Source organism: Neoarius graeffei, chromosome 14 (genome assembly GCF_027579695.1).
Source record: "Neoarius graeffei isolate fNeoGra1 chromosome 14, fNeoGra1.pri, whole genome shotgun sequence".
Taxonomy (NCBI): domain Eukaryota; kingdom Metazoa; phylum Chordata; class Actinopteri; order Siluriformes; family Ariidae; genus Neoarius; species Neoarius graeffei.
Window position 1 is genome coordinate 71338994 of NC_083582.1, and position 72089 is coordinate 71411082.

General features: G+C 39.1%; 1 protein-coding gene across 3 annotated transcripts; it reads right to left on the reverse strand.

The window, feature by feature from the left end:
* Positions 1-4372: 4372 nt before the first annotated feature.
* pax2b (paired box 2b) lies at positions 4373-50526 on the reverse strand. 3 transcript variants are annotated; one of them, XM_060939078.1, is made up of 11 exons: positions 50478-50526; positions 49869-49871; positions 48990-49155; positions 47983-48180; positions 38685-38764; positions 37717-37836; positions 20148-20323; positions 15467-15581; positions 8369-8470; positions 6917-7003; positions 4373-4446 (listed from the first exon to the last, which is right to left on the reverse strand). In XM_060939078.1, exons 1-11 carry the CDS (start codon positions 50518-50520, stop codon positions 4373-4375), a joined length of 1164 nt encoding a protein of 387 aa, XP_060795061.1. In that variant the 5' UTR covers positions 50521-50526. The 3 variants fall into 3 exon arrangements, with proteins under 3 accessions (XP_060795061.1, XP_060795060.1, XP_060795059.1); XM_060939077.1 differs by lacking the exon at positions 49869-49871 and having other exon boundaries at positions 50478-50520; XM_060939076.1 differs by lacking the exon at positions 49869-49871 and having other exon boundaries at positions 48990-49160; positions 50468-50520.
* Between the last annotated feature and the right edge of the window lie 21563 nt (positions 50527-72089).

Consider the following 72089-nt stretch of genomic DNA (forward strand, 5'->3'; position numbering starts at 1 on the left):
CCACACAGAAAGGCCCCCATCAGCTGCTGGGCTTGAACCCAGAACCTTCTTGCTGTGAGGCGACAGTGCTAACCACTACACCACCGTAAAATACACTTACAGTGGGGCAAAAAAGTATTTAGTCAGCCACCAATTGTGCAAGTTCTCCCACTTAAAAAGATGAGAGAGGCCTGTAATTTTCATCATAGGTATACCTCAAATATGAGAGACAGAATGGGGGGAAAGAATCCAGGAAATCACATTGTAGGATTTTTAATGAATTAATTGGTAAATTCCTCGGTAAAATAAGTATTTGGTCACCTACAAACAAGCAAGATTTCTGGCTCTCACAGACCTGTAACAACTTCTTTAAGAGGCTCCTCTGTCCTCCACTCGTTACCTGTATTAATGGCACCTGTTTGAACTCGTTATCAGTATAAAAGACACCTGTCCACAACCTCAAACAGTCACACTCCAAACTCCACTATGGCCAAGACCAAAGAGCTGTCAAAGGACACCAGAAACAAAATTGTAGACCTGCACCAGGCTGGGAAGACTGAATGTGCAATAGGTAAGCAGCTTGGTGTGAAGAAATCAAGTGTGGGAGCAATTATTAGAAAATGGAAGACATACAAGACCACTGATAATCTCCCTCGATCTGGGGCTCCACGCAAGATCTCACCCCGTGGGGTCAAAATGATCACAAGAATGGTAAGCAAAAATCCCAGAACCACACGGTGGACCTAGTGAATGACCTGCAGAGAGCTGGGACCAAAGTAACAAAGGCTACCATCAGTAACACACTACGCCGCCAGGGACTCAAATCCTGCAGTGCCAGACGTGCCCCCTGCTTAAGCCAGTACATGTCCAAGCCCATCTGAAGTTTGCTAGAGAGCATTTGGATGATCCAGAAGAGGATTGGGAGAATGTCATATGGTCAGATGAAACCAAAATAGAACTTTTTGGTAAAAACTCAACTTGTCGTGTTTGGAGGAGAAAGAATGCTGAGTTGCATCCAAAGAACACCATACCTACTGTGAAGCATGGGGGTGGAAACATCATGCTTTGGGGCTGATTTTCTGCAAAGGGACCAGGACAACTGATCCGTGTAAAGGAAAGAATGACTGGGGCCATGTATCGTGAGATTTTGAGTGAAAACCTCCTTCCATCAGCAAGAGCATTGAAGATGAAACGTGGCTGGGTCTTTCAGCATGACAATGATCCCAAACACACCACCCGGGCAACGAAGGAGTGGCTTCATAAGAAGCATTTCAAGGTCCTGGAGTGGCCTAGCCAGTCTCCAGATCTCAACCCCATAGAAAATCTTTGGAGGGAGTTGAAAGTCCGTGTTGCCCAGCGACAGCCCCAAAACATCACTGCTCTAGAGGAGATCTGCATGGAGGAATGGGCCAAAATACCAGCAACAGTGTGTGAAAACCTTGTGAAGACTTACAGAAAACGTTTGACCTCTGTCATTGCCAACAAAGGGTATATAACAAAGTATTGAGATGAACTTTTGTTATTGACCAAATACTTATTTTCCACCATAATTTGCAAATAAATTCTTTAAAAATCAGACAATGTGATTTTCTGGATTTTTTTTTCTCATTCTGTCTCTCATAGTTGAAGTGTACCTATGATGAAAATTACAGGCCTCTCTCATCTTTTTAAGTGGGAGAACTTGCACAATTGGTGACTGACTAAATATTTTTTGCCCCACTGTACATAAACTGCTTATATCTTTTAGAAACAAGCATGACATACTGCGGTCTTTGATTTGACATATAAAATTTATTTTTCATATGCACAAAAATTCAGACTTATATTTAAACAATGATTGAAGTAATACGGCTTTGTCATTCATCGTCCACATCGCTTCACAGTCAAGACATCCTTAAGCTCTCCATTATGTGTGACAGTCTTTAATGTGTTTAAGTGTCATGGATTCATTCGGGAACGCCGAACGCTTGTCATCAGATTCCAAGAGAAGTTCAAATATGAGACATCCTTAATAAAGTTCTTCAGTTGTTTCTTCTTAGTAAATATATGTTAATTGTTCTGAGTGACTTGAATACAGGTTATATTACTGTGTGCAGAAAATAATACATTAGTTGAAAGATTTTCATCTGATTGCTCTTGATTGGGATTAGTACGAAACGTTTAGCGTTTCAGACAGCTCGGTGTTTCACAGAAGGAGTTGGTGTGCAGCTGGTTTTTCTAGTGCTCATCATTTTTGGAGCACGGAAGGAATATTTCACTTTAAAAACATATATCCATGAAGCTGGTATGATCTTAATTTCAGTAAATAATTATAACGCTTTCAAGAAATATTCCTTTATACAGTGTATGCATAGCGATTTCCAGGCCAAAGATAATTCAGTGAAAATGAATTAATATTATCTATTCGCACCCAACAACAAACTGAGGCCATTATTATTATTATTATTATTATTATTATTATTATTATTAAGAACTCTGTTCAACAGGGCAGTTGTCCAATATTGATCTTTCTTCTTGATATTATATTATTAAAATTGACAGTTAAGACCAATATGCGTGATACTGCTTCAGAGCAATATGTAGTATTTTGAAATGACTATTTACAGACGGGGAATTATCACATAATAAGACATTTATAATAAAACAAGAAATGAATGACAAATAATATAAATAATGGAAAAATAAACAGACTAAAAATAATTTCAGTAGTTTTTTATGCATATGACAGCGTTTTTCCTCTGCATAGGTACATATTTTAAAATGGTTTTACCATAATACTGTTATCACAATACATCAGACTGCAAATAAAACATCAAACAAAAGTCTTTGGCAAGTGTCATGTAAGTTCTGATATATTAACGTTTATTATGTCGGACATTTGTGTTCCGTGAAATTCTCGTCCATTTGAGCGTGACTGATCCGACGTGGAAGGTATTGTTATTGTATCAAACAAGCTCCGAATGACAAGCAATTGCACTTAAAGTGTTGGATGAAATAACTTGCCTTTTTTTAAAAGAAAGTTGGATCATCCTAAAGCACAGGATTATTCTCATAGTTTCTTATCTGCAAATTTTCATGAAACATTGAGCCGATTTTGCGTGACTAAGAATTCAATAATTATCTGCTGCAGGGTCAGCTATCAAACTTAATTTGAAGACGTTTTGAAAACACGGAGAAGAAAAAAAGTTTTGTAAACATATTTAGAGCATTAGATGCCATGTTCGATCAGTAGTACGTGTGATATACAGTATTTCTTCCTAATGTGCCTTTCAATCAAAGTTACAATAAATATAAAATAAGCCGTTTGATATCAGTGGATTGGATTTTTTTTTTTAAGGAAAATCACTTTTCACATGTAGCACAAGCTGCCAGAATGATTTACAGTGTGGTTTACACTTGATCCCTTCACTACATCCGTTTTAAGTGTTATCACAAATTGGTTAGATATTGAGTACCAGTGTATATTTGAAGTAAGAATGTTGTGTAGTGCAAAAAAAAATTCAGAGAAAATGATAACACCTGATATTGCCATATCCAGAAAATTCACACAATCAACAAAAATATATCATGCATACTGCATTGTCTGCATTTAGGTTTAAGCCTGAAAGTTTATATATATATATATTAAAAAAAAGAAAATGCAAAAATTAAGTTAGGAATAAACGGTGTACGTATTTACTAATTCCCCAGTATGTGTGAATGGAAACCAGGGTATACAGTAGGCTTGTCCATTCTTGTGGATAAATGTCCTCATTTCTCCTCACATCACTGTTTTTCACTGAGGCGATGTGTTAATCCTCAGTTCATGACTCTGAACTGAAGAAGAAGAAGAAGAAGAAGAAGCTGACATGCTGAGTGTAGGTATTTTCCATTGTATGTGTGCATGTGTGAATATGTAAAGAGGCACCAAGCTGTGAGTCCAGATGAATAATACTGCATTGCACACAGAGAGAGAGAAAGAGAGAGAGAGAGAGAGAGAGAGAGAGAGAGAGCAATGTGACATGAGCAGGATAATTAACGTGCTGCCATGTGACGTCACTTCATCTACAATGATTTTTAAAAAATGAATTTTTGTTTTTAAAAAAAGCAAAAAATGTGTTGATTCGATTCGAATTGCCTCATTGTGCCAGTTTCCACATTTCTATCATTTCTCCCAAGGTTTCTCATTCGTCTCTGAGATGTGGACACCCACGATAAATGTTGGCTGGTTGGATTTGGAGTTGGATTTGGAGTTGGAGTTGGATGGCTGAATGTGGGTGAGCCATCTGATGTCCTGATTAGCTTGCTCATTATCATGTGACATGCTCAAAGCGGACCTTGTCCGATCTGCTCCGCCGCTCACACTGGTACAACAGGAAGTCCGAGGTGATGTTGGGTTTGGTTTGCATGGTGTCTAGTGGCGGTCGTAAGCAGCGGCAGCAGCTGGTGGCGCAGAGGCTCGGGATGCACTATAATAATAAGGGGAACCTGGAAGTTAACAAAAGAGGGACGTACCGTTTCAATAAGGCATTCACAAATCCCAGACCTGAAATATGCAGCCAGAATCGTAGGTATAAAAGTAAATAATTTTGGATTTGTATAAAAAATGGTTTCAGTGTGAAAGTGTTATGCAAAAATTTCAAATACAGCTGATGGAGTAATAACATACACCGAGTAATCTGTGGTGGGTTTCCCAAAAGCTTCTGAACACTTAGAGCGTCTTAACTACCAAGAGAGAGCATTCATTGTGTTGCTCGCTCTACCATTTAACGATTATCTTTGTGCTGCGATGCTTTTGGGAAACTCGGGCTCGCTCAGTATCTTTTCGATCTGTAATCTACGAAAGCTACTTTTTTTTACATCCATAGTTCTTCAGAACTTTCCTCAAATCATTTAATGTTATTGCCCCTAAGCTACGGAAAGCTTTTTTCCCCCTCTCGCTTCCTTAAAGGTTCAAATTATATTATTTTTGTTACATACTTTGTCCCTTTCATGTGTTAGAAAGGGACGATATAAATTGAAGACATTAATTAAAAAAATAAAATTTGTAAAACATGACTTAATTCATGTAAAAAGTTATAAAGGTTATGATTCGGGGCTGGAATCTTAGAATGGGGGGGGAAAGTTCCTTAATGGATTTTTGGATAGTTAAGAAGTTTTAGCTTCCTAAAAGGGTTTTATTTAAAACTCTTTCTTTAATCTTTCCCCCCCTTAGAGTGTCAGGGTTCTTTCAAATGAAATTGTACAAGCTCTAATTATATTATCATTGCTTGCTCAAATTTACAAGATTTCCAGGACCAGTCAAAAGTTTGGACACACCTTCTAATTCAATGTTTTTCTTTATTATTATTATTATTATTATTATTATTATTATTATTATTATTATGAATTAAAAGTCACTTCTTCATGTCTTAAAGTAATGATAGATGTCATTTCTCTTTACTTAGTTGTTCGGTTCTTGACATAATGCTGTATGGATTATGACAGTTGTGGTGTTGAAAAGGGCTATTTACTGTATTTTTATTATTTACTATTTGATCTCAAACGCATTAAGGAGGCAAAAAACTCGTCCACTAATCAACTTTTGACGAGTTACAGCTGTTAATTGAAAAGCGTTCCAGGTGACAACCTCATGAAGCTGGTTAAGATAATGACAGTAGTGTACAAAGTGTCATCAAGGTAAACGCTGGATACTTTGAAGAGTCTAATATATGAAACATATTTTGTTTTTTTTTTTATGTTTTTGTTTACCACATAATTCCATATTAATTCCAGATGTTATTTCATAGTTTTGATGTCTTCAGTATTGTTCTACAATGTAGAAAACTCTATGAATGAGTAGGCATGTCCAAACTTTTGATTGGAACTATATAATCATATTTTTTTGTATTTATTTAAAATGTATATTTAACAGTTATTCCATGAAATTGAGTCGTACATGAGCTGATAGCCGATGAGGTGCGTAGCACCGAGCCGGCTATAAGCCATGTACGATGAGATTGCATGGAGTAACTGTTTTATTCTATCCACATTCACTGGATTTTCAGAAATGGAGCATTTTTTTTTTTTTGCAAATTCGATAAATAAAAACTTTATACAAAACGTCCGACAAAATCATTTCTGCTTCGGTGGATTTCTTAAAAAAAACTACTGATGGCTGCACAAATTCACTTTAATGTTGTTGTTGTTGTTGTTGTTTTTTGTCGAAAGTGCCGTCTTGCTGTCGTGTCGAGGTCTAGAATAGCTTTAGACATTTGTTTAATTCTTCCTTGGACATTTCAGTTCTGTAATTTTCAAACTTCGAGTTTTTGAACCAGTCTAAAAAAATTCAACAAATTTTAATGCTTATAGGACAGAACACAGAACAGGAGCAATTTGTGAAAAATGTAATAATAATAATAATAATAATAATAATAATTCTGGAAAATTTTTTAAAAAGATATGTTCTTACAGTCAAATACTTCCATTCCATATTTTGTTGCTTTTTTTTTTTGTATTTTTGGGGTTTTCTTTTCAAGTACAGTTTTTATTTCGTCCTCGGATGGTTCAGCAACACGTTCCGCCATTTTGTTTTTCTCTACTTATGGTATATGAGCTGATATCCTAGTAGTAGAGTAGCCAATCAGAGTGCATGATTGCTCATATCCAGTGAATGTGAATAGAATCATAAAGTGTTATGTATTTTGGATTGTGTACTGATTTGAATTATAAGTTTAAAGTTCTGTCTCTATCAAAGTCAAATCTGAATGTAAGAATGATGCGCTCGCATGTAGCTTGATTTCATATGAATGAAGTCCAACAGGATCCCTAAACCTCAACTCAACTTTGCAACTTTCCATATAAATTGAGTTGTGCGGTAAAGAACTGACGCTGGTGGTGGGGTTTAAACGTTTGATTCTTATATTACGAGTAGATGTAAATGTCGAAACGGCTTTTCCCCAGCTGCAGTAATACTCACTCAGTAAGGCTGGATTGCTGAAGCGCCACGCCTCATTGTATGCTGTATACTGTGGGTGACTGTAGGGATTCCCTGAAAATTCACTCCCTGCAGCAAAACATATAAAGCCATTTAAAAAAAGTGCTTGTACTTTATCATAGAGAAATGCAGTACATTCAGAATCAGCAAGGGAGTCACAGAGAGGACCAATAGCCTTTTTATTCTGCTGCCTGAAAATTTGCCCTCATTTTGCTGGTCTCTGGTGAACAGTAATCTCATGTTAAAATCAATGTGGTGCTCCTCTCTCGTTCATGTTGGTGTTTCGCTCTGCTCTCTCTCTCTCTCTCTCTTCCCATCTCATTCTTTTTCTTTCTCTCACAGACTGTAGTTTCCCTGGTGACAACTTGCTCTTGTGCTCTTTTTTTTTAAACTTCCCCGAGTTTTTCCTTTTGTGCCGCGGAATCTCATTGTGTAGGAATTCAGACAGTTGCAGTGAGCTGTTGTGTTGGTATCACACCCTCTCATTTTTATGACACTATAAAGAGCAGGCTTTAAATGAACGAGGTGAAGAATTCCCTTCTTGAATTTACTGTAACAGTGTTTTGCGACCCATCATGAAAACTCTTTCTGGAAGGACCAGGAGAAAGGAAAGGCCTACCCTGCGTCCGAAATCACTCACTTGTCCACTACTCCATACTCACTATATAGGGAATTACTATATAGAGGACTATATAGTAAGCTCATTGGTAAAATGGGGGGGAAAAAAAAACGCTTTCGGACACTACTCTGTTGCGCCGTTATTTACATCATTCCTGTCGCACAATTAAAACGTGCCAGATCAGTCGGCTGGTGGGTTTTCAAAATAATAAATACATGTGTGTGTTTTTGTGATAAATCCATATTATACTGAGCGTATTTCCTACATTAATAAATACAAAGTATCTGCATCTTTCAGTTCTTTTAAATCAAGGCTCAATACTTTCTTTCTTCTTTGCCGCTGACTTTTATTCAATCAAATTTGCAGTTTTTAATTTGATTTCTTTCAGTGCGACCGCAACGCATGATGGGATATATTACTTGGTTAGTGACCATCGGTTGTACACTACAGTACTTTTCATAATGCATTATGGGATACTTTAAGTGCACTATATAGGGTGTAAATAATCCTCACTATACATTCAGACAGCACTACAAAATGGCGAACTTGTTATATACAGTAGTGAGTAGGGAGTAATTTCGGACACAGGGATAGATTTCAGATAACTTGCTGATATAATTTAAAAGTGGAGGAAGTGCCCATATAGGAATTGACTAAATTTACTTTCTACACATATTTCATGGTTCACAAAGTGAGAAATATAAAAAAAAAAATAATTCCAAATCTTTGAAAGTAATGAATTCGAAAGTTCTCTGCTCGACAGTAGGATGTTTGGTAATAAAGATGCGTGTAAAACATCCAAAATTATAACTCACCAGGAACCATTCCAGCCAGTGTGGATGTTGGGTAGCTGCCCTGTCCTGTAGGGGGGACATGAGGCGGATAGCCAGGTAAGGTTGTGTTGGCCATATCTCTACCTACACACAGAGAGTAAACAACACACATCATAAGTGTCAACTATTGACTTCTCTTTAAAGGTCTGAGTCGTAAAAGTATGTTATTTTCATTGTAGCTCATTGTAATGGAGAAAAATCTCTTGGAAAGGCAAACAGTGAAAATCCGATTTTATGTCTGTATGTTCTATAATAGCGATTTAAGTCCCAAGTCATTTTTGAGGGGTTTTTTTTAACAACCTTCGTATTTTAGCTCACATCCATCCATTATCCGTAACCACTTATCCTGTGCAGGGCAAGCTGGAGCCTATCCCAGCTGACTATGGGCGAGAGGCGGGGTACACCCTGGACAAGTTGCCAAATCATCACAGGGCTGTTACATAGAGACAAACAACCATTCACACTCACATTCACACCTACGGTCAATTTAGAGCCACCAATTAGCCTAACCTGCATGTCTTTGGACTGTGGGGGAAACCAGAGCACCTGGATGAAACCCACACAGACGGGGGAGAACATGCAAACTTCACACATGCCCCTTTTCTACCAAAGCAGTTCCAGGGCTGGTTCGGGGCCAGTGCTTAGTTTGTAACCGGGTTTTCTGTTTCCACTGACAAAGAACTGGCTCTGGGGCCAGAAAAACCGGTCCCAGGCTAGCACCAACTCTCTGCTGGGCCAGAGGAAAGAACCGCTTATGTCAGCGGGGGGCGGAGTTGTTAAGACCTACAACAATAACAAGACCGCGAAAGATCGCCATTTTTAAGCGACGAGAAGCAGCAGCTGTACAAACGTGAAGTCATCCATTATTATTATTGTTGTTGCTGCTTCTTCCGTGTTGTTTTTGCTTCGATATTCGCGCCAAGGTTTATGCAAACGTAGCGACGTGACTGACGTATACAGCGACGTAACGTAACTGACGTATACAGCGACGTAATGACATGTTTTCCCTTAGCACCGCGAGCTATGGAAAAGCAAACTGGTTCTCAGCTGGCTCGCAAGTTGAACGAGTTGTGAACCAGCACCAGCACTGGCCCTGAACCAGCCCTGGAACTGATTTGGTGGAAAAGGGGTAATAGAAAGGCCCCCGTCGGCCACTGGACTCGAACCCAGAACCAATTGCTGTATGGCATCAATTGAGATCATCTAGCCAATGGGAATTAAATAAATAAATAAAACTGATCTTAGTGGTTAGCACTGTTGCCTCACAACAAGAAGGTTCTGGGTTCGAGCCCAAGGGCCGACAGGTGCCTTTCTGTGTGGAGTTTGCATGCTCTCCCCGTGTCTGCGTGGGTTTCCTCCAGGTGCTCCGGTTTCCCCCACAGTCCAAAGACATGCAGGTTAGGCTAATCGGTGGCTCTAAATTGACCATAGGTGTGAATGTGAATGGTTGTTTGTCTCTATATGTCTCAGCCCTGTGATGATGTGGTGACTTGTTCAGGGTGTACCAAGCCTTGTGCCCATAGTCCGCGACCCTGTACAGGATAAGCGGTTATGGATAATGGATGGATGGATATTGATTTCCCTTGCTACAATTGTACAACAGTTTAAAAAAAAAAAGATGACACCAGGAATAGTTTCAAGTCTCTACTTGGGCAAAGGAATAAAATAGAAACAAACAAACTTTGACCCAATAGTGAAGATCTCATATGTAGCCTACAATCGGACAACATTATATGTCCCATATATGACTCTGAGATGAACACAACTGCAAACACTAGTCATAAAAGCCAATACGGACCCTTCCGGGCAGTCATTCCTTCTATAGAAACACAGAAAAACTCTGCATTCAGAGCAGTAATTGGGGCTGACGCTTATCTGTCCTAGGCAGCCACGTGTAGCCCCGAGCCAGCCGAAGCAGCCAGTCAGGGGCCCCTTAACGACATTGTTGGAGAGAGTGAAAAATTGGGAGAGGGTGGAAGAGGGAGAGGTGGCAGGGGACGAGGGGAAAGTCGGTCACCAGTGCAACTTTAATGAGCAAGCCAGCAACCATTACGGCAATCACAGACCATCGAGTCTGTTCCACAGAGAAAACCAGGAAGGAGCAGCTTTCGCCACTGCTTTTTTATCTGTAGTACTTCCTTTCTCAAATATTGTTAAAAGTTTTCCCAACTTCCAATAATCCTTTATAGACGGGCACACCCACGTTTATTTTTTTCTTCAGACAACGATCAGTGAGTCATTCTGTTTTTGGCTTCCCTCTAAGATGTGAAATGTCCAGCCATTTCTAAAGATCTAATCCCAACTGACTGACTGCATATCGCTTCCAGCTGTTGCATGAATTGATGAGTTTATGTTCAGGAAATCTTAAGGATCACTGAACAATCGGAGGTGAAAGACTCCCAAAAAATAATGGAAGTTTGAGCAGTTTGTATTTATTGGACTTTCCCGACAACCAGATGAGTGCTTTATGAGTAGGAATATTTTATCTACTTTTTTGTTTAATCTATTGGTTTATATGCTTGGAAATACACGCTTTGGCAATGCAGATTTAATACTGCTTAGTTGTACTAACACAGCACACTGAACTTCAATTTGACTCAACAGCTTTCCAACAAGCAACAATGCGAAAGTTGATATATGTTTTATGCCCAAATGGTCACTGATTAGGCACTATTTAAATATAATCATTTAAAAATGCTAGAAGAAGGATTAACAGTATTTCAAGATTTCTGTTTAATACTCTGGCAGCGGAGGCGTGGTCGAGGGCAAGGGAAAGGGAGTGGCAAAACGATCACACCTGTGTCAGAATAATGGTGAATGGTGTGTGCATGTATGTGTGTGTGTGTGTGTGTGTCTTGCAGTGACAGCCGAGCGCTTATATGTAGGAAGAAAGCAGAGAGGAAGACAGAGCTTCCCTGGACGTCATGTTTGTGTGTCTGTGAGAAAGTAAAGCATTGGAAAGCTGAAAAGCTTAATAAAAACTGCCCAGCAATTAATCCACCTGTCCCAGTGCTTCAGTGTTCCACCACTGAAGGGGCGGCAGGGTGGTGTAGTGGTTAGCACGATCTCCTCACAGCAAGAAGGTTCTGAGTTTGAGTCCAATGGCGGACAGGTGCCTTTCTGTATGGAGTTTGCATGTTCTCCCCGTGTCTGCATTGGTTTCGTACGGATGCTCCGGTTTCCCCCACAGTCCAAAGACATACAGGTTAGGTTAATATGGGACAGCCTTGGGCTGAAGTGCCCTTGAATGAGGAACCTAACCCCCAACTGCTCCCTGGGCACTGTTAGCATGGCTGCCCACTGCTCTGGGTACGTGTGTGTGCTCATTGCTCACATGTGTGTGTTCACTGCTTCAGATGGGTTAAATGCAGAGAGGAATTTCACAAGTGTATGTGTGATGAATAAAGTTGTTGTTCTTCTTCTTCACCCTCAAAGAATGTGTTCCAAATACATGACATAAAAATGTTAGAAAAGGGATTCTAAAACGACTGGGGAACAGTCATGGACACATTGACAGGTTGAGCCATGAAGGAGAGCTTACTAGAGACTCTCATACAAAATCCACACGTGTGTAAATCAGTGTTTGGATCAGTGTCTTAGTCAGAGTGAGAAAATTCAACTATGATCTATAATCCTGTTTCTCAAAGCTGCTGATCTTTCAGAAAGCTTTTCTTAATTGCCAACTCAACATTACCACATCAGGATAATTTTATTATCCTGTTGTCAAGATAAAAGAAAAAACAAGATGCTCATCTATACCTAGAAGCCAGTTCTCATCATTTACTGAGAATGACCTTTTTATATACTAAGTATCCTTAACACTTATTATTATAATCTGTCCATCCATCCATTATCCATAACCGCTTATCCTGTGCAGGGTCGCAGGCAAGCTGGAGCCTATCCCAGCTGACTACGGGTGAAAGGCGGGGTACACCCTGGACAAGTCGCCAGATCATCACAGGGCTGACACACAGAGACACACAACCATTCACACTCACATTCACACCTACGGTCAATTTAGAGTCATCAGTTAACCTAACCTGCATGTCTTTGGACTGTGGGGGAAACCGGAGCACCCGGAGGAAACCCACGCGGACACGGAGAGAACATGCAAACTCCGCACAGAAAGGCCCCCGTCAGCCACTGGGCTTGAACCCAGAACCTTCTTGCTGTGAGGCGACAGTGCTAACCACTACACCACCATGCCGCCTCTATTATTATTATTATTATTATTATTATTATTAATGATAATTCAAGTCAAACTTATTTGTATAGCGCTTTTAACAATAAACATTGTCGCAAAGCAGCTTTACAGAATTTGAACGACTTAAAACATGAGCTAATTTGATCCCTAATCTATCCCCAATGAGCAAGCCTGTGGCGACGGTGGCAAGGAAAAACTCCCTCAGACGACATGAGGAAGAAACCTCGAGAGGAACCAGACTCAAAAGGGAACCCATCCTCATTTGGGCAACAACGGACAACATGACTATAACATTAACAGTTTTAACATCAAGTCAGTTTCGTTGCTGTTATAAACTCTTCATTGATGGAAACTTGAGTGCAAAACTGTTCATAACAACTGCAGCCCTAAAGTTAGCAAGTCAACTGTAGTCCTCAGCCATAAAACCATTACTGTAAGTGTCCAGAGCGTCTTCCAAGTGTGACTTTCAACTGTCCACATGGGGCCGTCCTCCACAGGAGCGATGCGATGAGACTCCAACCAGACACAGGGCACCAGGATAGAATATTATTATTAATTCTTTATATTGCTTATGTATTGTGGGTAAGCTGGAGCCTATCCCAGCTGACTATGGGCAAGAGGCGGGGTACACCCTGGACAAGTCGCCAGGTCATCGCAGGGCTGACACATAGAGACAAACAACCATTCACAGTCACATTCACACCTACGGTCAATTTAGAGCCACCAATTAACCTAACCTGCATGTCTTTGGACTGTGGGGGAAACCGGAGCACCCGGAGGAAACCTACGCAGACACAGGGAGAACATGCAAACTCCACACAGAAAGGCCCCCTTTGGGCAATGGGCTTTAACTAAGAACCTTCTTGTTGTGAGGAGACAGTGCTCATCACTACACCACCATGCCGCCCTAGTATTATTATTATTAGTAGTATTATTAGTATTATTATTAGTAGTTGAAGCTGGAGAATTTTTCTATGAAAGGGAGACCTTTGTGTTTACAACAAGACTAAGAAGAAGAAGAAGAAGAAGAAGAGGGTGAGGAGGAGGGAAAGGATTATTTTAGGGCAGTGGGTCGATCTGGAGCATTTTCCTATGATAGGGACACCTTCGTGTTTGCAACAAGATGGCACAGGGATCTTCTGACCTCCATTTTCTATATTCAGGATGGAGCAATTTATCACTGGGCAAAAGCCCCTGCACCCTAATTAATTACGACTAAGCAAAGGATGTTTGGAAAGTCAAATTGCTTTAATTCCCTGGCTGCTCAGTGAAAGTCGTCCATTATCAAATGTGTGCTCAAAGGTTAGTTTGCTTTTGTGGAAAGGAACTAAGCATTAATTTTTGAGCCTGAGAGCGTGAGCGCCCCTGGTGAGGACAAAGACAGGTGCTTTGTTCGGAGAGAAAGTGAGGGTTGTAAGCTACAGGAGCTATTCTCACAAAGTCCTCACAGGTTAGTCGCACCAGACCTGTTATAATGTTCTCATCCATTACATTTTTTACACTGAATTAGCGGCAAAATATCCTAGCAAGAAAGAGTTGATCCACATACTAATGAATGCATTAATTACATCATGGATATAGACAATTATCTCATATCAGGTCCCTATCAAACACACTTTACTGACTTCAAAATAATAAGTAATAAATAATACAGTGTCTTTGAATTTTAATGACAAGCAAAATTAAATGTAAATCTCTCTCATTTGGTAATGCAGGTACAGTAATGCAAAAATCTTTATTCAATGAGCAAAGGACACAAAAGATCTCTATCTGAAAAGTATTCACACTTCGCCAACAATCCCTGTCTCTTTTGGCACCCGGTGCCTCATGAATAATTTATTTTTAATAGATTATGCAAATTTCCCCTTGCCTAAAATCAACATGATCAATAACTGTGGCCATTTTAATTGGTGGTGGAAAACATTTTGAGGATGAGTATAATCTGTGCTCCTTTCCCCTTGTAAAGGAACTATTCATTTGGAAATTGGATTTGGTCCTAAATGCGAGAGATCATTCAGCCGCCTCTGATTGGAGGTTTGAGTTTCCCTCAGCTGTTTATCACTCGAGTGTAAACCGTAGCACTATCATTAACTCGGGCACAAACCGTACACCTGATTATTACATCCTACACACATCCTATTAGTATTAGTAGTTACCATGGGGTATATATATATATATATATATATATATATATATATATATATATATATATATATATATATATATATATATATAAAATGTTTAGACACACATGATAAATCTCAAGTCAAATATACATTCTCATTTCCTGTTTAACTTTGAGAATGGACGAAATAACACAGATGATTAAAAAAAAAAAGCTCCCAGGCTGTCCAGGAAGAGTTGTTGTACGACTACAAAAAAGGCAAAATTATCTGCTCAGTCTGACCATTTTCCTGCTGTTGAGTCAAAATATTCATTTATCCAACTAAAGATTATCAATGCGTCTGTTTTGCTGTATATTATACATGCTTAATTTTCAAAAGTAATTCCTACAGTAGCTAAATAACCAAAATTTCACGTTATTGTCTTTGCTGTCTGACAAAACCTTGTATTTAATCCTTATGATTAAATTAAATGATGATAATTAAAGCTGAATTGTTTGACTTTTTACACTGGAGGAAAAACAGTAACTCACGATGTCATCATTTTATAAAATTTCTACCGCATTTCTTGCTTATAGAACATTCTTCGAAAAAAACCCCATACAATATATTTAACTTGCGCTATTTTTTGTTCGTGTAATCCAGTATTAAATAAAATATGTGAATTATTAGCTTAACGGTTTATATCTGAGATTGTGCCGAATACAGTACATGACTTGTTTAGGATGTTAGTTAGAGTCCAGTTGATCTTACCTACAGGGTAGCTTTGGGACACGCTGGCACCCAGGTCTGAGGAGCTGCTGGAGGACAGGCTGGGTTTAACCTCATCCAGTCCTGGGTTCAGTGCAGGAAGGGCATACTCACTAGTCTGCAAGCACAGAGAAATAATAATGGTTATTATTCTATCCACATTCACTGGATATGAGCAATCATGCGCTCTGATTGGCTAGCCTACTACTAGGATATCAGCTCATATACCATAAATAGAGAAAAACAAAATGGTAGAGTGTGCTGCTGAACCAACCGAGGATGACATAAATAAAAACTTTACTCAAAAACAAAACCCCAAAAATACAAAAAAAAGGCGACAAAATACGAAATAAAAGTATTTGATGGTAAGAACGTATCTTTTTTATTTAATTTTTCAAGAATTATTATCATTATCACATTTTTCACTAATTGCTCCTGACATTTCACCAGTTTGTTTACATTCTTCATCTATAAGCATGAAAATTTGTTGAATTTTTTAAGACTGGTTCAAAAGCTCAAAGAAGTTTGAAAATTACAGAAATGAAATGTCCAAGGAAGAATTAAATAAATGTCTAAAGCTATTCTAGACCTCGGCATGACAGCAAGACGGCACTTTCTACAAAAAACAAAAAAAACCAACACTAAAGTCAATTCATGCTGTCATCGATAGGTTTTTAAGAAGTCCACCAAAGCAGAAATGATTTTGTTGGACGTTTTGTATAAAGTTTTCATTTATCGAATTTGCAAAAAAGAAAAAGAAAAATGCTCTGTTTCTCAAAATCAAGTAAGTGTGAATAGAATAAAACAATTATTCCACTCAATGTCGTTGTACATGGCTTATAGCTATCAGCTCATGTATGACTCAATTTTGTGGAATAATTATTAAAGCGAGACGGCCTTTCGATTTCATAAAGTCGGTGAAATTTAGTTCCTTCTGAAATGTGGTCATTTTGATATATGTTTATTTCTGTAATATCTCACAAAATATTGGGCCATTCTGTTCTGTGGCTGGGAAGTTCTTTAATTTGAGGGGATTAAAGCAAATAATGTGCATGAAATCGCTCGCTTCGCGCAGTCAAGCAGACAGAGGAAGTCCGTGTGTGTGCGCATGCGCAGGTTTACCTTTGAGCGTGCACTGACAGTTCCATCATTCTGTCACTAAACGAACAGCTGATCACACCAAGGTGCTCGCTGAGCGCCGATATTTATTAGTTTGGTCCTGCGTTTCCTTTCCTTCGTATAGAACATAACGTCTTTTCTTCTCGCTTTCCTTTTCTATAGTCATTTCATTTCTTTCATGTTTCATTCGCACACTCACGTCCTCCATTTTTCTCTCCTGTTTTAAATTTGTATCCCACAATGCCTTGCACAAACAGGGAAAGCCCACCACGTCATGCATGACGTAGTATCTTGTATTGGGTCATGGTGAAGCAGGAAAAAATAGCGGAGACTTCAGGGCCACATGGCTCTAAATTCATTAATTGTTCTATTTTTTAAAAAAACTAATAAAATTGGAAGTCTGTGATTCGACTTCAGTAGCTTTCAGTCCACTAAACACTAAATAATTGGGTGTCGGGGAAAATTCTTTTTATGATCTACACTTGAAAAATCTGAAAGGCAGTCTAGCTTTAAATGTCTTTCTTTCTTTCTTTCTTTCTTTCTTTCTCGTGTGTTTATGGGTTAAGAGTCAGATGTGATACCTGGAAGGTTGACTATTTAAAATCCCAGGAGTGCCAGAAAGTCACTTGAGTAAACTCTTATCCCTGCTTGGATTGCATCCTGTCTCGATAAGCAGCTTTAGATAAAAGCCTTCACCAAATGAATAACCAGAAAATAAGACGATATAATAGGTCTGTATTTGTATGTGGCTTAAAGGATGAGGCATTGATGAGAATCCTTTTCTCTATACTTCTTGTTTTCTTTACTTTTTAAATTTACTGTTTAAGATCATATTTGCAGATGGAATAATCCACGCAACACACGCCACTGATGAGTTATGTTCAAGTACCCATGTTAAAACCTGTCCTTGATCTTTGGGGTCATAAAACTGCATCTATTTGCTTATCGTTTTCTTTGCTTATCATTTCGTGGACGCTTTCAATTTGAAAGTGGCTTCCTTTTAACCAAACAAACCCTTCAGACCGTATCAACAGATGTGAGACAACCCCCCTCCTTTTTTTTTCTTATTTAATAAAATGAGACTTCCGGCATCTGATAATGTTTGCCCAGATCTCTGTGTGTGTGTGTGTGTGTGTGTGTGTCAGTGTCACCAGGGAGGCCCCTGACCCCAGCCATGTCTGTCTCTATCACAGATAAACTCTAATTGTCTGCTACAACTGTTCGTCGTGGCCCCAGCCGATGTTCCTCTCTTTTCCTAAGAGGCCCCTGTGTGGAACAGCGGTATTCTCATGCAGATGCCGTGGTCGTGGGGAAAAGAAAGATATGAAAAGGAAAAGCACATGGCCAGCAGAAGTGTGGGAGGGAAGAGGCCATCGGGCTTAGAAACTCCAAAATGGCTTTTTAATGCCCTCAACAGCACTCAGACACCTAACTAATAACCCTACATTTACATACACCAGAGAGAGAGAGCGAGCGAGAGAGAGAGAGAGAGAGAGAGAGAGAGAGTGTGTGTGTGTGTGTGTGTGTGTGTGTGTGTGTGAGCGAGCGAGCGAGCATAATGAGGCCTGGGCTATAGGGGAGCTACAAATAAGAAAATACTCTGATTAATACTGCCACAAATTAAAGCTGATTTTTCTGGAACATTATGTGGCCATATTTCCCTTTTCCACTCCCCTCGCTGCGTTCCTTCTGAACCTCCCCCACACATTTAACACCCTTTTTGACTGTCTTTGTGATAGCGAGTCATTTCCAATTCGTTTTCGTATTGATCTTGCAGTGAAAATCAGTTTTGTAATTAGCTGCAAATTAGGCCTTCTTCTGGAGGTGAGTGCTGTCGGCCTGATTAATCGCTGAAGTAATGCCACGCGATCACCCCCAAATTAAAATGAACTCAATTAGGTCGCTCCCCTTATGGCTCAGACTTCTGCTTTCAAGGGAAAATTAATAGTCACTTATTTTTTAATAGTCTACTGAAAGTAAATAAAGGTTATCCATTTCAATAAACATGGCACTGTACAGTGAGAACTATGGTAGAATTTTTATATTGTCACTGCTTTAATAGCAATACTAGTCCCTGATTTTGGGAAGTAACTACAAATGAATAGACTATTATCCATTTGTATAATATGAATCATTCATTTATTTAAAATGATAATTTATTGGTTTTTATAATATATTGTTTAAATAAATTGTTTAAATTGTTTAACTTGTTTAAATAAATGTTTATAATACTTTTTTGATATTTTATGTTTTATAATTTATTGTTTTTTTAAAAGAATAATTTATTTGTATAATATGAATAATTTATTTAAAAATTTTATATTTTTGTTTTTATATCATTTATATTTTTATAATAAATTGTTTAAATAAATTGCTTTGATAATTTATTTGTTTTATAATGTATTTGGGTTTTTTTTAATAATTTTTGTTTTATAATTTATTTGTTTTTTAAAAGAATAATTTATTTGTATAATATGAATAATTTATTTAAAATTTTAATATTTTTGTTTTTGTAATATCAAGTCAAGTTTGTTTGTATAGCGCTTTTAACAATAAACATTGTTGCAAAGCAGCTTTACAGAATTTGAACGACTTAAAACATGAGCTAATTTGATCCCTAATCTATCCCCAATGAGCAAGCCTGTGGCGACGGTGGCAAGGAAAACCTCCCTCAGACGACATGAGGAAGAAACCTCGAGAGGAACCAGACTCAAAAGGGAACCCATCCTCATTTGGGCAACAGACAACATAACTATAACATTAACAGTCATAACATAAAGTCAGCTTCGTTGATGCTATAAACCCCCCACCGACGGAAACCCGAGAGCAAAACCATTCATGACAATTGCAGTCCCAAAGTCAGCATAAATTTTATATAAATAAATGATATATAAATATATCATTTATATTTTTTATAATAAATTGTTTAAATAAATTGCTTTGATAATTTATTTGTGTTATAATGTATTTGTTTTTTAAAATAATAATTTATTCATTTATTTTAACTTGCTAGACTATTTTTGATGTTTATTATTATTATTATTATTATTATTATTATTATTAAATAGACGTAACTGACCAGATCCACCTGAAACGTGTTCTTAAGTGACATTACAAAGCTGAACAACAGAGCAGATTTTTTTTTTTACCTTTTCTCCATCACGAGATCAATAAAGTGTAAGATTTTACCATGTTCCTTTCAAATGATGATAAATTGCTGTTGAATAACAAAGCTGCTCCTTAGACTCGTTCTTGTTCTACACTTTTTTTCCAATGTAATTTAATGGACAATAGACCCGATCGAGACCTTATGCTTATCTCAGACAAAATGGTTCATAATGTTTGGGGATAAATGTCTGGAAATATATATATGAGTGTTGTCAGGTGGAAGATTTGCGATGCATACTACAGTACAGCTTCAATAACATTTCAGTGAAACTGGAGAATCAGACATGTGAGAAAAAAATTCAGCTTGCTTGTGTTCTGTTTAGCAAACCAGCTCCACTGCTGTGGTCCTTGTATCAATAAATGAAGAGAGAAGCACACGGGGGAAAAAGATGCTCACCTGCTCTGGTTTGATGTGATCTGTGCTGGGGAAGACGTCAGGGTAGGCTGGTCGCTCAAACACTCGATCCAAGGCCTCCAGCTGTTGTTGGGTAAAGGCATCTGCGCGTAGGTGTTTCCTCAGGCTCTCCACACTGCCCTGGGAGTCACTGTTCTGCCCTGAGCCCTCTGAACCATCTACAGAGAAAGAAAATAAAATAAAAGGAAAAAATACTGAGAACAACTTACAATACATTGACTGGTTTTTAGCTCATCTGGCTGCAGGCCAGGCTGAAAGAGCTTATGTGATCACACGTCGTCTGTCTGTTGTCCGTCCACAATTTACAAAAACTGCTTCTCCTCCTACAGGATTGATCGGATTTCAATCAAACTCACATACCATGTTCCCCAAGTGTGTGTGTGTGTGTGCATAAAAGTTGTCAAGATGGTGGCACCACCTGTCATATTTATGGCCATCTGAAATTTTTGGGTGACTTGTCACATTAAACGCTACTCTTTGTAAACTGCTCAGACGTTTTCACTGAAACTCACTCAGAAGACTCTAAAGACATTATTCCAACAAGAGTTGTTCACCAGGTGGCACCACCTACCATGAACGAGGCTACAGAGGGTTTACGTGCAATTTCACGAAAATCGCTACTCCTCCTACAGGAGTGATCAGATTTCGATCAAACTTATATGGAATGTTCCCCAGGTTGGTATGCATTAAAGTTGTCCAGATGGTGGCACCACCTGTCATTTACAACTTTATGAGCATTTGAAAATGTTGGATGATTCATTCTACCAACACTACTGTTCGTAAACTGCTAGAACATTTTCACTGAAACTCACCCAGAAGACTCTAAAGACATATTCCAACAAGAATTGTTCACCAGGTGGTGTCACCTGCCATGGATGAGGCTACACAGGGCTCATGTGCAATTTCACAAAAATCGCTACTCCTCCTACAGGATTGATCGGATTTCAAATTCACACACAAGATTGGCCGGTATTAGTGTTTTTTTTTAAAAAATACATTTTATTTATTTATTTATTTATTTGGCATTTACATAAACCTTGGAAGAGTATGTACCAAAACTTAACCAAGGCTTTTGATTATTATTTGATAATGCATTTAATTATAGAAAACTATTATCATGATATTGTTGTGTATTGAAATAAAAAAGAAAAGCTTTATGACTGTAGCTGACATTATTTAATTAGTCTGTGGGTTTTAACTGACTTCATTTGCTTCTTTCTTTTCTAACAAGCTCTCCGTGAAGACTAATATGATGAAGTGATACGACCCAGAGAAACTGCACAGTTTTGCAAGATTTTTCAAAAAGTGTCCGTCATTTCATGATGACTGCTTGAAGTAATTAAACATTCTCTGGATGGGTAAGCAAAGATGACAAAATGTGGCATATAGCAGTGAGCAGAAAACATTTCCCAAAGCGAAAAAGCAACATCTGCCTGTAAAACTGGAGGGTTTTTTTTCCAGAACCCATTTGAATTTGTAGAAAAATGGTAGAAATTTGTCTACAACTTCCTTGGAGTGCAGAGAGACAGAAAACTGCTAATGCTGGTGAGCTTGGTGCAAATCAAATCTCTGAGTTCACTGTACACTTGGAGAAGTGACAAGTTCCATGCAAAGCTAACTTTATCCAAAAGGGTGCTAAGGTAGTGTATAATTAACAGTTATTCTACAAAATTGAGTCGTACATTGAGTTCTACACCGAGTCGTACTGAGAGCCGACTCGGTGCTACGCGCCTTATTGACTATCAACTGATAGTCGATAAGGCGCGTAGCACCGAGTCGGCTCTCAGCCATGTACATCGAGATTGAGTGGAATAACTGTTTTATTCTATCTACATTCACTGGATTTTGAGAAACAGAGCATTTTTTATTTTTTGCAAATTTGATAAATAAAAATGCCCTGTGATGACCTGGCGACTTGTCCAGGGTGTACCCCGCCTTTCGCCCGTAGTCAGCTGGGATAGGCTCCAGCTTGCCTGCGACCCTGTAGAACAGGATAAAGCGGCTAGAGATAATGAGATGAGATGAGATAAATAAAAACTTTATACAAAACGTCCGACAAAATCATTTCTGCTTAGGATGTAAACAAACCGGTGAAATGACAGGAGGAATTTGTGAAAAATGCTATAATAATAATTCTTGAAAAATAAAAAAAGATACGTTCTTACCATCAAATACTTTCATTCCATATTTTGCTGCTTTTTTTGTATTTTTGGGTGTTTTCTTCTTCTTCGTCGTCTTCTCCTTCTTTAGGGTTTTTTGGCCAAAAACTTAAAGGTGCATTACTGCCACCAACTGGGCTGGAGTGCGTAACAGGAGATATTGGAGAAAAAACCCAAAACAAAACTATATTCTTTTAGCTATTTCTGTTTCTTTTAAATGCTTATTAACATTTTTGGGGGTTCTGTTTTCAAGTAGAGTTTTTATTTCATCCTAGTTCGTTCAACAACACGCTCCGCCATTTTGTTTTTCTCTACTCACGGTATATGAGCTGATATCCTAGTAGGAGAGTAGCCAATCAGAGTGCGTGATTGCTCATATCCAGTGAATGCGAATAGAATAATTATTTAAATTAGTTTGTATCAAAATGTTTCCTCGGCTTATCCAGTGAGTTGTATGTCTTGGGTTTATTCTTTTTCTATAGTCATGAAGTCATGACACCAGTCAAATAGAACTATTGTCCAGGATAATACTGGTTAAAGAACAATTTGCAAACACAGCAATTCCTCGACATAACCTGCTGACCTGATTAGCCATTCTCTTCGAGTCGAGGGGTGTCTGCTTTTGTTGCTTTCCTCACACAAACACATAGACACATACCTCACACACACACAGACACTGGCATGGTATTTCTCTCTCCTATGGAGCTATGGAGCTGCCAGTCTAAATTTGCCCCAGATTATGTTGTCTCCTTGGCTCATGAGCCTGATAATGTATGATATGCACAAGCAATATCGATTGCCCCAGCTGTGAAAGAGAGAGCCAGAATGTCCAAGTGTGAGTGAGGTAGTGAGAGAGAGATTGGTGGCTGAAAGTGTGTGAGAGTGGGGGGGGAGAAGACAAGGCTTGAAATGAAGCCGAGATGAACATCATGGCTTGACTCATCGCACCTATAATGCTGAGCTTAATCCAGTGCTTTTCTCCGCTGCTGAATTCAATTGATCAATCATGTCTGTCTGCTGGTTCCATTTCAGTGTGTTATTGCCTCTGTGCTCCTCTCTGTGACCTTCTTCCCACCACATAACCCCAGGCGTGAGCACCTCGCCCATCATTCACCTGGTGTGCATGTGGACATCAAATTATGATAAATCGATGACTGGATGTCATATTGCACTGAGAAGACTGAGGGCTCGAACGGACTTGAAGGAATTTTAATCGACTCTGTAACTCAGAAGAGGCGTCTTATTAGCTTTTACCTTGTGAATCTTTCCTATTCGTGTGCTTTCTTTTCTCCGTGGTGATTTCTGAGCTGGCTTTCTTTGTAGGCAGCTCTAGTGGGTCCTAATGGAATGGCAGGGAGATTGTTTCCTCTAGTGTGCACTGGGGCAAATGGAGTCATTAATTACCCACCATTACAGGGCCAGGACCACAAACCTGATCAATACAAGTGCATTTGTCATGCACACCAGTGACACAAACTTCCCACACACAAACCCACACATACACATACAAACACACACGAGCCAATTACTGTTTGGGCTAATGTGGCTTTGGCATTTTGACTGCTGCTATCAAATGTCATCGTCAGCAGAGCGTCTCTCTGCAAATCCAACACAAAAGCTATAAAAATGTGCTCGAAGATGAAAACGGAGCCGTCCAGACTTAGTTTCATTGTAGCTGCTGAATAACATGTTTTAGATGAATAAAATATGAGAAGTTGGTGTTTTATATCTCAGGTAAGAATCTGTGAGCCTTTGTGTCATCGCCATAGTGTTTGGGAACAATAAATCGGTATGTATTTTATACACTAAACAACTTCATTCTGGATTTGGAGGGCAATCAGGCATCTGATGAAGCAGCGATCAAGACACCAGAACACCTTGGCTTGTCAGAGATGGAGTTGGCATTCTTTCCCCCCATTGATGCTTATGTAATAGCCTTCACCTGGAGCCAGATTGGCTGTGCGCTTTGAGCCTCCGGCTCTGAGTCACATTCTCGCCTGCCCTGCTGCTGGAGTATTGATCTGCGAGTGTGAGCACTGGATTCATTTTGACGTGAGGCAGTATTAGAGATGAGGTAACGAGGGAGGCCACTCTATCAGATCGCAGGAGCGGCTCTGAAACACTGCGGGATGCACAACACCCACAGGCCATGACCTCTCGGTGAGAGAAAGAATGGGAGAAAGGACAGAAAAGAGGAAGAGAGATGATAATAGATGGGGTGAAAAGATTGCAGTCGAAAAATGTGGCAGAAGTTGATGGAAAGGGATCGGGTGTGCCTGAAACATCATTCTACACACTTACATAAATGCTTCAAATTTATCTTTCGGACATAAATGAAATGTACACAATGTTCCCCCACTACATTAAACCAAGATATACAGTATCAGATGTCCACTTTTTTGCTGTAGTTTTGTATGGAGATAATGGACATGTCTAATGTAGCTAATATGTAATGCATGCATATAGCCACCTTTTTTAATAATAATAATTTCAATTTATATAGCGCCTTTCTCACACCCAAGGTCATTTTACAATTAGAGAAGAGAGGAAAAAAAAGTCCACCAAAAGAGGGTCAGGATGTAATTTCAGTGGCGTATCTGCCCACAATCCCACCAAAAGGTGCACGAAGGTATGTCTCAAATTGGCCATGTGACACCACCGGGCAACATCACTCAGAACACTGTGTCAAGCATAGAAGCACCGCCGCACAGAGTGCTGGACAGCCCCGATGTCAAAAGAGCAACGAGCTCACTGCAGTCCATGGTAAGGAGCACAGGCATCACCCATAGTGGACCAAGGCCTGAAGGGAACCGATGCCCAAAACTGGGTCTGGAGCTACAGTACAACCATTGGACAAAACACCCAAACAAAGAACAAACATCAAATCATACAATCACAAAAAGAAAAACAAAGGGAAAAAAGAAAAAGCTCTGGTGAGAAGTGGCAGCCAAAATGCGCACAGTATACTCTCAACCAGAAATGGAAATGGCATTATGCAAGAAGAAGCATGTCAGATCAGTAATACCTTTTGTACATAGGCTGGCTTGGAACTCCATATTTAAATAAATTAATAAATAATGGATTCAAGTAGGGCGGCACGGTGGTGCAGTGGTTAGCACTGTCGCCTCACAGCCGATGAGGGCCTTTCTGTGTGGAGTTTGCATGTTCTCCCCATGTTTGCACGGGTTTCCTCCAGGTGCTCTGGTTTCCCCCACAGTCCAAAGACATGCAGGTTAGGCTAATTGGTGGCCTAAATTGTCTATCTGTCAGCCCTGCGATAACCTGGCAACTTGTCCAGGGTGTACCCTGCCTCTCGCCCATAGTCAGCTGGGATAGGCTCCAGCTTGCCCACAACCCTGTAGGACAGGATAAGCGGCTACAGATAATGGATGGATGGATTCAAGTATTCATCCATTTGTTAATTTCCTACTATCTGCGAACTGGACCTAATCCCAGCTGTCATTGGACAAGCGCCAGGGTACAGCCTGGGCAGGTCATCCATATACTGTAGGTCTATAACAGAGAGACGTACAACCATTCACACCAATGGGTAATTTAGAGTAGCCAGTTGACTTAAATCGTATGTTTTTGGACTGAGTGAGGAAACTAGAGCACCCAGAGGAAACCCATGCAGGTACAAGGAGAACATACAGAAAGGCCCCGGTCAACTGACTGATTTAAACCCAGAACCTGCTTGCTGGGAGGTGACAGTACTAACCACTACACCAGCATGCTGCCCTAAATTATGGATGAATGAAATTAAACTATTACATATTAACTATCCCAACTTTATCCTCTAACGTACAATTTGTGCTTCAAGCTACTGTAGCTGCTAACTGTTTTTAGCTATGCAGCATTCTTTTGTCCATTTTCATACACTATCAGAAACCACATACAGTCCTGTGCAAAAGTCTTAGGCACATGTAAAGAAATGTTGACCAAAAATGGCTTTAAAATAATGAAATTAAATGTTTCAACATTAAAAAAATACTATAAACAGTAATCAGTAAGCCATAATAAATGAAACAAAGTCAATATTTTGTGTGAGACGACCCTTTGCTTTGAGAAAAAAAATAGTAGTCTGAGGTCCAGTGAGTGTAGTTTGATGCGGAAATGAGCTGTAGGTTTTACTGAGCATCTTCCAGAACCAGCCCCAGTTCTTCTGGACACTTTGACTGTTAAACTCACTTTTTCATTTTGCACCAAAACCCAGTAGCCTTCATTATGTTTTCTGTTTTACTCTGAAAAGTGCTCTCTTGTGTAATATGCTGCTCAGATACAAACTTTTTTTTCTGTAACATTTAATTTTGTACTGGAAAATGAATGTTTGGACTCTAAAATGTTTTTGTACTGACTCGATAATGTAGAAGCCATAAAATAGAAATGTTTAGCAAAGTTTGTATGAAAAAAAAGACTTTTACACAGTACTGTAGTTTGTCCCAGCTCACTCTAGCTACACTTTATCTTGAAATGTAATCTTTAAAACGTTTCAAGTAGAAATCTATAACAAAGTTTGTTTGAAAAAAAAAGGGTGTCTAAGGCCAAGTTTACATTAGACCGTATCTGTCTCGTTTTCTTCGCGGATGCACTGTCCGTTTACATTAAAACGCCTGGAAATGCCGGGAAACGGGAATCCGCCAGGGTCCACGTATTCAATCCAGATCGTGTCAGGTCCGGTGCTGTGTAAACATTGAGAATACGCGGATACGCGGATACGCTGTGCTGAGCTCTAGCTGGCGTCGTCATTGGACAACGTCACTGTGACATCCACCTTCCTGATTCGCTGGCGTTGGTCATGTGATGCGACTGCTGAAAAACGGCGCGGACTTCCGCCTTGTATCACCTTTCATTAAAGAGTATAAAAGTATGAAAATACTGCAAATACTGATGCAAATACTGCCCATTGTGTAGTTATGATTGTCTTTAGGCTTGCCATCCTTCCACTTGCAAGTGGTAAGTGATATGCGCTGGGATCACACACACAGCGGCTCAGTCCCGAATCATTGCTTGTGCACTTCACTCGCGCGCTCTGTGAGCTGCGCAGGGCCGGAGTGCGCACCCTCCAGAGGGCACTCGCTGTTCAGGGCGGAGTGATTTGGAGCGCAGGATGCCTGCGGAGCTGAGCGTATCCGTGTATTGGTGTTGCTGTGTGCACGCAAATCGTTTTAAAAACGTTAATCTGTGGGGGCGTTGTGGCTCAGGTGGTTAAGGCGCCATACCATGAATGCGGGCGACCCGGGTTCGATTCCGGCCCGAGGTCATTTCCCGATCCCTTCCCGTCTCTCTCTCTCCCGCTCATTTCCTGTCTCTACACTGTCCTATCCAATAAAGGTGCAAAAAGCCCAAAAAAATATCTTTAAAAAAAAAACGTTAATCTGATGATCCGCTGATACGGTCTAATGTAAACCCCACCTAAGACTTTTGCACAGTGTTGTAAACAAGTCTGTTTGTGTTACTAACTCCTAAGTGTGGTGTGTGGTGAGTGTGTGGTCATTTAGGCAAGTTAATCCGGTGGCTATAAAAAATATCTATTTTGTTAGCTACTTCAACTTCGCAGTTCTAGTGCCAAACTAAAGAAACAAACTTTGGAGAAATAACATGTCATGAAGCTTTCACTATGTTGTAAATGTATAAAATTATTATTTGTTTCTTAAAATAGTGCTTAAAATTACCTATGTAGGCTATTTAACAGTTTTTCCATGAAATCCAATCGTACATGAGCCAATAGCTATACGCCATGTACGACAAGATTGAGTGGAATAACTGTTTTATTCTATCCACATTCACTGGATTTTGAGAAACAGAGCATTTTTATTTTTATTTTTTGCAAATTCGAGAAATTAAAACTTTATACAAAACGTCCTACAAAATCATTCCTGCTTAAAATGTAAACAAACCGGCGAAATGACAGGAGCAATTTGTGAAAAATGCAAATATAATAATTAATGAAAAATAAAAAAAAGATATGTTCTTACCATCAAATACTTTTATTCTATATTTTATTGCTTTTTTTTGGGGGGGGGGCATGTTTTCGAGTAGAGTTTTTATTTCGTCCTCGGTTGCTTCAGCAACACGCACCGCCATTTTGTTTTTTCTCTACTCACGGTATATGAGCTGATAGCCTAGTAGTAGAGTAGCCAATCAGAGTGCGCATTTGCTCATATGTGGATAGAATAATTATAAATATTACAAGTAATTCCTTGCTTATGGCATTGAGTGTTTTTGTTGAAACATGGCCGTTACTATTTATTTAAAAATTCACACTGTATGTGAAATCACTTGTCCTTATCACAAATTTACTACTTTAAATACTGAACACAAACTCACAAACTATAATCCAGCCTGGAGCAAACTGCTTAAATATTTTTTCATCCATTTATTTTTCTCACAACTGATGTGTTCTTTTTTTTTTTTACATATTTACATGAGCAAAACAAGAGAGAGGGAGAATGAGAGAAAGAGAAAGAGAGAGTGTAATATCGAGGCTCCCAATGTAGACCAAACTCCACGGGTGCCCAGACTGCCCAGCAACCCTGGACCTGGAGAGGAATGTGTAATCCACGCAGGCACTGATGGGGACAGAAGGGTCTCCCACATCCCCACCCGTTTCCCCTATTGTCCTTCCTCAAAGACTGGATAGGGAAGGAAGCTTTGGATTTAGGGAGGTGCTGATGTTGTGGTGGGGGTCACTGTCTTTTCTCAGTCGTGTAAGCCGACTCTTGTCCAGGCTTTTGTCCGATTATTACAATAACACCTTTCTGATCTTTTGTACCACCTTGTTGAATGTGGATAGAATAATTATATATATCTACAGTATTTGTGTAAATAAATTTACAGTAGGCGGCACGGTGGTGTAGTGGTTAGCGCTGTCGCCTCACAGCAAGAAGGTCCGGGTTCGAGCCCAGTGGCCGGCGAGGGCCTTTCTGTGTGGAGTTTGCATGTTCTCCCCATGTCCACGTGGGTTTCCTCCGGCTGCTCCGGTTTCCCCCACAGTCCAAAGACATGCAGGTTAGGTTAACTGGTGACTCTAAATTGACCGTAGGTGTGAATGTGAGTGTGAATGGTTGTCTGTGTCTATGTGTCAGCCCTGTGATGACCTGGCGACTTGTCCAGGGTGTACCCCGCCTTTCACCCGTAGTCAGCTGGGATAGGCTCCAGCTTGCCTGCGACCCTGTAGAACAGGATAAAGCGGCTAGAGATAATGAGATGAGATGAGAAATTTACAGTACTATGCAATAAGAGTTGAGCAATGAAACCAGGTTTGCAATTTCCTGTTGTGTTCCTACCCACTGCAATTCTCTGAATGGATTTTAACTGTTTACTTCATTCTACTTCATCTTTGTTTTAGTGCTTTAATGAGGACAATAAGAGTCTTCAAATGCTTCTTTAGAAATATACAAATGAACTTTCATGATGAAAGTGAGTCAAAAATATCTCATTCTCATCTCATTATCTCTAGCCACTTTATCCTTCTACAGGGTCGCAGGCAAGCTGGAGCCTATCCCAGCTGACTACGGGCGAAAGGCGGGGTACACCCTGGACAAGTCGCCAGGTCATCACAGGGCTGACACATAGACACAGACAACCATTCACACTCACATTCACACCTACGGTCAATTTAGAGTCACCAGTTAACCTAACCTGCATGCCTTTGGACTGTGGGGGAAACCGGAGCACCCAGAGGAAACCCACGCGGACACGGGGAGAACATGCAAACTCCACACAGAAAGGCCCTCGTCGGCCCCGGGGCTCGAACCCAGGACCTTCTTGCTGTGAGGCGACAGCGCTAACCACTACACCACCGTGCCGCCCTCAAAAATATTTATCCAATAAATCTAAATAATTTGTTGTCTCATACATACTGGAGGTCATGGATAAAAAACCAGAAAGCTCCTCCTTGTACTGTCGTCACTGCCAAACCTGATCTGGGCTTGAGGTGAACCATGGTTGGTTGACTTGGCCAGAATTGTAGCAGTAGGGTGACCAGTTCCTTTCTGTGCACTCACACACACTGATGAACAATTTAGAATAACCAGTTAACCTAACTGCATGTCTTTGGGGGAAACCAGAGCACCCAGAGGAAACCCACACAGACATGGGAAGAACATGCAAACTTCACATAGAAAGGCCCCCTGTTGGCTACTGGGCTCAAACCCAGAACCTTCTTGCTGTGACACGACAGTGCTAACCACTACACCACCATGCTGTCCCCTTATACTGTACATGCTTTAAAATCCTCAATGTACATTTTCTAACAAGCCCTGCCCTCTGAACCTGATACACTTATTGTAATTTAAGAGTGAGATGGATGTTGGTTGGATTCTGTTTTTAATGTGAATGAAGCGGTTTGAGCGCTACCTCCAATCCAAAGCCTAACTGTACATTTCACGATTTCTATTTCATTTTGTTACAAATTTGCATGATTTAATTTGTAAATTAATTCAGCTGCTGCTGATTTATCATAAAATCTGTGCTGTGTTCAACTCATCACTCCTATTCACAATAATAAACATCCTTTAAAACACACTCAGTATTGTTTGATCTTCCAGTATACAGCTGTAGAAGAGTACTGATTCATAAACCCAGAAGACCACAGGTTTTCTTTTGAGTCTGGTTTGTCTCAAGACTTTTTTCCTGATGTCATCTCAAGGAGTTTTATTGCCACCATTGCCCCTGCTTTGCTCATTCAAAAAAAGTCAAAGTCCTTCCTATTCCAGGACCTGGGCTTCCCAGGCAGTCTCCCATCCCAGTACTAACCAGGCCGTTAAGGTGCATTGGGTGGCACTGATCGCCACCTCTTGCCTATACAGCTCAGGTTACAGTGGGGGGCCGGTCCTCTGGTAATCTCAAGAGTTTGACTCCCCACTCACATCTGCATTGCAGTGTGCCTTTCCAGATGGCAGTAGGTACCATTTTTATCCCCCGCTGGCTGAAAGGCCCGAAGGGGGATTATGTCGTGGTGAAGTCCGTCTAGTCTGTCTGTCCGTCCCGGAAAGGGTTCTCACCTTCTGAAATCAACTTTCTCACCCTACGCAAGGTAAGCACTTAAGTGCTTGTCAGTTGATTGGCCTTTTACTCAAGCATTTCTGCCAGTCAGTTCCTCCTCTTCCACTTTCTTCAAGGTTTTTCCCCTTTTCTCCAGAGCTGTTTTGATGTTATCTGTCCATCTTATCTGCAGCCTTCCCACCAGCCTGGGACCTTCAGGCTTGTAGTGGTACCGTAGTACTTCAGTGGGAGACTGTTTTCATCCATTCTTCTCAAGTGGCCAAACCTTCTCAGTTGTCTTTGCTCTATGACCTCTACTATACCAAGTACGTTCAAGTCCTTCCTTATGTCGTCATTCCTCACTCTGTCCAAATGGGTCACCCCTTTTATGATTCTTAACACTCATTTTGGCAGCATTGAGCTTACTTGTGGTTTTGGAGTTTAATGCCTAAGCTTCATGTCCATATGTGAGGATTGGTCTGAGTATGGAGGTGTATAAGATGGTTCTGACTTTGACAGGGACATTTTAGTCTTTGAGTAGGGGATACAGTATAAAGCATATACATCATATGCAACGTGCCGGTCCCCAAGCCCGGATAAACAAAGAGGGTTGCCATGACAGGCCCTGCAAGCCGGTGGCATAAAAAGCTTGCTGCACATGCAACGCATGATCAGCCTGAAATCAACTCCTCTCACAATTTTTGGAGGAATTTCACAAAACTTGGCAAAAGGCTTTGTTATAGGACAGTAATATGCATATTGCAATTTAATTTGCATTATATTATAATGGGGGATATTGTACTCTCAGAGCACTCTTGTTATCCCAAACAACTCAGTCTTGGAATGCACAGGTTCCACATCAGTGTTTAGCATCTTGAAGCACAGACGTATGTGTTGGATGGGTCACGTGGTTCGAATGGCTGACAGTAGGATCCCCAAGGATCTTCTGTATGGCGAGCTTGCTCAGGGAAAAAGACTGATTCATACATTGTACTCCCATACTTGCACTACAAGGACGTTTTCAAATGCACAAGTGATGGTTTTTGGTATAACCCGATCGTGAATAGAACTCACAATCGAGAGATGGACATGCTAACTAACCACTAGGCCAGCTCGCAGCCCTACTTGCTCATTAGTGAACTAAATCTACATCTGGATTTATACAAAGCTGTGTTTGAGAGAGGGCAGTAATATGGTGCAGCGGTTCACACTATCACCTCACAGCAAACAAATTCTGGGTTTGAACCTGCTGGTCAACCAGGGCCTTTATTCGGTTTCCTCCAACAGTCTAAAGACATGCGGATTATGTCAACCAGCTACTCTAAATTGCCTGTAGGTGTGTATAGCTGTGTTATGATAGATTCGTGATCTGTCCAGGTTGTGCCCCACCTCTTGCCCAATATCAACTGGGATTGGCTCCAGCAACCCAAACCCAACCCATGACCTGCAATGGATAAGTGGCATAAATGAATGAATTGAAACATTAGAGCCACATTAAAACATGCTCTAGCAGCAGCAGCAGCAGCACAATGAATCCTGTTCTGGTTTCATGTATGTAACATTAATCCTTTTCATAATGCGGTTGATCAAAGTGATAAAGACACCAGCACACCTTTCCTTGTCAGATATGAAGTCTACCTATAGTATATCCAGGCAGGAAAAGAGTTGCATAGTACTTAGAGTGTGTGAAGCCATGCTGCACCGTGTGTAAGGGTGACCGGTGTGATCTTTCATCTCCTTAATAGCCAGAGCGTATGAGGCAGCAGTACAGTAATTTTTGTGATATGAGGTACTAGTGGAGGGGTTGGGGGAGCAGTATGGATGGTAGGCGTTAATTTGTGAGGTAATTACTTTTCTCAGCGGAATTGCAAATTCCCTTAAATGTCACTTCCATCTCGCTGCTCGGACAGCCACGGGAGCAGACTCACAGCAGATCTCTCTCTCTCTCTCTCTTTCTCTCTCTCACGATCTCTCTCCATCTCACTGCTTTTAATTTGCAGTAATCCAGTGGCAGTGGCAGATTAATAGCCAAGCTGACACCTGTGTCCCTGTGGCCATCCCTGGCAGAGCTATGGCGTACATAAACGCATGTCATGGCACATTATCTCATCACTGTGTGGCTAAGAGGAGCTGGACTCCGAGCCTGCTGCTGAATTCAGCCCTACTGTAAAGACAGCAACAGCTGATGCCTCGGCCTGGCACCATGCCACGGTGCAGGCTAAAAACAAACTGACGCCACCGCTAACACTATCTATTATGCTGTAGCTGACACGGCGACTCTTAACCCTCAGCAGGGTTTTCTCTGAGTACAGCTCAGTGTTATGTTTCTCTCTACTCTCCCTCCATTTGGAAATGCTCTCTCTCTCTCTCTCTCTCTCTCTCTCTCTCTCTCAGTACTGCTGACAGTCTCGTGTTAGGAAATACGTTGGGGCAGCTCTGACTCAACACTGACTTTGTAGTTTGAAGGCGTATTAGAAACATTATATTGATCTAATAACCAGGAGAAATAGCTTCGTCTCCAACCATAGCATGTCTTGTCGTCTCTTTCATAAACAGAGCAGACACTGGTTGGATGCTTTTCACGACGAAATATAATTACATTTTAGATACGCAATGAATTTAATTTAATCTCCTAAACTTTAAGGAACTGTGGATAATAACGAGCTCACACTCTTCCTTAAACTCATCCTTGTGTGCAAATATATTTGAATATAATATTTTAATTAAGTCTTTTAAAAATGTTCATACTCTTGCTCGTGTGTCTTGCTCATGTCGACGTACATAAAATGTATAGAATATAAAGCCTCTCCCCACCCCCCCACCTCGTACTTTCTCTTCTCTATCCTCCCATTACTCTTTCTCCCCATTTCCTCTGTACCGATACTTAAATCAAGAAAATAGGCTCCCATCAGGAGGGTCATTTCAGAAGGAGGAAAACCCCTGAAACAGTCAGTCATCTTCTAGCACATGGGACACACACACACACACACACACACACACACATCTCCAGTCTCCAAGCGCCCATCATTTCCGTGGTTCAGCTATAATGTGGCGCTGTGCCCTTGCCTCTTGCCGTGCCCAACCGAGACAGAACAAATGGAAGCATCCCATAGTGACTGATACTCTAAGCAGGCGAATGACCTCTTTCCCATCTCTCTGTACCATACGCTTGCTAAATGCATCTGCTGTATGCATTAGCTTCACACTGAGCGCTGTGCGATTCTTTGAGGTGATTTAGCAGCTATGGGCGACATACAGTAAGCCATATACCCCCTGTACATAGGAACATCAGATCACACTATAGCACTGAAACCTTGCATAAAGAATGACCTCATGGAGGAAAATAACAGCACTTGGGTGTGATCAAGTTTGCTTTTTTTTTGCAAAACTCAAATTAGTCATTAGATTCATTATGATCTGATCTGGTTGATATAAAAACAAAGTAGAAGCAGTGCAACGTAGGGCAGCCAGATTCGTCTGCAAAGACATGAGATGAACTCGTAGTGTCTCATGTATGATCACTAAACTGGGCTGGAAATCTCTTGAAGATCATCAGGCTGCATCCAGACTCACACTCCAGTATAAATCAATCCAAAATTTCATGGTTATTGATTCTGACCAGTATCAAACTAAAAAAAAAAATGTAAGGAATATACACAAGGATATTGTCAGCTATCTCCTTTTCTCACGTCATTACTAAAACGGATTGTTACAAATACTCATTTCTGCCAAGAACTATGGCTGAGTGGAACCACCTACCAACAAGTTCCTTCTGCATGTTCTGCGATAGGGTTCTTCATGTGATCCTTCTGTGATGCTCAACTACAGTACATGGTGCTACTCTTGGGTGCATTATAATACTATTGTATCTTGCCTTTTATATCCATGTTTAGCCAGAAATTTATTTATTTATTTATTTATTGGTGCCATGAAAGTTTTTTATTATTCTACTCATGTGCCATTTGTAGAAATTAGCATTGATAATACACTTAATTCCATTATTAGACAGTCAACATGAGACAGTCAACATAGCGCCATCCTGAAACTTTTCTTAGAGCCACAATGGAAATAAGTGTTTTACACTTTGTTATGCTATCCTTGGTTTTAGTTTCATGGATTTAGTTCAATTGTACATTAGTATATTGCCCTACTTGCATATAATTTTACTTTAATAAATCTATCTATCTATCTATCTATCTATCTATCTATCTATCTATCTATCTATCTATCTATCTATCTATCTATCTATCTATCTATCTATCTATCTATCTATCTATCTATATGTGGTGTGGGATTTATCTTCATGTGCCTGGTGGGACTGTGGTAGCTACACCATTGGAATTACATCCTGACCCTCTCTTGGTGGACTGTCTTTTTTTATTTTTATTTTTTTATTTTTCCCCCTAATTGTAAAGCAACCTTGGGTGTGAGAAAGGCACTATATAAATTGAATTGATTATCTATCTATCTATCTATCTATCTATCTATCTATCTATCTATCTATCTATCTATCTATCTATCGAAGATTATAACAAGCTATATCCATTGATTAAATTTAAGATGGGACTTAATAGTATAGGCGGTATGGTGGTGTAGTGGTTTGCACTGTCACCTCACAGCAAGAAGGTTCTGGGTTTGAGCCCAGTGGCCGACGGGGGCCTTTCTGTGCGGAGTTTGCATGTTCTCCCCATGTCTGTGTGAGTTTCCTCCGGGTGCTCCGGATTCCCCCACAGTCCAAAGACATGCAGGTTAGGCTTAGCCTGGGCCCGCCCATCCTAAGTGTGACACAATACGGGGGGCTGTTGCGAACTTTGAAGTTGCGTTAGCCAGACTAGGTTAGGCTAATTGGTGGCTCTAAATTGACCGTAGGTGTGAATGTGAGTGTGAATTGCTGTTTGTCTCTATGTGTCAGCCCTGAGATGATCTGGCGACTTGTCCAGGGTGTACCCCGCCTCTCACCTATAGTCAGCTGGGATAGGCTCCAGCTTGCCTGCGACCCTGCACAGGATAAGCAGTTATGGCTAATGGATGGATGGTTGGATGAATGACTTAATAGTATGTACCTGTCTACCTTATTAAACTTTCCACTCGCCACCATGTGCCTGAAACAGACTGTTCACAGTACAACATAGAAGAAGTAGAAGGTTGTTTGGACTGGATGTATTCAAGCTCTGGATTCTTCCCAACTAAAGAGGTATCTACAGAGATATCTGTGACTAGGTTTTAAAGAGCACTGTCTCACACAAACTTGAAGTGTGTATATGTGCTGTTTTAATACAGAAAATATCATTTGATGTCCTAATGCTGAATGGATTCTTGAGACTCACAAGTCTTGTTTTCATTGAATTGTCTGACTTGCAATTACTGAAGAGCTTTTAATCAAATCACAGCAGAGTAGAGTAGATCAACCATTAGCTGAGATCACAGCCTCAGAACTAAAATTCATATCATCATCATCATCATCATCACTCTTCCTCATACTTCTAGACCGACAAGAGAACATCCAGCATACAGACAGACAGACAGACAGACAAAGGTCATGTGTTTTATTTTTAACAAAAATGAACACGTCTCCAAAAACATGAAAAAACTTTTTCGGTCCGGCGATAACTGCATCAAGAGTAAAACATGACTTTGGCATGCCATTATAGAAAGAAAAATCCATTATACTTAATGCTACTGCAGTCTATAAAAGACAAAAAAAAATCCCTTTAGTTCTGATTTGTGAACTAAGTCTATTCATTTGAATAGAGAAAGACGTGGGACACAAAACCACATATGCTTCAAGTACTGTAGCAGTAAGTATAGATTATTTAGCAGTACTTTATCTAGATTTAATCTTTCCCAGCAAAATTGAACATGCAAATATTTGAAGCCGAAGAAGAAATCCTAAAACTATATAAAAAAGCTTTGACCACTTATTTCTTAAAAAAAAAAAAAACATGTAAATAGACAAATTGGTAATTATTAATTCTATTAAACTGTTTTTTGAAATGCTTCTTGTCAAAAAAAAAAGCTCTGATTTTTGTTTTTGCGGCAAAGAAAATAAATATATATAAAGATGAAAATCCAGCATGCCTGCTACAGTACTTTCACCACTAGAGCAACTTTTACAACATAAAGGTTAACAAAAAGTTCTGCAGATTTCTGAATGGCTTGGAAAGCCAAAAGCATCAATAAGAGTCAGAGGTGGGTTTCGCAACCAAAAGCATCTTAACGCTAAGAGCGTCTTAACCAGGAAAGAGAGAGAGTGCGTTCCTTGTGATCCATTGTGCTGCTCAGTCTATCTGTCATTTAACGATGATCTTTATGGTCGGACGCTTTTGGGAAACTCAGGCCAGATCTTTACATTTATCACTTCTTCACCCAGCAGGAAAGGATAAAACATGTCGAAAACTCGTGCTTACCATCATCTCTTTTCCTCTTCTCTCCATTGGAGCGAGGGATGCCCAGAATGCCATTGATAGAGTATGAACCCACTGGATCACTGGATCCACTTGATACTGGAGGAGATGCTGTGCTGGGGACTATAAAGGAATCCAGGAGAAGGGCAATAAGCGAAAAAACATGTTGCTTGAGGATTCCCTATAGACAATTTATGAATATTCATAGACAGTTTATCAATTCTTCATACTTATTTATGTTGAATTTGTATTTGTACATGATTAGTTTTGTAGCAACACAGGACCAAAATCTATCGCTCCTACATACAGTACTGTGCAAAAGTCTTAGGCATGGGTAAAGAAATGCTGGAGACCAAAAAATAATGAAATGAAATGTTTCAACATTAAAAAAAATTACTATAAACAGTAATCAGTAAGCCATAATAAATAAAACAAAGTCAATATTTGGTGTGAGACGACCCTTTGCTTTAAAAAAAATGAGTGCAGTTTGATAAGGAAATGAGCTGTAGGTTTTACTGAGCATCTTGCAGCTTCTGGACACTTTGACTGTCACACTCGCTTCTTCATTTTGCACCAAAAACCCAGCAGCCTTCATTATGTTTTCTTTTTTAGTCTGAAAAGCGGTCTCATATGTAATATGCTGCTCAGACACAAACTTTTTTTTTTCCTGTAACATTTAAGTTTGTGCTGGAAAAAAATGAACGTTTGGACTCTAAAATGTTTTTGTAATATTTTGACTCGACAATGTAGAAGTCATAAAATAGAAATTTATAACAAAGTTTGTGTGAAAAAAACCCCCATACTTTTGCACGCCTGTATTTTTAAAAGCAAATTGATTGTTATAAAGAAAATTTAGCTGAACACACCAAGTCATAGTTAGTCATGTAAAATCCTAAACTGTGTTAAAAAAAAATCAAACTGTGGTAAACATTAATATCAACACATACGCTAATAATGCAGGATGATCTCACCTATAGTGTGTCCTGGTGTCGTGAGAGACGTTCCGTCAGGAGAAGGATGGTATTGTTGTTGAACTTTAGTGCGAATAATCCTGCAAAATGAAAACGATACAGGTCAAAAAGCGTCAGAGCCTGTCAAGTCGATAACTGCATACTTTTTAATTATACTGAGAGAAGACTTTGTATCAGGAGCTGCAGCAGAAATATCTTCTTCTTCTTTTGACTGCGCCTGTACGTTTAGGGTCACCAGAGCGGATCTGTTCGACATATTTGATTTGGCATAAGTTGTACACCGGATGCCCTTCCTGACACAACCCTCCCCAATCTATCAGGGCACTAAGCATGCACTATCTTGTACAACCCCAATTGTAGCCTAACCATTCACACCTATGGACAATTTAGGTGGGGTTTACATTAGACCGTATCAGCGGATCATCAGATTAACGTTTTTAAAACGATTAGTGTGCACACAGCAACGCCAATACACGATTTGCGTGCACACAGCAACACCAATACACGGATACGCTCGGCTCCGCAGGCATCCTGCGCTCCAAATCACTCCACCCTGAACAGCGAGTGCCCTCTGGAGGGTGCGCACTCCGGCCCTGCGCAGCTCACAGAGCGCGCGAGTGGAGCGCACGAGCTGTGATTCGGGACTGAGCCGCTGTGTGTGTGTGATCTCGGTGCATGTCGGGCATGCGCGTCACTTACCACTTGCAAGTGGAAGGATGGCAAGCCTAAAGACAATCATAACTACACAATGGGCAGTAGTTGCATCAGTATTTGCAGTATTTTCATACTTTTATACTCTTTAATGAAAGGTGATACAAGGCGGAAGTCCGCGCCGTTTTTCAGCGGTCGCGTCACATGACCAACGCCAGCGAATCAGGAAGGTGGATGTCACAGTGACGTTGTCCAATGACGACGCCAGCTAGAGCTCAGCACAGCGTATCTGCGTATTCTCAATGTTTACACAGCACCGGACCAGACACGATCTGGATTGAATACGTGGACCCTGGCGAATTCCCGTTTCCCGGCGTTTCCAGGCGTTTTAATGTAAACGGACAGTGCATCCGCGAAGAAAACGACACAGATACGGTCTAATGTAAACTTGGCCTTAGAGTAGCCAGTTAACCTACTACATGTCTTTGGACTGCAGAGCACCCAGAGGAAACCCACATAAACACGGGGAGAACATGCACACTCCACACAGAAAGGCCCCTTCGTTGGCCACGAACCCAGAACCTTCTTGCTGTGAGGCAACAGTGCTAACCACTACACCACCATGCTGCCCCTGCAGCAAAGATATCCAATATGTCTAATATGTAACAAGAATCCATAAAAGTTTATTTATGTTGAAATTTTGTCTCAAAGCAAGCGACTCTTATAGATGGAGAAAAAAGAAGAAGAAGAAATGTTAGGAGGAGCGATGCCTTCTTGAAAGAGGTTAAAATAGAAAATAGAAGCTCTTCAGTTTATTTACTTGAAAATGAAATGAAATCAAGTGCAAGTACAAGAAGAACCATGCAGATGAAAGAAAAATTTATTCAAATTGGACATTAATTATGGTAATGAGTGCAGCTTTGACAAGAAACTGATCGCGAGCTGGTCTAGTGGTTAGCATGTCCGCCTCTCGACCAGGAGATTGCGAGTTCTACTCGGGGTCGGGTCATACCATCATAAAAATGGTACCTATTGCCATCTGGCAAGGCACGCTGCAATACAGATGTGAGTGAGGAAATCAAACTCTTGCAGTTACCAGAGGACCCGCCCCCCACTGTAACGCTAGCTGTATAGGTGAGAGGTCGAAGGCTATGGAAACGGAAATCGGTGCCACACCCATACTCCTCAAAGAACTGGTTAGTACTGGGACAGGAGACTGCCTGGGAAGACCAGATCCTGGCATGGAAGGGACTTTGACTTTGACAAGAAACTAAGCAATGGTGTCAAACATTTACTAAAGTGATACCTAACAGCAGCGATACCATTAATGTTAGCTAACATGACAATAACTTTAGAAATACAGTACATCATGGCACATATTCACTGGTCTTAGATTGGTTAAGGTTGTTAATCAGCCAAATTTAAACTGCTTAAAGCTGTCTGATCAACTTCCAAAATAATAGCGACATCACTCCTCGAGTGAGTTTTTAACAGGAATTAAAAACAGAATTTTTAAGAAGTGAAAAAAACAAACAAACCAGAAGTTCGCCTTTTTGGAACGAAATCTACTTCAGCCAAACCTAACAGCTTTTCTCTGACTATTGGCAAAGCCATAGTTTCTCCTTCCTCTCAGATTAAGAGTTTGGGCATCATCCTTGACAGTACTCTTCACTTTGAAGCACATTATCAATAATATCACTCAATCTGCATATTTTCATCTATGCAATATCAGTCGATTACGTCCGTCTCTTACACCTCATAGCATGGCTATTCTTATACTAGGCATATCCAGTGAAAATTCAAATTCAATCCAAATTACTTGAAACTACTTTCAATGAATTCAGAATTGACATACATTTTACAGAATTAAAATATGTTTATCCGTTCTTGAGATATTACAAATCAAAGATTGAAGAAACGGCTTCATTTTTAGAAAACAGATGTAATATTCTGTATGAGGATCACATGGTCCAAAATGGGCCTCATTAACCAATGAGAGCAAATGGTTTTGCTTCATAACTTTTCTATTTTTCAAGATATTTACATGGAAATTGGCAGCACATAGATGGTTGTATACTGAATACAAAGTTTAAAAATTAGTAAAAACAAATAATGCAAATTAGTATCTAATTAGTATTAATTATGCTAATTGGGTAAAAATATTAAATCGGTACACTCAATAAAAAAATAATAAAAGATTATTTCTAATCCCCTCTTTGTGCTCTGTAGGCCTTTGTATTTCTCAAAAGTAGGGCCTACTTGTGTTTATATGAAAGAATGTAAATGATTATTTAGATTAATATTCACAGCTTTCAAGGTGAACCTCGAAAAAACTGTCTGATCCACATCCAATAAACAATTCACATTAACCGAACTGAAATTGACACTCACGTTTCTGACTTACGTTTTTTAAAAATATCATTCCGACCATTAAGATCTCAATATTTTTCATGAAAACAACTCCAGTTATATTCTAAAATAGTTATTTTTTTACATGAATCAGTTTGATTTGAAAAAACAAAACAAGTAGGTAAAGCTATGAAAACTCACTTCAAAGTCTCCCGTTAATTATAACATCAAAACTAAGAGATGGAAAATTTTGCTGAATCCTTCATCAGATACAGTGAGAGCAAGAGAACATCCATGTTAAAAAAGTTATCTTACTGATATTCATGAGTAATCCAGTCGGAAACCGATCAGAAGAGAGAGAGAGAGAGAGAGAGAGAGAGAGCCTGATTGTTTTCCCATGACTCAAAATGAAAAGCACTGGCAGTTTCCCGACGTCATGCGAGCAGTTGTACTGACTTCAACCTGCCGTTACTCCCAACGTACTGAACAGATCTTAACCAGATACATTTCTCTGGAAAGCAGAGATAATAAGCTTTTTAATGATCGTATTCACAATAGAAAATATGCAAGAGTTAAGCAATGACAGATTTGGAAACTTAGATGAGTGTCTGCATGGACAATTTTAACAGCACGGCCAGCGAGCGTCTGATACGCCTTAGTTCCATCTCGCATTGATTACTGCAATTGCTCTCTGGTCTTCCTCACAAACTTCTTCATAAACTTCAGCTGGTTCAGAACTCAGCTGCCCGTATCATTACCAGAACCCCTTCATTTAAACGTTACTCCTGTCCTCCAGCAGCCTCACTGACTTCCTGTTAAATACCGTATCGACTACAGGATTCTGCTTCTCACTTTTAAGGTACTTCATAACTGAGCGCCTCCGTATCTCTCTGACTTACTTCACATCTGCACACCTTCTCGTACTCTTCTCTTAGATCCTCTTCAGTTTAGAGGGTTTAGAGCCTTCAGTCGTGTCCCCCCTCACCTCTGGAATGCTCTTCCTCATGACATTCGTAATATTAATTCTCTTCCAACCTTTAAATCCCACCTGAAGACACACCTATTCCTATAAAACTTGCCTATTCTGTCTGACTTTAATTTGCGCTAGCAGCACTGCTGCGAGTTGTTACCCCCACTCAGGATCTTTTTACTTTATTATTATTATTATTATTATTATTATTATTATCCTAACATTTTTTAGGATGCTATTTCTCCCTCAATTTTCAACCAATGATCACCAAATTTTCATATGAAGAATACCTCTGGGCTGAATTACATTGCTATGACTTTTGGTGCTGATCTGGATCAATGATCCAGAATGATCCATGAAAAACTGGATTTTTTTCAATCACTTATAAGTCTGTCAATTTTCATGACTTTTTCAATCAGTTTTTTTTTTTTTTATTTTGTTCAGGACGGCAGGGCACAACTTTTCCTCACTAAGCATTATTCTCTAACTCTTACCATTCCGGATCTATAGGTTACGATGACCAGATGTCCTGGTTTGTAACAGCTAGTGCAAATTACTGTGACTTTAGCCACAGTTTCTATCTCGTACAATTTTATTTTTTGCATTTTAGATTATGTATGTTGATTTTTATTGTGTATTGTAAAGTGTCCTCGAGTGCCTTGAAAGGTGCCTATAAATATGATTGTCGTTATTATTATTATTATTATTATTATTATTATTATTATTATTATTATTATTATTCAGACATATTATATTATTAATAATGCAGACATTACACTAGAGAATATGGATGCGCGAATAACTTGAAGCTTTTTTTTCTCTTTTTACTTTTTAAGCTCAAATTAGGATAGGTTTTGATTTTTTTTAATTTACATATTTACATGTTTTTTCTGGACACAATTCTGTATTTCTATTATAACTTTTTATTGTGTATATACATCCAGCCATTAGATTATTAATGTACTTATGTACAAGATATTATTATTATTATTATTATTATTAGTAGTAGTAGTAGTAGTAGTAGTAGTAGTAGTAGTAATTATCTATTTTCATGCAGTATTTTTACATTTTAGTATTACATATTATATTAGAAATGTTTAGCTTTATATTATTTTATTTTTTGGCTATATATTTTTTTTAGTTTATATTGTAACCTAGGATATATAATTTTATCGAATGCAATAAAGACCAATTAAATTATTATTATTATTATTATTATTATTATTATTATTATTATTATTATACTGTTGATACAGAAAGTTGGTGATTCACAGAAGAGAAAGCAGGAGCTTGTAGTTCCCCAGGATGGGATCAAAGGTGTGTCCATTTTGTAACCAAGTTAGAAAGTATAAATGCTCGAGCTGCATTTTTGTTCTGAGTGATCTCACAAACAAACCATGAAATCACATCAATTCAACCCAACGATCAACTTCAGCATCATTACCTGTCCTGCACTAATCATTTCTCTCAACACTCACATGCGTTTATTTCTCCCTTCTCTTCTCCCTGATCCTTTTATGTCTTCCTGACGAAAACTCCAGAGCTGGTGTGGATGAGGTTTTATTGATCCAAATACAGAAATAAAAAGTTCTGGATTAGCCACATGGCCAAACAGATGCAAATAGAAGGCTATAAATTACATGTGACAGGAAGGCAATAGTTGCTGAGTGCCTTTGCACCAGCTTACGCCAGCATCTGATTTCTTTAATCTGGGAGGCACTTTAAGAATAAAGGAGGCTGTCACACTCATTTGTAAACTTGAGCGTCATTTATCACAAGTGCCACGGTGTATGTTTTAGCTTAAATATGTAAAAAATCTGGCTTAGAAAAGTCTGTACAGGAAATGCAGTTCCCTTTGCTCACTATGTGAGTGTAATTGCATAATTGGTTGGCTTTCTTACTGTTTCTTTATTTGCTGCATAAATTTACTTCACATATTACAATCCTAAACACTGATGAGGTTGAGTGTTTTTCATTCTAGGATCTATAGGTAGTACTACTTCTACAAATAATTGTTGAATTATGAATTAGTTTGGCTGGTGTAACATTTGTCTTGTAGATGTCGTGTTTAAAAGTCAGAAATGTACCCATTAAAAGCACAGTGCTGCCATTGATATCATGATATTCTGCATTGCTGTCACCTCAGACACTGGCGCCCTCGGGCCACGGCTTTAAAGAAACAAATTCAGCTTTACTAGTGTTCACATATCAATAATTATTTATTGTTTTTGTTCTCTCTCTCTCTCCATAACAGTAATTTGACCCCATCACTAGTGCGGTCTCCATAAATCTGAGCACTTTATTTGGATTCTTATTGAACAAGTAATTTGAGAGAATGAATTAATGGTATTCCCATAGCCAAACATTCCCTGAAGAAATATTAAAATTGCCGTACATGGGAATCGATAATATTGACTGCCATTGAGGGCTGTTTTGATATCTTGTGGTCAGTGTTGTGAGTGACTGGAGGAGCAGAACCTCAGTGCAACAGGAACTCTGTAAGAGTTAATAATGCATGCCAAAGAAAGGTGTTTAAAGCTGAACCATCCTCTCATTGTCAACAGCCTCAAGCTCAGTGTCTTTCTCTCTCTCTCTCTCTCTCTCTCTCTCTCTCTTGTATCTCTCTCCCTCTCATATCTCACTCTCATATCTCTCTCGTATCTCTCTCTCCCATATCTCTCTTTCTCTCTCTCTCATATCTCTCTCTTGTATGTCTCCCTCTCATCTCTCTCTCGTATCTCTCTCACTTGTATCTCTCGTATCTCTCCCTTTCTCTCTCTCATATCTCTCTCTCCTGTATCTCTTGTATCGCTCTCTTTATCTCTCTCTGTTGTGCCTCTCTCATCTCTCTTTCTTATCTCTCTCTTGTATCTCTTTTTCTCTCTCTCGTATCTCTCATATCTCTCTTTTTCTCTCTCTCTCTCGTATCTCTTGTATCTCTCTCTCATATATCTTTCTCTCTCTTGTATTTCTCTCTCTTATCTCTCTCTCGTATCTCTCTCTCTCTCTCTGTCTCTCATCTCTCTCTCTCATCTCTCTGTCTCTCTCTCTTTTACACACTCTTCCACATACATGTCAAGTCCAAAAACATCTAAATGAGATTGTTATTGTTTAATGAATTATGTTCTGTGTAACGATGTTGTAAAATAAACCTGCACATTCCATCAAATCAACCATTTTTTTTCAATGTTCTTCCGATTATATTTGTTGGCATCAATTTGCTTCAAGGGTCCTTTCACTGGATAATTTGCGGTTCTACTTTGGACATTATCTGATATTCAAGCACTGTTATATGGCTCTATAAAGAACGTTTAAGGAATTCTGCAGAACCAAAACTTCTTAAGGTTTATACATTTTCTAAAGGAGTATGGATCAGGGTCTGTACACAATACACACTTTTCTTAATGGAAGCCTCACGTTCATATTTTAATTTTGCTCATAAACAAAGGCTCGGTTTTCCATTTCTATGTGTGTGAATTGATTTAAATTCATAAAAGCTTAAAGAGGTGCTTTTAATTGTATTTACGCAGGCTACATCTTGGATTTCTCATCCATTTGTGTCAAAAGCTGTTTTTTAAGCAATCACAAGGCATGAAATGATTTTTCCCCCTCTTCTTGTCTGAGGCGTGTCTATTCTTTGGCATTCAGGCTCATTAAAATATAATGCCGAGGCTGGTTTTATGGAAGAGTGACTCTTAACCAAAGCTCACAGGCCTTTCTTTTCCTCTCCTGCTGCTTTTACTCCAGTGCACTTTTGCTCTTTATCAATAACCACCATCTCGTTTTCACTTCAGACTTCTGCAACGGAGCCTAATTCCAGATTTGATTATTTATTGCTTGGTTGAACATATTGTGTCGGGCGACATACGGATTCCTCCATCTCCGCTTTAGAATTCCTACAGAATATTTGTGGAGTATTTTGCTTGGCTTGACTTTGCTTTGCTTTGTTTTGCTTTTCATTCATTCACTTATTCATTCATTCATTATATGGAAAGTATCAACGTATATTTTGCAGCTTCGTGCAGCTTTTCCTCAAATCATAATTTTGTTCTGCCAATTATATGAAAGTTGTCAGTGGCTAATCTGGTAGCTGTGTTTCTGTTTTGTTAGGAAAAAAACAACATCTTACTCGTGCATCAGAATTTCGAATCTAGTTTGTGATCGCATTACCGTATATGCTAAGTGATGGTGGCTCTGTGGAAGCCGTCATGCATGAATAACACCTCAAATCTGGTGGCACCAGGGCTGGACGATATGAGAAGAATATCACATCATGGTTCTTGAAGGCATTGTATGGACGATACAAGATATATAGACAAAATTTAAAGTGTGTGTGTGTGTGTGTGTGTGTGTGTGTGTGTGTGTATATATATATATATATATATATATATATATATACACACACACACAAAACATTTTATAGAAAATTGTAAATATACAAATAAATCACACATATATATTATTTAAAATTATTTCTAAAAAATAAAACTATTCAACACTAAAATAAAATATATAATTTAACATTTTACAAATTTAAAGATTAATTACAACAATTTTACATCAAAGCAGCTCCTTTCAATCAGCTTGTAATATTTACAGTATCTTTAAAATTAAAACTAAAAAAAAATAAATACAGTAACACCAGATATCACACGGTATCTCAGAAATGTTGATCATGACACAATTTATCACGATATTGATTTACATTGTCATATCATCCAGCCCCAGGTGGGATATGAGTTTGACATGCTGTTTAATATGATAGTGGGCTGTTTGGGTCACAGTCCGAGATTCAACCCAAACTCGGATCACAAACCCAAACCCATGTGACACTAAAGGGACTCGAATTTCTCTGTTGATATAAACATGGTATTGGCAGTCTAATGAACAAATAAATCAACTGAAAATAACCTGCGTGGAAAAAAACAAAACAAAAACCAAACTGTTTCGCAAGTTTCTCACTATTTCATGCAGTCTAAACCCCGCCTCTCACCCAAAGTCCGCTGTGATTGGTTCCAGCTTCCCCTGCGACCCTGATGGATATGAGGTATAGATAATGGACGGATGGATGGATATAGGTTCGGCATAATGAGTTGCCTCGTGCAAACACAAATGTACATCTGTAGTGCCATAGCTAACTATATTATTATTATTATTATTATTATTATTATTATTTGCTAGAAATAAAGTTTCTGTGTTAATTTAGTCATATTTTGATGTTGCCTTACTGTATTAGCTCCCTGTCCTAATCCCCCCATTCCTCCACTCTTCCTCCACTCATCCCCTCTGCCTGCTCTTTAATAATGAATGAATGTCCATGTTACTGACCTGTTGATGGAGGAGACACTGGGCACCGTATCGTTGTCACAGATGCCCTCTGCCAGCAGCCGGTCCCGGATCTCCCACGCAAACATGGTGGGGTTGTGTCTCTTATAGTCCGCTATTTTATCCACCACTTTTGGAGTCGCCACCTTTGGCTTGGAGCCACCGATCACTCCGGGCTTTATACTGCCAGTTTCATAGTACCTGCAGCAGCCAGAAGGAATAATGGTACATGCAGACCTACAGCAATTCAGTACACAGGAGTGTAATACAGACTACAACAAGAATTCCTCAAATACTCAACACACACACACACACAAACACGGCCATCATAAAAATACAGCACACAACCCATCGGTTAAATACTGACATTAGAACTTACTCTTTGCTTCATTTTAATTTCATTCATGTCAATAACATTTTTATTATTCACGCAATCGAGGTGCCATGTGTCAAGTTATTTATCAGATTGAGATGCATTCACTCTATCACAAATAACTTAATTTTATTTAATAGACCTAAAAAAAACCAACCTAATTTATTAAATTAAGAGATTTATTGTATTTTCTTAAGAACATTTGTGACTATATCTGATTGGACTAAAAGGCTCCGAGCTGTGATTAACTGTGATTAGTCTAATCTATTTTCTAAACAGTGTCACAATAATTTGCCTTAGAATTAAATCCAGTTTTAATAAGAGTTAGACGTGGGTTTCAGTAAATGCTGCCTGTTTTTTTTTTTTTTATGAAACAGCCTGTATGAGATAATCATTCATTAAATAGCCTATTAGATGGATTTATTAAATGTGCCATCCATCCATCCATCCGGTATCTGTTAAAAGTAAACATCAAACATTAAAGTGCAATTAAATTTGCTGTAGAAATTTTCTGGACTTGAGGTCAGTGATGTTTCCAGATGTTCTGCTCACATCTATGCAACATGCACAATGAGACTTTCAAAACTCTAGGGAATCTCTCTCTCTCTCTCTCTCTCTCTCTCTCTCTCTCTCTCACCTGCCCAGGATCTTGCTGACGCATCCGTGACTGACCCTCAGTTGTCGTGATATGTCGCATGGTCTCACCCCCTGGTGCGCGAGCTCCACGATTCTCTGGCGCACGACATCCGGTAGCGGCCTGCCGTTCACGAAAACACCGCCCAGCTGGTTCACTCCGCCATGCCCTGTACACACACACACACACAAACACACACACACACCTCAAGTTCTGAGTTTTGGGTTGTTGTTTTTTTTTGCACTTTAATAAATATTAAATGTGTTTAAAATTTAAAGCATCTTTATTATTATTTATGGTTTCATTGGTACCTAATTATTTCAAGTTAAGGCTTTAATTAGTAGAAAACAAATAGAGTACAGGCTCAGTCATTTCAATACTGCTGGACACCCAAGCTGTAATTGTGAATTGTCTGGTTTGTATTAATAAAGTAATAATTTACTGGTTTTATTATTTGTAAATATTAATATGATGTACATGCATCCATATTCGGTTTGGAGCAAGTGGAGTATATTTGTGTGTGTGTGTGTGTGTGTGTGTGTGTGTGTGTGTGTGTGTGTGTGTAAACTAGTTATAACAATAAATCATGTGTAATTTACATGTTTTAAAATAATTGAGATTTAAAAAATAAAAACAGCAACTATTATTATTATTATTATTATTATTATTATTATTATTATTATTATTATTATGCTGCAAGTAAATGCTGTTTCATGTGGTGTGTGGTTTAAATATTTTGACATGCTGCTCAGTTTTTTTTTTAACACATGCCCATATTATTTATCTTATTGCTGCATGATATGATATTTCTTTCTTCTTCCATTTCATTCCATTATTTCTGATCCCACAGAGGCTCTTGTCTTTGCTGGGCTATTCCATTACCTGCTTATTCATATTCCTTACTCCGTTATGATAAATAATTAAGAGTTCCTCCTGTTACACATGTCTAAAAAGAATGTCTTCATGAGCTTAAATTAATAATGCTGAATGAAAGGCGGCGGCTCCAGATCACCTTGGTGAAAAAAAAACAAACCTGGTTGTTTGTTTTGTTTCCATTATTATTATTATTATTATTATTATTATTATTATTATTATTATTATTATTTAGACTTTTTTTTTTCAAATTAAGGTTTGTGCTTTTATGGGTTCTTTAGTGCAAAAGAGTCCATGCTGATTTTGCAAACACTAGACTGAAATGATTTTGAAAAGAAAAGAACAACAACAACAACAACAACAACAACAACAACAACAACAACAACAACAACAAAAACCCTACACTGACATAATAATTATTTCAGGGAGTAAAGACCCGTGTAGAAAAGTGCAAGAATTGTTTTGTTAATTCTGAAAATGTGTCCTTGAAATATTCTATGAGCAAAATATCTTGATATGTGTGCCATTATTATTATTATTATTATTATTATTATTATTATTATTATTGTTGTTGTTGTTGTTGTTGTCAAATAAACTGATAATATTTCTGAGACTCACGGTGCATGGCGGAGAAGGGGTCTGCTTTGCAGTGAATATCCATTGGATAGCAAAGAAAAGACAGATAATCAACTGAAGTCGCCGTCTCGCTTTTCTTCTGTAGATCAAAATAAAGAAGAAGAGGAAGCAGAAGAGGCAAAAAGACGCAGGTGTGTTTGTGGAGAAGAGGAGAAGAGGATCGCGGCTCCGTCGGGCTCCGACCGGAAAACTTCACGGGGGAAAAGTTCCCTTTGGAGAAACTGCCCGCTCAGCGAAAAAAGAAAGCACAAGGACGGAGGACAGGATGTGTGAGGATGTGTGAGGATGTGTCAGGTGTCAAGCATGACCCGAGCTTGTTTGGTAAACTGACACCGATCACCAAAGCCGAAGCGGATGTGTACAGAAGCAGGCGTTTCAGCGCGCGCGCGTGTGGACGGAAACCGCCAGCAGCCCAGATGTTGGTCCCATCGAGCCTGGTCGTGTCCTAAATCCCGGGTGGCCTCGGCTAGTTCGGATAGACAGAGCAGGATGAAGCGGAAACCGAGGCAGGGGGTTTCCTTCGGTCACCTTTTCACCACCACCACGGACTAACGGGACGCGCGTGGGGCCGGAGATGCGTGGGCCGGGACTGAAGCCCCGGGCCGGTAGTGTCGGTGTCTAAAGGATGCAGATCCCCTCTTTGCTTATATGGATGACTTCTCAGACAAAGGCAGCGGATTCCAACACTTTGTGATTCGCCAACGTAAAAAGCGAGCGGCTGAAATGAGGAGGGCCATCCGCCTGTCACTCCAAAAAGGGGGAGGGAGATGCGCAATGAACTCTCAGCTCTCTCTGCCTGAGCAAGAGAGGAGCAATTTAGGAAATGTTTTATTATTATCTGCAGATAATCAACTAATATTTATTTTTTTTCCCCGTGTCGTTGAATGAGTTCATTTTGGGAGGCTAGAACAGAGAACATTGCGTATATTAAGTGTTAATTATAAACTGGAGCATTAAGTGAAAGCGATGCTCTGATAAGTGACATAATGCGCGTGAAATGAGTCAATTTTAGTTTATTTAATTTGGCCGCACGTTGTTTCTTTTCTTCTTCTTCTTCTTCAATGCCAAGGACTAAAATAAATCATAGGCTACTTGTAATACCTATAAGGCTACTCTAGATATTTAACTTTCATTCGTTTATTATTTATATTCATCTTAGTGTATTTATTATTATTATTATTATTATTATTATTATTATTATTATTATTACTCGCGCTGCTTTGCGGCATGGATGCAGGATGGATGCCGCATCTCTTCCTCTGTAGATGGCGCTCTGTCGTTTTCATGCTACTGAGGGAGAAAAAAAGGTGAAAAACTTCCACCGAGGTCCACAAATTATTGATAGGGTATTGATATTAGTGATGCGCTTTCATTCCAGAGAATAAGAACTTTATCTGAAATGGGGAGTCTTTTTTTAGATCAGGACATGCTGAGGGAATTGTTGTTGTTGTTGTGATATATCTGTGAACAACATGAAACTTTTTTCATTTTATTGATTTGAATCTCTCTCTCTCTCTCTCTCTCTCTCTCTCTCTCTCTCTCTCTCTCTCTCTCTCCATCATGACCAGACAAACCTTTTCCTCTTTTCTTGTGCTGCACTCAGTTTAATGACAGCCTTATACAGCTCTATCGAGTACTCTCACTCTTTATTTGTTATTGTTATAATTGTGTATTATAGTGTGTCTTTTATTTTAGAATGTATATTGTTGTTTCGTATATTTGTAAACACCCCCCCCCCCTTTTATATATTATAATAATGTCCATGAAACTGACTCGTGGAAAACGCGCAAGAATTCCAGTGTACCTGTACTGCAGTGTATTTGTGCAAATGGCAATAAACTCTATTCTATTCTATTCTATTCTATTCTATTCTATTCTATTCTATTCTTGAGTTAATTAATTTCAAGTTTGATAAAATAATTGCTGCTGCTGTTGTTCTTGTTGTTTTCCAAAAGATATAGCGATGAACAACATGGAATTTTTTTCATTTTTGATTTGAATTTATTTATTTATTCCTCTCTCTCTCTCTCTCTCTCTCTCTCTCTCTCTCTCTCTCCATCATGGCCAGACAAACCTTTTCTTCTTTTTTGTGCTGCTTGAGTTAATTCATTTCACGTTTGATAAAATAATTGTTGTTGTTGTAGTTTTCCAAAAGATATAGCTGTGAACAACATGAAACTTTTTAAATTTCATATCTCTCTCTCTCTCTCTCTCTCTCTCTCTCTCTCTCTCTCTCTCTCTCTATATATATATATATATATATATATATATATATATATATATATATATATATATATATATATATATATCAGGACCAGACAAACCTTTTCCTCTTTTTTTGTGCTGCTTGAGTTAATTCATTTCACGTTTGATAAAGTAATAATTGTTGCTGTTGTTGTTGTTGTTGTTGTTGTTGTTGTTTTCCAAAAGATATATCTGTGAACAACATGAAACTGTTAAAATAATTTTATTTGTTTATTCCTCTGTCTGTCTGTCTGTCTGTCTGTCTGTCTCCATCATGACCAGACAAACCTTTTCTTTTTTTTTTGTGCTGCTTGAGTTAATTCATTTCACGTTTGATGAAATAATTGTTGTTGTTTTCCAAGTGTGTGTGTGTGTGTGTGTGTGTGTGTGTGTGTGTGAACAACATGAAACTTTTTAAATTCTATTAATTAATACCCACCCCCCCCCCCACCCCCATCATGACCAGACAAACCTTTTCCTCTTTTCTTTGCTGCTTGAGTGAATTCGTTTCAGGTTTGTCCACCAAAAGGCTCCGACATCACCATGAAACTGTGATTATTGTGATTTTGTTGTTTATATGTGAAACTAATTGAAGGCGCCCCGGACAGGAGGAGTTCTTGAAGGAGCTCCAGTCTGGGGTGGATGCAGGATTCGGGTGTTTTTGCTTTGAGAGATCTCTCAGGGTGAAAGGGGTGGAGGTGCAGGCCTCCTAGTTAGGTTAGGGGATGATTTTTCTTGCTCGCACCGCTTTTGGAGGCGTTTTCTGCTACAATATGTAGCACTACGGGCTGCAATTTCACCCTCCGCTGCACACTTACCCCACAGCTACAGTTTTTTTTTCTCTGAGACACCCCCCTCCTCCTCTCCTGTCTTTCCCCACTTGCCCTTGTGCTCTACTCGTTTTTTTCCTCTTTCCGTACTAAAATGAAGTGTCGGTGTTTTTTGTGCGAAGAAAATCTCGAACGGATTGTAAACAGATCGAGTGAATCACCGCTTTGTTTACTCCGGTCCGCGTGCACGGGGCGGCGCGTGAACCTCGCGCTGTGCCGTTTAACCCCGTTATTAGGCAATTACACCGGCCCGTGTCCTCCTCAAGCACTGTTCAGATTAGCATGCGCTCACAGAGTGGTCCCGGGATGGATATTGTTTCTGCTCTCTGTGTGATTTCCATGCAACAAGGACTTACGCATTATACGCAATGGCACGGATATGTGCAGGTTGTTTTTTGTTTGTTTGTTTGTTTGTTTTTCGTTTTGTTCAGATTGTGAGATTTTGCATTAGACCTGCAATCAATCAATCAATCAATAAATATTGCCATCATTTCAACCGCACGAGTGTGCCTGAACCGGAAGGAGATGAACAAGGCAGGGCAAAAGAGCAGAATGTAATGTGCGTGATGTAAAACGTGAGAACTAATTTCATCAGGGCCTCGCAGACTGACAGCATGTGATCCATCTTCAGTCGCACGCTGCCTCTTTTCCTCTCAGCCGCTTTCCTCGGAGGGATTGAAAGAAAGAGTATGAGAGAGGGGGAGAAAAAGAAAACAAGAGCTCTCTGAGCACCACATGGGTACAGCATCTGACTCTACAGCATGTTCACATCCCAGCAGATGAGGTGCTTTCTTGTCAGCCTCATCATGCACATGGAGAAAAGTTTTATTTCGGGAGAAGGATGTCCTCCAGTTTACACGCTCTGCTTCCCTAATGTGTCCTATACGGTCAAAACCACATGTACTACCACACTAAATAGTTGTGTCAAAACAGTGATCTATACTCCGGTAACTATAGTAACCACTGGTGACGTAGGCCTACTATTTCGACATAGCAGCAGGCGTCTTTTAGATATGAGCCGTGTTCCCAAAGCGCATGCGCAACCAAGGATTGATTGATTGATTGATTGATTGATTGATTGATTGATTGATTGATTGATTGATTGATTGATTAATGCACATATTTGGACATATCAAGAAGAAGTTGTAGGATCGTGCAACGAATAAATAAATAAACCAACCAACCAACCAACCAACCAACCAACCAACCAACCGACCGACCAATATACACAGGAGCTACTGAAAGGTACCCAGTCTGTCTCTGATTATATTGAGGATATTTGGATGTTATTCCAAACACACAGTCATTCTGTTTTGTGTAGATATTGAGCCTATGACATGCTGTAAAATGAGCACACAGCGTGACACCAAATCGGTTTGTTAAAGTTTAATTGCATGTGAGTGACCATGTCAAACTGAGTAACAACCCGAGCAGGATCAGGTGTTTGGAACGCAGTGACTATGTAGTGAAGGGTGATTATTATATTACATTAATTATACATTATTAATACATTTTCAACAACAACAACAACAACAATACTACTACTACTACTACTACTACTAATAATAATAATAATAATAATAATAATAATAATAATAATAATGGCGGTGGTATTATTTAGGGTAATAATAATAATAATAATAATAATAATAATAATGGTGGTGGTGGAGGTGGTGGTGGTGGTATTTAGGGTAATAATAATGATGATGATGATGATGATGGTGGTGGTGGTGGTAGTGGTATTTAGAGTAATAATAATGATGATGATGGCGGTGGTGGTGGTGGTATTTAGAGTAATAATAATGATGATGGTGGTGGTGGTGGTATTTATAATAATAATAATAATAATAATAATAATAATAATAATAATAATAATAATGGTGGTGGTGGTATTTAGGGTAATAATAATAATAATGATGATGATGATGATGATGGTGGTGGTGGTATTTAGAGTAATAATAATGATGATTTGGTGGTGGTGGTGGTATTTATAATAATAATAATAATAATAATAATAATAATAATAATAATAATAATAATGGTGGTGGTGGTATTTAGGGTAATAATAATAATAATGATGATGATGATGATGGTGGTGGTGGTATTTAGAGTAATAATAATGATGATTTGGTGGTGGTGGTGGTATTTATAATAATAATAATAATAATAATAATAATAATAATAATGGTGGTGGTATTTAGGGTAATAATAATAATAATGATGATGGTGGTGGTGGTATTTAGAGTAATAATAATAATGATGATGATGATGATGATGGTGGTGGTGGTATTTAGAGTAATACTGATGATGATGATGATGATGATGATGGTGGTGGTGGTATTTAGAGTAATAATGATGATGATGATGATGATGATGGTGGTGGTGGTATGTAGAGTAATAATGATGATGATGGTGGTGGTGGTGGTGGTGGTATTTAGAGTAATAATGATGATGATGATGATGATGATGGTGGTGGTGGTATTTATAATAATAATAATAATAATAATAATAATAATAATAATGGTGATGGTGGTGGTGGTATTTAGGGTAATAATAATAATAATAATAATAATAATAATAATGATGATGATGATGATGATGATGATGATGGTATTTAGGGTAATAATAATAATAATAATAATAATAATAATAATAATAATGAGGATGATAATGATGGTGGTGGTGGTATTTAGGATAATAATAATAATAATAATAATAATAATAATAATAATAATAATAATAATGGAATGATGACGATGATGATAGTATTATTATTATTATTATTATTATTATTATTATTATTATTAATGCCAGGTTCTTATTCGAAATTAACGTAACAACTTTTGATAATTAGCCTACAGTGCATGAAAGAGCAGGATTATGGATTTTCTTCTCCATTATTGAAAAGTATTTTGTGCACCTAATAAATATATAGCTAGGTTATAGCTTGTTTATCCAGAATAAATAGTCTGTCTTTGAAAAACGTGTGTGTGTGTGCAGGGGGAAAGCGTGTGGATGGGAAGAGTGTGAAATGGTTGGAGGGCTGAACAGATGGAGAGTTTCCCTTCCGCCCTGCGCGAGCTTTTCATTTCGACATCATTAATTAGATCATTACAACTGCTTCCCATTGATCTTACCATTAAGAGCCCAAATTAAAAGGTGAATCGGTTTAGTGTTTTATTTAGATGTGCAATAAATAGCAAAAAGGCAGGAGAACCTTCACTGTTCACTTCATCCTGGTGCTCAGTTCGCAGAGCGGATCCAATGCTCTTCATGTTTGGGTTCATTATGCGCTGTTTTAATCGTTAAATATGTTTTTTTAAGACCTTAAATCAAGGAAAATCAGTCATGCTTGGTCCTTCTGGACATTTAGAGTGACTCTCTCTTTTTTCGGGGGAAAAATCAAATGTCATTGTACATGATATTCAGTGTTTAAGCGCTCATATTACAGATAATAAAATTAATACTGCAGAAATCTGCTTCTCTGAGGAGAGTCATAAAACAGAACACTCTAAAAACGTAAATTAGGAGAAGGATCTAAACGAGTGTGTTTCACAGGAGAGCTGAGAACTGGAAGTGAAACGTGGGCCGATGTGGCAGCGCACACACACACACACACACACACACACACACACACACACACACACACACACACAGATGTTGATGATGATACACCTTTTGCAAGAATTAACAGCTTATTATTATTATTATTATTATTATTATTATTATTATTATTAATGGTGATGATGATGATGATGGTGGTGGTGGTGATCTACTCTGAGAAAATATGGTTCTCAGTTAAATCCTTATCTGAAGTTAAGAACCTTTAACTATCCAAGAAAAAAACTTTCATGTACCCTTGAAGGGTTCTTTTTCTAATAAGTAGTTATCGTTTTTTTTTTTACAGTACTGTACAAAAGCCTTAAGCACATGTAAAGAAATGCTGTCGATTAAAAATGTCTTTAAAATAATGAAATTAAATGTTTCAAGATTAAAAAAATACTATAAACAACAATCACTAAGCTGTAATAAATGAAAAATAACAAAGTCAGTATTTGGTGTGAGACGACCCTTTGCTTTAAAAAAAATAGTATTCTCAGGTACAGTGAGTACAGTTTTATAAGGAAAGCTGTAGGTTTTACTGAGCATCTTGCAGAACCAGCCCCAGTTCTTCTGGACACTTTGACTGTCACACTCGCTTCTTCATTTTGCACCAAAACCCAGCAGCCTTCATTATGTTTTCTTTTTTAATCTGAAAAGTGCTTTCTTATGGAATATGCTGCTCAGATACAAACTTTGTTTTTCTGTAACATTTAATTCTGTGCTGGAAAATGAAAGAATGTTTGGAACTCTAGAATGTTTTTGTACTGACTTGCTAATGTAGAAGTCATAAAATAGAAATCTATAACAAAGTTTGTATGAAAACACACACACACACACACACACACACACACACACACACACACACACACACACACACACACCAGTTCATTTCATTTCCACTTGTACAAGAAGGTCACAGAGTGTGCTTTAAAGGGGAACTGAAGTCATTTCTAAACTTGTTTTATTTCTTAATGAATGTGTTATTCAATTATGTTTTCGGTTTTATAAACTTTATATCATGACTCGTATTGGCATATTATATGACACTTATCGGCCTTTTCTGTTTTTAGCCATGTTGAATGTAGTTCGTTTGGTCCACGGCAGGCATCGCTTATCCGTGCGATCTTCACGAGACTTGTGCAAGACTGGCCGCCATTTTGAAAACTGTTTACACAGCGGCCAGATCGCCATCTCATTCCAATTTAGATCAATTTTGAGATTTGCCAGCTTCATCAGTGATGGAGATTATTCCATGCGACTTCAAAATGGCGTCCCCACTATATAGTGCCCTATGTAGTGAGTAGGGAGCGATTTTGGACACAGGAAAAACTTCTGGCTTGATTACGTCAGCATTCAAAAGAGGGTGCGCGCATCTTTTGACAACATTGGCAGATGCACTTTGATTTCCGCTGTACGTTTTACTTCCGTCCTACAATGTCTCGCACAGGTCTCATGAATCTCGTTTATGGCCGTTGCTTTGACGTATGGACTGGTATATTACAGAGCATATTTCAAACACTCATAACTTGCTATAGCAGTGACAAAATAGCGATCAAAAATGCATTCCTATATTTAATAAAATGATATAAATAGAATTTTGATAATAAAAAAATTGCTTTCAGTTCTCCTTTAAGAGCATAAAGTGAAACAGCAAGGTTTGTCCAGTTCACCCAATATAAGATTTGTTTTTCTGAATCCTTTAATTTGTGTTGGATTGTAGTGGCTGACTTCAGTGCATCATACATCATACACAGGTTTAGAATGAAGTTCAGAACTGTGTGTGTGTGTGTCCTGAAATAAACTTGTGCCTGGACAGGAAACAGCTTTTCTTCATATTGCTGCAATATGGGAATCAGGCCTCCTGTTTGCTCAGATTGGGATGTACAGCTTCCTTGCTGTGTTTTGCCCTCTGGCATATGAGACCACCTCAGTTTGCCTATAGTTATGCTAATAGACTGATCATAAATCAGTCTTTTGAGTCTCGATCTCTTGTTCATGAGATCCCTCCTGGCTACGTGATGTCTATAATGAGTATGGGTAAGTGTTTCCAGAGCGCTGCACCATTATGAGTGAACCTGGATGATAATGTAAAAGGGGTCGGGGTTTCCTGGTTGGGATGGTTTTGTTGGTGTGAGTCAGAGGTGGACAAAGTACCCAAGTTTATTACTTAAGTACAGATCCCACTGGTTAAATGTTACTCAGATACAAGTGAAAGTTGTCCAATTAAATTTTTACTTAAGTTAAAGTACTGAAGTACTTGCTTTTAAAAATACTTAAGTATTAAAAGTACATTTTCTGTCAACGCATCGTTGTATTATTGCCACAACGATTACAAAACCTAAGGCCTCTGAAGCAACCGACTGGATTTACTGACTAGCTTATAGAACCTGCAGAGCTGAAACTCCACCCGACATGCTCACAAACTCTTCTCAAACTCGAATTAATATCGGGTAGCTAACGCTACTAGAAAAGAAAGATTTCTACATTCTGTTTATTTGGCAAGATTATGCTAAACCATATTTCTGAAATGACTTCAGATAAGTTACCGTTATTCATGTTAGCGTAACTCTGTTTTTACATGCTAAATAACAGTGTCCAAGTTAACTAGCTATGTGTTAATGTTAGCCATGGACGAGGCTACGGCAACTTGGTGGGCAAATCCATAGAAAGTCATTTGACTAACCAGACTGCATAGCTATTGCAATGTTATCGCTAGCTCTAAAAGCACAGACAACTTCAATGCAAGCTTTCTCTTGGGATAAAACGTTTACATCCCTCAATATGCTTCCGCAGGTTGGATGGCGAGTTTTTGTAGGCCGTGACGTGGTTCGTTTTCGGCAAACAAAGCAAACATTTAAAACAAAACAAATCTTTATTCCTTTCAGGAAACTGAAACATGGGTTCATGGGCCATGAGTGCGTGCATTCCCCAGAAGAACCGCCTCCTTCCATTCTGCCATCGACTGTGTTCAAATAATGCTGCTGAGAAATTGATCTTGATTTTATACAGTCTGTGGATGTGACGTGACCCTAGTGATTACTGATAGTCTCTCAGTGTCATCTGCGAAAAAACCAATCACATTTTAGAAAAGAAAACAAAAAACATCCACTTTCAAAGCTGATTCATAGTAACGAGTAACGAGGACTTTGATAGAAATGTAGTGGAGTGAAAAGTACGATATTTGCCTTTCAAATGTAGTGAAGTCATACCTGTACGTTTCCAAAAAAATAATACTCAAGTAAAGTACAGATACTCAAAAAGTGTACTTAAGGACCGTACTCAAGTAAATGTACTTCGTTACTGTCCACCTCTGGTGTGGGTCTGTATTTGATTGATGGATCTTTGGGGGTTTATGCACCTGCTGTATAAGAGACCCAGAGAAATGTAAAAGAGGAAAATGTTGAAAAATCTTTGAGCCGTAAATCAGCCTTCTTATACTAGCTCATGATCACTCTCAGATAATATTTGCTGTCATTTTCAGTGCGGTAAAGATCACTGAAACTGTAACCTTCATCTCTGTCCTCTCTCTCTGAGAAGAGGTCTAAATGGTGAATTCAGTGTCAGTTGAACCCTCTCAGAGCTGTGTATCAAATTAAGTAGTATATATTTATTTTACATGGACAGTATACGTTCTGTCAAATTATTTATCTAAGGCAAATTCTACAAAAAGAAAATATAAACTGGCGCTGAGACTCTCCAGGACGCTCACATGATGTCCAGTTTGTACGTGAGTGCCAAGTTTTGATGTTTAATTCCACAATGGCTTAATTACCAAACAATTATGGTGTCATATGTTGCGATGATTGAACAAATCATTCACTGAAAATAAAAGAGAGGCTGCAGATGGAGAGAGTCAACGAGTGATGAAAAGCAGAAATTGTACAAATATGGAAAATTGGAAGTATGAAGGCAATGAACAATTGCAAAATCATTCAAAAGGGAACACGTTTTACAGTAGCTTTAGTGTAATAGGACAGTGTGTGTACATTGATAACACGATGTATTTACAAAATATTTTTGATGTATCCTGCCACAATCATGCACAAATCAGAAAATTATAGGATTTGACCATTAAAGCTTTCCTTCATCCCAACCTCTACCTTTGGAATGGGTCTGAAGTTCTGATGCTCTAATAAGCAAATGCAACCATAACATGTGAAACTATTATTGATCAAAACTGTTTTCTAAGAACATAAGCCCCTCCCATATCACCATAATGACCACCATATCGTCTTCATAACATCAACCATCTTCTGACATGAACACCCGGTGTTAAAGCTTTAAAGCTAGACTGCCTTTCAGATTTTTCAAGTGTAGGTCATAAAAATAATTTTCCCGACACCTAATTATTTTTGTTTAGTGGACCGAAAGCTACTGAAGTCGAATCACAGACTTCCAATTTTATTAAGTTTTTTTTTTAAATAGAACAATTAATGAATTTAGAGCCATGTGGCCCTGAAGTCTCCGCTATTTTTTCCTGCTTCACCATGACCCAATACAAGATACTACGTCATGCCCACACTCACGTGGTGGGCTTTCCCTGTTTGCGCAAGGCATTGTGGGATACAAATTTGAAACAGAAGAGAAAAATGGAGGACGTGAGTGTGCAAATGAAACATGAAAGAAATGAAACGACTACAGTAACGGAAAGCGAGAAGAAAAGATGTTATGTTATATACGAAGGAAAGGAAACGCAGGACAAAACTAATAAATATCAACGGTCAGCGAGCACCTCGGTGTGATCAGCTGTTTGTTGAGCGACAGAATGATGGAATTGTCAGTGCACGCTCAAAGGTAAACCTGCGCATGCGCACACACACACACGCGGACTTCCTCTGTCGAGCAATGTACATTTTTTCATGCACATTATTTGTTTTAATCCCCTCAAATTAAATAACTTCCCAGCCACAGAACAGAATGGCCTGATATTTTGTGAGATATTACAGAAATAAACATATATCATAACGACCAAATTTCAGAGGGAACTAAATTTCAGCGATTTTATGAAATTGAAAGGCCGTCTAGCTTTAAAAAACAAAATATGTTTGATATTTTAGATCCTTCAGCGTATCCAGTCTTTACCTTGATGACACTCTGTACACTATTGGCATTATTTTAACCAGCTTTATGAGGTCGTCACCTGGAATGCTTTTCAATTAACAGGTATCAATCGTCAAAAGTTAATTAGTGGACGAGTTTCTTGCCGCCTTAATGTGTTTGAGATCAACCAGTAAACAGTAAATAATAAAAATACAGTAAATAGCCCTATTTGACACCACAACTGTAGTAATCAATACAGTATTATGTCAAGAACCAAACAACTAAGTAAAGACAAACAACATCCATTATTACTTTAAGGCATGAAGTGACTTTTCTTTTATAAAAATAATGAAAAAACAAACAAACAAACAAACAAATAAACAAAAAAAAAACACTGAATTAGAAGGTGTGTCCAAACTTTTGACTGGTACTGTATGTGCAGCTTAACTTTTTGGGCAATGTTCCAGCTAGTTAAGACTAATCCAGCATTAGCTTACTGGTAAGAGTTAGCTGCTTTGTTGAAATTTAGCTATTGTGGTAGAACATACACATCCCTCATTACAGTTCATACCTTTTGTTTTACTCCACGTCTCTTCACTTCATGGGCTCAGCTGCGTTAGATGACTGTGACTGACAAAATGCTGGGTTTGACCACGCTGAAAGTGTTTAAGAATGCTTCACATCTGGCCTAATTGACATCAAATCTGTTTTTATTTTAGATTTATATAAAGGATCCTGGGCGGCACGGTGGTGTAGTGGTTAGCGCTGTTGCCTCACAGCAAGAAGGTCCGGGTTCGAGCCCCGGGGCTGGCGAGGGCCTTTCTGTGTGGAGTTTGCATGTTCTCCCCGTGTCCGCGTGGGTTTCCTCCAGGTGCTCCGGTTTCCCCCACAGTCCAAAGACATGCAGGTTAGGTTAACTGGTGACTCTAAATTGACCGTGAGTGTGAATGGTTGTCTGTGTCTATGTGTCAGCCCTGTGATGACCTGGCGACTTGTCCAGGGTGTACCCCGCCTTTCGCCCGTAGTCAGCTGGGATAGGCTCCAGCTTGCCTGCGACCCTGTAGAAGGATAAAGCGGCTAGAGATAATGAGATGAGATGAGATAAAGGATCTTGATTTCTCAAACACTCATGACAATAATGTTTAATTTTCAATTATATGTTTTTGAAGCGCAGCACGGTGGTGTAGTGGTTAGTGCTGTCGCCTCACAGCAAGAAGGTCCGGGTTCGAGCCCCGTGGCCGACGAGGGCCTTTCTGTGCGGAGTTTGCATGTTCTCCCCGTGTCCGCGTGGGTTTCCTCCGGGTGCTCCGGTTTCCCCCACAGTCCAAAGACATGCAGGTTAGGTTAACTGGTGACTCTAAATTGAGCGTAGGTGTGAATGTGAGTGTGAATGGTTGTCTGTGTCTATATGTCAGCCCTGTGATGACCTGGCGACTTGTCCAGGGTGTACCCCGCCTTTCGCCCGTAGTCAGTTGGGATAGGCTCCAGCTTGCCTGCGACCCTGTAGAACAGGATAAAGCGGTTAGAGATAATGAGATGAGATGAGATGAGATGTTTTTGAAGCCGAATCTTACCTTGAACATGTTTAAAGAATAAAACACTAGCAACAAAATACATTTATTCATTATTCTATCCACATTCACTGGATATGAGCAATCACACACTCTGATTGGCTACTCTACTTCTAGAATATCAGCTCATATTGCTGGGTTTCAGTCACATGACTTTTCTTAGCAGTTTTACCGGAAGTGAAATAGCTGGTGGACTAAACGGCTGCCGTAGTGCAAACAACTAGCGATAAGTTATCAGAGTATACTCGTAATCTAGAAGCCACGACTCACTTTAGATCTATTCAGAAGATTGCTATGCAATGGAATCGACCCCTACAGTCTGGGAAAGAAGGATTTGTCATACAATCTCGAAAACTACCCTTCAGTCGAGCTCCCCGACATCTCGAACTATCTGGTGTTGCAGACGTCCTTCTACACCGCAAAACAGATGAAAGTGTGGAAGAGTATGGAGGCGTACAACTTTTTTGTATGTGGCTGGGTAAAGGACCTCGGGATCAAGTCGCTGCCGAATGAATCCTGGATTGTTTTTGCCCATGTGAGTATGTTTTTTTTCATACAAAGTTCACGTCTTTACAACGAAGCACTGCAAGTTGAAGTGTAAACAAACAACAGTTGGCTTGATTCTTATTTGTGTTGGCTCTTATCTCTCAGCTAAATCATTCACAAAGATCATCAGAAACCCCTTTAAAGACCTGGATCTTAGTTAAACAAGACGGAGAAGTGATCACGGCGCATTGTAACTGTACGGCTGTGGAAGAATTTTGTCGCGACCTTCATGCATATGGACTTTGTGAGGAGTAAACAAAGAAACAGCTGGGGACTTTAGCGCTTCGTGACTAAAAAAAGTACCGTAAAATAATGACATATAGCAAAAAAAGTACTTGGAAAACACTAAGGACAGAGCTGAGAGGGAAATACAAACCTTTCACCAAGTGATCACTGCAAACTCGAGCACGCTTCGACTCGGCTCTCTTCAATTTCATTTAGAGGTTCAAAAGCCACCTTTCTCCACGTCTTTTTGTGAAATCCTGTGTTCGTTCACCCTTTTTTATTAGTTCACGGGGAACCCTGAAGAAATTTTTATCAGTTTCACGGTTTGATTGATTCGAACAACCTAAAACAATATGAGCATAAGGTATTTTTCATGCGAGCAATGCACCTTCTCCGTACAAACGCTTTGTCAGCTGAGCTTTGGTAGAGCACCAGCTAAAGTTTTGAATAACTAATAAGACGGATGTGACATCATGTGAAACCCAGCAATACCGTGAGCAGAGAAGAACAAAATGGCGGAGCGTGTTACTGAACCATCTGAGGATGAAATAAAAACTCTACTCGAAAACAAAACCCCCAAAATAAAAAAGAAGGTAACAAAATATGGAATGAAAGTATTTGATGGTAAGAAAGTATCTTTTTAAATTTTTCAAGAATTATTATTATTATTATTATTATTATTATTATTATAGCATTTTTCACAAATTGCTCCTGTCGTTTTGTTTACATTCGAAGCGGAAATGATTTTGTCAGACATTTTGTATAAAGCTTTTATTCATCGAATTTGCAAAAAATAAAAATAAAAATGCTCTCTTTCTCAAAATCCAGTGAATGTGGAGAGAATAAAACATTTTTTCCTCTCAAGCTCATCATAAATGGCTAATAGACAGCTCGGTGCTACGTGCCAACTCGGTTATCAGCTCATGTACGACACGATTTCATGGAATAACTGTTAAATATACAACAGGATATAAATACAGTATAGGAAAAACTTTCATTAGCTTCTAAGCGCTACAGTATTTTTTCTTCAAAACATCAAATGTATGTCTGTTTTATATTGTCTTCCGATGGGGTCCTAATACCTTATTATAGATGAATCATGAGTTATATACGGTTTTTATTCCCCAAAAAAAGGGTGTAAGTGCAGCTAATAAGTAGCTGTGTTAAAGGTGCAGTTTGTAATTTTTAACAGTGTTTCTAGACCATAATAATCTTATGGATGGTTTTAAATCTGTATAGTAATGCAGTGGAATGGGCTAGATTCATTGTTTCAGACTGCTGATTATGTTTTTATGGCCTGAAAATTAGCTTTGAGGGAAGAAGGAGAAGCCTTGTTGCTGTGCTCATTGCAATTGCAATTCACTTTATGGGAAGCAGAAGGCACAAAAAAAAATACAAACTTCTCCTTGAATATAGCATCTGTGTGAAAGCAGATTTTTCGGTTTTGCTTGTTTTCTGTTACTATTAAAAATATGCATCTCATCGACTCTTAACAAGATGACAGTGAGAATTCTTGATATTATTCTCATCTCTCAAATCATTTTATAAGGACATGAATGTAGTTGTGCTAATAAAGCCTGAAAGAGCCATAGAAGAATAATGTTCAAACTTTTCTATTAAGGTGATTTTTAGTGATAAATATCAGCTCCAAGCTTTTTACACACTCCTCTTTTGCCCAGTGTATCTGTTGTACTAATTACTGTAGTGTACTAATCAGTGTACTAATAACTGGAGTTATGATTTGTGCCAGATTCACCTGTGATCACATGAAGCTGTGCCCACTGAGCGCCCGGCAACAAAGCAGCAGATGTTTAGCAGCAGGTGAATGTACCATGTTGAAACAGATGACGACAGGATATGGTCTCTCTGAAAGAATCAAGCTGGATAAATGGCAATTAAATAACTTTTGTAAATTGAGCTTGTTTTTATCCACAGCAGATTGGCATCATGGTCACACGCTTGCAAATTCAGGACAACTCAAACTGTATGGACAGATGCATTAAGATTCATGGTTAAGATAAGAAATGGGGTCATTTCCTGTCGTAGAACCTTATTTTAACAAGAAGACAGAGTCATCTATATCCTCCGCTCTATATATCAAATATATACCAAGTTTCAAGATATTATTTGTCACATTTTTCAAGTTCTGCTGCAGGAAACCAACTCTACCACTTTACACTGACCTCAGCAGCCCATGGCATACAGTAAACCCACCGGACCTTTGGTCCAGGTGAGCTAAAAATTAAAATTTCTCACATTTCTTAGTATAAAAAGGCACAAATACATTACTTAATCAACACATATACCAACTTTCAAGACCAAACCACTCATAGTTTTCAAGTTCTGCTCCGGAAACAAAACCTACCCCATAGACTAACCTGAGATACTAAGTCTGAAATTGTTTCCATGGAAACATGAAAAAATAAAATTTCTCAAATTTCTTAGTATAAAAAGGCACATCTACATCACCTTGTTAACATGTATACCGAGTTTCAAATCCGTATCATGAATAGTTTTGGATATATGTTCCAGAAATGAACATTGCTCTTAGAAACAAAGTCAAAATCTATTTTTATGTAAAAATTTGAAAAATTTTTTTTTTTTTTCAAAAATCCAAAATAGCAAAAGGCACCAGTTCACATGTTGCGTGATATGTATACAAAGTTTCATGAAGATATCTTCAGTCGTTTTAAAGATATGGCCCGGAAACGAAAACGTGACCGGACGGACAGACGGACGGACGGAACCCGTTTCTATATCCCCCGTCAAACTTCTACTAGCCACATGGACATACAATAACTGTCTCAGTTTAGATAAAAACCTGCTGATACACAATTATTCTGACCACTGAGACAGAGAGCCGCTTGTGAATTATGCACGTTTGTTCAGTAAAAAGAAAAACTTGGTTGGTTTTGCTGTATGTGTCACTGCATGGATGAAACAACTAAACATAAAAGAAAATGTGATAAAATCATTTAGAAAAAATTATAACCTTAGTAATTTACAGAGAGACGGCCTTTCAATTTCATTAAATCGTTGAAATTTAGTTCGCTCTGAAATGTGATCATTGCGATATATGTTTCTTTCTGTAATATCTCACAAAATATCAGGCCATTCTGTTCTGTGGCTGGGAAGTTATTTCATTTGAGGGGATTAAAGCAAATAATGTGCATGAAATCGCTCGCTTCGCGCAGTCAAGCAGACAGAGGAAGTCCGTGTGTGTGTGCGCGCATGCGCAGGTTTCCCTTTGAGCGTGCACTGACAGTTCCATCATTCTGTCGCTAAACGAACAGCTGATCACACCGAGGTGCTCGCTGAGCGCCGATATTTATTAGTTTGATATTTCCTGCGTTTCCTTTCCTTCGTATATAACATAACGTCTTTTCTTCTCGCTTTCTTTCCGTTCCTGTAGTCGTTTAATTTCTTTCACGTTTCATTCGCACACTCACGTCCTCCATTTTTCTCTCCTGTTTCAAATTTGTATCCCACAATGCCTTGCGCGAACGGGGAAAGCCCATCACGTCATGCATGATGTAGTATCTTGAATTGGGTCATGGTGAAGCAGGAAAAAATAGTGGAGAATTTAGGGCCACATGGCTCTAAATTCATTAATTGTTCTATTTTTAAAAAAATAATAAAATTGGAAGTCTGTGATTCGAATTCAGTCACTTTCAGTCACTAAACAAAAATAATTAGGTGTCAGGGAAAATTCTTTTTATGACCTACACTTGAAAAATCTGAAAGGCAGTCTAGCTTTAATGTTTTTTTATTTTTAGTCATTTTTATTTTTTTTTAATTTTATCTTACTGTTTTTCTTATTATCATTTTTTTCCTTTTATTGAGACATTTTTCTGGAATGCCTTTATTTATATATACACACATACACTCGTTGGCCACTTTAATAGGAACACCCATCCACCTGCTGTTCTGTTTTTCATCTCATCTCATTATCTGTAGCCGCTTTATCCTGTTCTACAGGGTCGCAAGCAAGCTGGAGCCTATCCCAGCTGACTACGGGCGAAAGGCGGGGTACACCCTGGACAAGTCGCCAGGTCATCACAGGGCTGACACATAGACACAGACAACCATTCACACTCACATTCACACCTACGCTCAATTTAGAGTCACCAGTTAACCTAACCTGCATGTCTTTGGACTGTGGGGGAAACCGGAGCACCCGGAGGAAACCCACGCGGACACGGGGAGAACATGCAAACTCCGCACAGAAAGGCCCTCGCCGGCCACGGGGCTCGAACCTGGACCTTCTTGCTGTGAGGCGACAGCGCTAACACCACTACACCACCGTGCCACCACTGTTCTATTTTTTTAACTTATTTTTTATTAATCAAAGGCAGTCAATATAGACAATCAGCAACCATACATACTAGAGAGACAGTAATATGATGAAAACATATAGACCATAAAAGCAAAACAAAAATCAGACAACAACAAACAACACAAGAGGGAAGGGGGGGGGTTGAGGAGGCTTTGCTCTCTGTTCTCAAAACTTCATAAGCAATACAGGAGTCCATCTCTTCAGGAGTTTCTCTTTCTGGAGCTTTAGGTTGTGAGTAATCTCCTCCATCCTATATAGTTCCCATACTCGAGCTTTCCAAGACTGAAACGTTGGAACAGTGGGTTTCAACCAATTTACAGTTATCCCTTTAACAGCTGCTACTAGGAGGATTTGTAAGAGGTACATATCATCTCTGCATTCAAAGCCCTGAGGGACCGCTCCCAACAAAGCAAACAGGGGCTCTTTAGGGATATCTATACGAAAGATATCAACCAGTGCGGAAAATATATCATCCCAGTATTTCTTCAGCTTTTCACAGGACCAGAAGGTATGAAGAAAGTTTGAATCAGCCTCGCCACAATCCCTCCAGCAAGAACTACTGCCGTTCTGTTTGATGCAGTTCTCTAATCAGCCGATCCCTCGACAGCAGCACGATGCATCACATCATGCAGATGCAAATCCAGAGCTTCAGTTAATGTTCATGATGTTCAAACATCAGAACGGGAAAAATTATGATCTCAAAGTGTGACTTTCTTTCACTGTGGCATGGGTGTTGGTTTGAGCCAGACGGACTGCTGGTTTGAGTATTTCAGAAACGGCTGATCTCCTGAGGTTTTCACACACAACGGTCTCTAGAGTTTACACAGAATGGTGCGAGAAACAAAAAACATGGAGTGAGTGAGTGAGCGACAGTTCTCAATGCGGGTGGAAACAAACACCTTGTTGATCAGAGAGGTCAGAGGAAAATGGACAGATTGATGCGAGCTTTTTGGTCAGGAAGTATATAGTAACTCATGTAATCACTCTTTACAACCGTGGTGAGCAGAAAAGCATCTCAGCATGCAACAGCAGAAGAACACATTGGGTTCCACTCCTGCAGCCAAGAACAGGAATCTTAGAATCAAGAGCAAGTTCCGATTAAAGTGGCCGGTAAATGTTGTGGGTTTGTTTTGTTTTTTAAATCATGATACAAAGCAGTTTGTGCCTCCTGGCTTGAAAAGTGCTATATAAATAAAGGGATTATTATTATTAAAGTACAGACAGAAAGACAGGCGGCACGGTGGTGTAGTGGTTAGCGCTGTCGCCTCACAGCAAGAAGGTCCTGGGTTCGAGCCCCGGGGCCGGCGAGGGCCTTTCTGTGCGGAGTTTGCATGTTCTCCCTGTGTCCGCGTGGGTTTCCTCCGGGTGCTCCGGTTTCCCCCACAGTCCAAAGACATGCAGGTTAGGTTAACTGGTGACTCTAAATTGACCGTAGGTGTGAGTGTGAATAGTTGTCTGTGTCTATGTGTCAGCCCTGTGATGACCTGGCGACTTGTCCAGGGTGTACCCCGCCTTTCGCCCGTAGTCAGCTGGGATAGGCTCCAGCTTGCCTGCGACCCTGTAGAAGGATAAAGCGGCTAGAGATAATGAGATGAGATGAGACAGAAAGACCTAGAAAAAGTTCCAGAAAACTACATGCTTCTATTTTAATTTTAAATAGTAACATTTACAATCTAAATCCTTTACCTAAGCATTCAAATTATTTCCAGTCATTTCACACAAAATCCCAACAGCATACGCTTAAATTTTCAGCATGTAGAGTACCTCAGGACTCTGTCCAGGCCGACAGAGAGAAGCAGTGTGCACTCACGACTACTCAAGTGTGTGAAGTGAGCAGGATTTGAAGAATAGGCATCATCTCTCTCCAGCAGCACCCACATCCCTCACATCCAGCGTTGTGTCTGTGCCTCTAAAGTGAGATCGATGTCTCTCTCTCAGACCAGAAAGACGCCAGGAACAGCTTTAGTATTCAGTCTGAGGTTCCCAAAAACAAGTGCCACAATTCTTGTCAGGAACTGGAGAGATGGACAGCATACACATCTGCATACATGAGTTGATGGATTTTGTCACATGTTGACAGAGACATTGATGACATTTATAAACGATAAATTGTGAAGCTTATTGTACTTTTTTTTTTATTGTGCTTTCAATTTCACAAAACCTGGATTCACTATACAAGGTTATATAAGAGAAAAAAAATCTTTTAACTTTGCAGTTTTATGAAGGAATTTATGTGTGTGTGTGTGTGTGTGTGTGTGTGTGTGTGTGTGTGTGAGTGTTTAGTCTACGTCTACAGTGGTGCTTGAAAGTTTGTGAACCCTTTAGAATTTTCTAGATTTCTGAATAAATATGACCCAAAACATCATCAGATTTTCACACAAGTCCTAAAAGTGGATAAAGAGAACCCAGTTAAACAAATGAGACAAAAATATTATACTTGGTCATTTATTTATTGAGGAAAATGATCCAATATTACATATCTGTGAGTGGCAAAAGTATGTGAACCTCTAGGATTAGCAATTAATTTGAAGGTGAAATTAGAGTCAGGTGTTTTCAATCAATGGGATGACAATCAGGTGTGAGTGGGCACCCTGTTTTATTTAAAGAACAGGGATCTATCAAAGTCTGATCTTCACAACACATGTTTGTGGGAGTGTATCATTGCACGAACAAAGGAGATTTCTGAGGACCTCAGAAAAAGTGTTGTTGATGCTCATCAGGTTGATAAAGGTTATAAAACCATCTCTAAAGAGTTTGGACTCCACCAATCCACAGTCAGACAGATTGTGTACAAATGGAGGAAATTCAAGACCATCAGTACCCTCCCCAGGAGTGGTCGACCAACAAAGATCACTCCAATAGCAAGGCATGTAATAGTCGGCAAGGTCACAAAGGACCCCAGGGTAACTTCTAAGCACCTGAAGGCCTCTCTCACATTGGCTAATGTTAATGTTCATGAGTCCACCATCAGGAGAACACTGAACAACAGTGGTGTGTATGGCAGGGTTGCAAGGAGAAAGCCACTGCTGTCCAAAAAGAACATTGCTGCTTGTCTGCAGTTTGCTAAAGATCACGTGGACACGCCAGAAGGCTATTGAAAAAATCCTTTGTGGATAGATGAGACCAAAATAGAACTTTTTGGTTTAAATGAGAAGCGTTATGTTTGGAGAAAGGAAAACACTGCATTCCAGCATAAGAA

Coding starts and splice junctions, on each gene's coding strand:
- pax2b (XM_060939076.1), bottom strand. CDS start 50,520: ATGGATATTCACTGCAAAGCAGACCCCTTCTCCGCCATGCACCGTGAG. Junction 20,324..37,716: donor GAAGAGGAAAAGAGATGATG/GTAAGCACGAGT, acceptor CTTTCTCTGTAG/ATGGTTCAGAGGGCTCAGGG. Junction 8,471..15,466: donor GTCCCAAAGCTACCCTGTAG/GTAAGATCAACT, acceptor CTCTGTGTGTAG/GTAGAGATATGGCCAACACA.